Consider the following 72,089-nt stretch of genomic DNA (forward strand, 5'->3'; position numbering starts at 1 on the left):
GTCAAAAGATTCGGCCAAATAGCTGGTAACCATGTGGTAAGGCGCCAGAGTACAACTCATGCAATGAAAAGTCCCATTGAGTTGATTAATGATAAGTTCGGAGTCACCAAGAACAAGGACACGAGTTGCCTACAAATCGTGTAGCACGTCGAGGCAGATAACAAAGGCTTCGTATTCGGCCTGATTATTCGTACAATTGAAATCGAGCTTGAGGGAAAAATACCAACGATTACGAGTAGGGGATTGAATAACGATCCCAACACCAGCCGAGACTGAAGTACTGGATCCATCAAAATACATCGTCTAGTAATTATCACGTGTTTGTACCAGGCCGATGTCAAAGTCATTGCCCTCCAACTCATACGGGGGAGGGTGTTGACCTTAAAAACTACCAAGCCTACGTGGCGCGCAGGCCGAGTAACTAATGAGCTACCTACGCCCTTCAGTTGTATGCAGGGCGTGCCAACTCATCGGCCGAGCTCGGCCGAGGAGTAAAATTTATTGATGTTACGTTAGGTGTGCTACTGACTTCTGAATCCTGCGACTGCGACCAAGGAAGGAAAACGTGTCGGCCTTCGGGTTCTAAAGCCTGAAGACAAGGCTACTAGTTCTGCGAAGTTCACAAATCGTCAGCGCTAGATTTGGTCACAGTGATTATATTCGTAAGAGTATAAGCACGCCAAATCGACACCAGAGTATATGGACACAAATCCTCAAAACAAATGTACATCTTGATTGTGAAAGTAGTTCGGCCGTCAGAATGCCGAACTCTAAAACCTACTTGTGAATAACCAATCATAAATAACTCGGCATTCAATGTGCAGAACCCAGTAAATCGTGACACCTCACTTCGCCAAGAAGACTAATGAGATGACCTCTGTCAATAAGGATTTGAAAACCCTTCTCGACCGAGACTTGGATAAATAACTAGTCGGCCTCAACGCAATGTTGTTTATCCAAACTAAAGGTGCTCCGCGGTCGCCTAATTCTACGGCTCCAGTGCTGTTTATCCAAACTGAAGATGTCGCCGGTTGCCTTCACAGTGTTGTTTATCCAAATTAAAGATGTGTCAACGGAAAAGGAAAATAAAAAATCTTGAGGTTGTTGAGAGGTTTCGCAAAAGCGAGGGTTTGCGCAAGGCAGTTTGTGTGTTGAATCGGAAAGGGCTTAATGATGTCCTCCTCCCTCTATTTATAGTAGTCAACCTGCTTCCGCTCGAATCACAACCATACTCAGACTAGAACTCCTTCCCCTATTCTAACCTTATCTCGGCTAGTCCTACTCCTACTGGGACTTTGAACTCAACCCCCTTATCAAGCCGCATTCAATCCAAACTTCTACATTCTTATCCTGCCGAAACTCCTTCTCGTATCAAGATTCAACCCCCCATGGATTCCTAATAGAACACGGTCGGCCTTGGCTATGCGGCCCATAAGCCGGATGCCCCCCCCAACAACTCCTAACCACGGCCTCTGGACCGAGAACAAATCTAAACTCGACCCAAACCAATATTTTTTAGCCCAAACAATAGTAAAAAACAAAATTAAATTATTCTAGTAAACAATAAAAATAAAAATACAAGCTTACAACAACATAGTTCTAAGCTAAAACTTCTAACAATTGTGTCTAAAGAAAAATGAAACATAGTTCTAACAAATCAACACAAGAATTATAAAAAGATGAATGGAGGTTTACTAAAAGGCTATTTCGATCTCAGATACCACTAACTGATACTCATGTCGGCAATATGATGATATGCAAGACAATTAATGTATGAACAAGAAGTCAAATAAGTACACAAATTTTGCGATCCAAAATTGACATACCTATTTTTTTCAACACAGGCATACATCCACTGAAAACCGGTGGTTTATACAGAATAAGAACCAAAGATATAAGTAGCAAAGCAAAATTAATATTAAACTACTACTTGTTTTCTTGTTGTTGGATCTCCTAGTTTTTGGAATGCTCTTTCCACTTGGGCATCTAAATCAACTCGAGCAAAAAATATCTCTAAACAAGGGTTTAGCACCATGCAAAATGTGTGTAAAGAAAGGAAAAAAATCAATTGATCAATATTGAGATAAGAAATACCATTAGTCCAAAAGTTAGTTGAATATTTTTTCGAGCCTTTGCCCGTAAATTTATTTTTTTCTTGTTGTTTATAGTGGGTTTATACATATTAAATTGATATTAGGAAAACAGAGCAAGTTCTATATCTTCGTCACCATTTCATAGTCCAAAAGAGAGTTCTATTCATGTACTTTACTCATAACTTTACAAAAGTGTCCGAGCGTAAATAATGTTGTCATAAGGCCCACATTTTCCACAACTTATCAATCCATGATTTATGAAATTACAGTTGAAAATCAGAGTATCAAATGGACGAGCAAACAAACTATAAACTAAAAATATTATTATGGAAAAAATAAATAAATAATTTGCCGAGATAGCTGCAAACTGAATGACTACATCTTAACTGACTTAACTTTTGTTTGTACCATACTTGACCAATCCCGAAACTACTGAGCACCAGTCAACGTTATACCATCAAGGACCCAGAAGAGCTTCCCTTCAACCAGGAGGCCAATCACAATGCGACACGTGTCGACATCAGAAGCCAATCACAGCTCGACACGTGTCAACATCAAAAGCCAATCACAACATGACACGTGTCAATGTTAGAACAAAACTAGAAACTCTCCTCTATAAATAGGGATCATTCTCCCACAATAATCTCTAATGTCATTTTGTATTAAACTATTCACTAGAACTCACAAAATGAGAGCTTGAACCTATGTATTTGTGTAAACCCTTCACAATTAATGAGAACTCCTCTACTCCGTGGACGTAGCCGATCTGGGTGAACCACGTACATCTTGTGTTTGCTTCCCTGTCCTTATTCATTTACGTACTTATCTTCACTAGTGATCGAAGCAACCAAGCGAATGTCACAAACCTAACACTTTCTGTTGTACCAAAGTCCTCGCTGATTTTGTGCATCAACATTTGGCGCCGTCTGTGGGAAAGACACTTACTCCCACTCTCTTCAGCTTTGTTAAGCTGGTTTCCACCGCTCGTACACTTTCTTTTGGCCAAACAACTCTCTCCAACATGGGGAGCGAAAGAAGCCATAGCACACAGAATGACACCCCCATTGGACCTAGTATGAAGCAACGAAAGCAGGAAGGAAATAGAGTTACTCTTCAAGCTAAAGTTGATGAGTTAAAAGCTCAGAACAACAAGATAGTGATGAGGAACGAGGTCCTCCAGGAGCAGTATGAAAAACTTTTTGAGATGCTTCACAAGGCTAGGCATGCTCAAGCACACAAGCTCGTCGCCCTTGCTGAGGTCAACAATCATCTGAATGCCCCCCAACACGGACGGTCACCGATATCCAACACGGACATCCCTGATAGGGATCGAGCTACACATCAATGTGATAATCAACATGAGACTTCTCTCAACCCAGCTGCTTCAACCCGAAGCAGAATGAGTAGAGGAAAGCACCTCCTCACAGAAGGAGTGGAAGGATCAAAAGCCGTCTATCGCGATTGTCGAGACTTCCTAAAGTAACGTCGAGAGAATCCCATCCACATAAGCTCGAAGATCAATGACCCAAGAGTTTCTGAAAGACTCGGTCCTCTCCCACGACCCAGGCCAGCAGTTAATCTAGGGAATGGGCAACAAGTCCCAGAAGAACATGAAGGTACAGGGGACTCGGAAATGTTCCGACATACTCACTCTAGGAGTTAGTGTGACGAGTCCAAGGAAAAATCATGCTATCTTGATCAAACTTTCCTACTTCCAAGAGGCGATTGGGACTTACGGAAGAAAACTTCAGTGATGCACAACTCCACTCAGGACCCCCTCGTCCTACAGCTCCTAGAGAAAGTAAACAAGTTGAAGGCTGAACGTCAAGCCGAGATACCTGACTGGAACCAACCCAGGCCTGGCCCCCTCACAAGAAGGATCATCAACACCCCCTCCAAGCGAAGACAAAGCAGAAGCTTGACTTACAACTCTATACTGGAAGGGAAGACCCGATTGAACACCTTAACCTCTTTGAGTCCACCATGGTATACCGGAGACACACCGATGAAGAACGGTGCCTTCTCTTCCCCTCCACCCTCTCTGGCAGAGCTTTAAACTGGTATTGCCGTCTTCCACCCGAGACGGTAGACTCATTTGAAGAGTTGAGGAAGTTGTTTGTCTCTCAACACATCTTCCAGATCGATCGCTTGCATTCCGCAGATGACTTGTACACTATTCGCCAGAAGCCAGACGAGTCATTACGAAAGTATGCTGGCCGCTTCAGCCATGAGTATTCCCGCTGCGCTGAGGCAGATGACAAGACCGCCCTCAAGGCTTTCACGGCAGACTTACGTGACTGTTTCTTTAAGTACATGATCAATGCCAACACTTGGAAGACTTACTCTAAGGTGATGGCACAAGCTTACAACCATGCCTCTGCCGAGGCAATGACATATCAAGGGAAACCCCCTACAGTCACCCCTTATCAGCAAGTAGGGAGTGGAAGCCAGATCCAACCGAATGAAAAGACCTCAACCTTCCAAACGGTAGCAGCACACCCCCCGGCCTCATTTAATGCTTCGCCAAGTCAGCAGACATATCAATCCCAGGGCAAAAGGAAAGATTTCCATCCTCACCAATCTCATTTTAATAAAAAGAATAAGGGGCACTATCGGGATAACTCAGGATATCGTCACAATAACGCCCGTCCCCAGGCAGTCAATGCAGTGGGCCAATCACATGTCAAGACAGGCCCTACCCCGAGGTATGAGACATACACACCTTTGAACGCTACATGCGCGGCCATCTACCCCAGTATAGCTCATCTGATACCAAAGCCAAAGCCAAGACAGCCAGATTACAAGTCCACGAAAAAGACGGGCATGTTTTGCTGCTACCACGAGTATAATGGCCATGATGGCGAGAAGTGCGTCATCTTCCGTGATCATATTGAAGCTTTGGCACGTGAAGGAAAAATTGATCAGTTCCTCATTCACCCTCCAAGGGATAACCGTAACCAACGCCAGGTGAATGTGATATATTCTATAAGCGGCGGCACACCTATGTCCGAATCTTCCAATAGGGCCATGAAAAACAGTGAACGAACTTTGAGACCTGGCCATCAAGTGTTTCACGTGGAAGACATCAGGGGAGGCAAGTATCAAAAGCCTAACTGGGACCCAATATGTTTCTACCCTGAGGAAGAAAGATGTATCATCTACCCTCACAACGACCCGCTGATCGTGGAGGCTCACATAGCAAATTTTGATGTGAAACGAATCCTGATAGACACAGGTGCTTCAGTCAATATCATGTTTGCTGAAGCTTTCAAGGCACTTAATGTAGCTGAACACTTGCTCGATCGCTCGATTTCTCCTCTGATAAGCTTCTCTGGCGATATCGTGCAACCTTTAAGGAGTATACACTTACCCCTCACCATTGGTACAGGCCCCTACACAGCTACTATTACCACTAACTTCCTAGTGGTCAATTGCCCGACAGCATACAATGTCATATTTGGGCGCACAGGCATCAATGATCTCAAGGCTATGGTATCCACACATATGTTGTTGATGAAGTTTCCAACCCCTTTCGGCAATGGATACATCAGGGGAGATCAACTTAGTGCTCGATCATGTTACAACACTTCAGTTAAGCAACAACACCTGCATGTCCCTAAGGAGACCCTCTCTATACATAACCAGGTAGTAAAGACCAGTCCATATGAAGCCAACTCGGATCTTCATGATGGCAACAGTCAACCCGACGACCCTCGAGATGACTCATTCACCCAGCAAGCACAACCCGCTGAAGAGTTAGAGAATGTCTCTATCTCCAAAGACCATCCAGATCGCATGGTGAAGATTGGCACCACTTTGTCACCACCCCTTCGGTTGTCGCTGATCTCCTTTTTGCAAGAGAACGCCGAGGTCTTCGCTTGGTCATATAAAGATATGCCGGGCATCTCTCCCGATATCATCTGTCACCACTTGAGTATTGATCCCAAGACCAAACCAGTAAAACAGAAGCGAAGATCTTATGATGTTGAACGATACGAGGCGATGAAAGCAGAAGTTGAAAAACTCAAGGACATAGGCTTCGTCCGTGAAGTCAATTACCCAACATGGGTAGCAAATGTTGTCCTTGTTAAGAAAAATCCGACCAAGGAAAGTCTCCTGCTTCAAAAGGTCTTGTGGAGAATGTGTGTCGACTACACCGACCTAAACAAAGGATGCCCGAAGGATAGTTTCCCCTTTCCTCTCATTGATAGACTTATAGACTCTACGGCAGGGTGTGAGCTCTTGAGCTTCATGGACGCTTATTCAGGATACAACCAAATCCTCATGAACCCCTCAGACCAAGAACACACAGCCTTCACTACTGATAGGGGACTATATTGCTACAAAGTCATGCCCTTCGGTCTAAAGAATGCAGGAGCAACTTATCAGAGACTGGTCAATTCAATGTTCGCCGAACAGATTAGGAAGAGCATGGAAGTTTACGTTGATGATATGTTAGTCAAGAGAAAACATGCTGACCAACACATCACCAACCTATCTGAAACTTGCACCATTCTAAAGAGGTATCGAATGAGGTTGAACCTCAACAAATGTGCCTTCGGCGTGGGCTCTGGCAAATTCTTAGGCTTCATGATTAGCCAACAAGGCATTGAAGCTAACCCCGAAAAGATCAAAGCAATCCTCGACATGAAAGAGCCAGTAACTTCAAAAAACATCCAAAGCCTTACTGGCAAGGTGGCAGCCTTAACCAGATTCATCTCTAAGGCCACAGACAGATGTGCTCCTTTCTTCAAAGCACTCAAGGGAAATAAGAAGTACATTACATGGACGAAGGAATGTGCCAAGGCATTCAGGAACCTCAAAGAATACATGAGTAAAGCCCCTCTGCTCTCCAAACCAGAAGTTGGTGACACTCTCATTATCTATCTATCGGTCTCGGCTTCAGCAGTCAGTTCTGTTCTTATCCGAAATGACAGTGGTGTCGAACGGCCCGTCTACTATGCTAGCAAGGCCCTGCAAGATGCGGAGACACGATACTCCAACATTGAGAAATTAGCTCTAGCATTGGTCATGTCTGCTCGAAAATTTCGCCCTTATTTCCAAGCACACGCCATCATCGTGCTTACCAATCACCCTCTTCGACAGATACTCCAGAGTCCTGACACGTCTGGGCGAATGATCAAATGGGCGATAGCATTGGGTGAGTTTGACATCTCCTACCAACCAAAACCAGCCGAAAATGGTCAAGCAGTAGCAGATATCATCGCCGACTTCACATATCCTGTTGACATTGCTTCTACACCTGAAGCAATAGCTTCATTACCATCGGAAGCTCAGAAGATAGGATCAACAACCCCAGCATGGAGTCTGTATGTTGATGGCTCATCCAACCAACAGGGCTGCGGAGCAGGATTAGTCCTCACTACCCCTGACAAAGTGGCGATAGAATACGCTCTTCGTTTCAAATTCAAGGCATCGAACAATGAGGCCGAATACGAAGCCCTTCTAGCAGGCTTACATTTGGCTAAGCATCTTGGAGTTAAACAAATTGATATCTTCAGTGACTCCCAATTAGTTGTCAACCAAGTCACGAACAACTTTGATGCTAAGGATAGCTCCATGGCAGCATATCTTGCGCAAACACGACTTTTGCTCAAGCACTTCCACTACCAGATCACCCAAGTTCATCGAGCGGCAAACAGTCATGCAGACGCTTTGGCCCGCCTCGCCTCGGCAGTGGAAGATAAGATTGGGAGAAAAATTCATGTCGAATTGTTGGCAGCACCAAGCACCATGGTCGCGGAAATGTGCAATTTACAACAAGGAGATAGTTGGATCACCTCAATTTATAAATTCCTTGCCCATGGCACCCTCCCAAATGATAAAGTCCAAGCTAAGTAGATTCGATACAAGTCTGCTCGCTATCTGATCATTAATGACCAACTCTACAAGCGCGGTTTTACCCTGCCCTACCTAAGATGCCTTACACCTGCGGAGGAGGAAATTGTCCTTCGGGAAATACATGAAGGAGTCTGCGGAGATCATGCTGGGTCTCAATCCCTAGCACACAAGACTTTTCACCAAGGATACTATTGGCCAACACTCCACCAAGATGCCATCAGAATATCTCGCTCATGTGATAAGTGTCAACGCTACGCAACTATCCCTCACTCCCCTCCCGAGCCGCTCACTCCTATGATCAGCCCTTGGCCCTTCGCCCAATGGGACTTGATTTGATCGGCCCAATGGCCTGCAGTAAAGGGCAAGGTCCCCTATGCAATCGTTGCAGTTGACTACTTCACAAAGTGGGCTGAAGTAGAACCCTTGGCAACCATTACTGAGGGAAAAATAGAAGACTTCGTATGGAAAAACATCCTCTGTAGATTCGGCATTCCCAATGCGATAGTCACGGATAATGGGCGGCAATTCGACAACAAGAAGTTCAAGATGTTCTGCTCTAAGTTCAACATCAACTTATGTTTTGCCTCTCCAGCCCATCCCCAGTCTAATGGACAAGGCGAGGCCGTTAACAAAATAATCAAGCGCACTCTGAAAACTAGCTTGGACAAAGCTAAAGGTTGTTGGCCAGAATTCGTACCCCAAGTTCTTTGGTCATACCGCACTTCATATCGGACTTCCACAGGAGAAACTCCATTCTCACTTGCTTTTGGTACAGAAGCAGTTGTCCCGGTTGAGCTTGAGCAAGCAACATACCGAATCCAGAATTACATGCAGAGTGAGAACGACAAACAACTCACCCTCAACCTGGATCTAGTCGAGGAACACATAAATCAGGCTCACCTGAGGAATGTCGCCTACAAGCAGTGCATTTCCAACTACTACAACTCAAGGGTCAAACCTCGCTCTTTCAAAGTGGGAGACTGGGTACTGAAGAAAAGATTACTCTGTGATAGGGTCCCGAGTGAAGGAACACTCAGTCCTAACTGGGACGGACCGTTCGAGGTCGTCGGCATCAGCCGCCCTGGCTCCTACAAGTTCAGAAACTCTGACGGCAAGACCCTTGGCCATCCATGGAATGCTGACCACTTGAAGTACTATTACAAATAGACTCACATTGTACAAGTGTTAAGCTACAGCCGTTCGGCATCCTATGTAACAAAGACCATTTGGTATGAATTCAATAAAGAGGTGATTTAGCCAACTCGGCCATAAACTCTTTTCCATTCTGAGCAATGAAACACTCAAGTGTTGAAGCTTCAACGTAAATGTTTCCAATACAAAACAAAATCTAAGTATGTGTCAACAAGACTATACAAAGGATCTACATCATACATTCCAACACATTCATACATAAACATCATACATTCCAACACATTCATACATAAACATCATACATTCCAACACATTCATACATAAACATCATACATTCCAATACATTCATACATAAACATCATACATTCCAACACATTCATGCATAAACATCATACATTCCAACACATCCATACATAAGCCAACTGTGCTTCGAAAGGGTTCAACATACTTTGTGTCATTCGACATTTGCCACAATGTGCCTCGACACCTTGCCCTTATTCTCACCAACTAGGTGATGAAGGAACTCACCTTCGTACCACCAACTAGGTGATGAAATGTACAACCCGTACTCTAATATTATTTGGAAACTTGCCACCCTTATCACCAATCAGGTGAAGAAGGAACTCATCTTCATGCCACCAACCAGGTGATGAAATGTACAACGCGTACTTTCCTTCATGCCACCAACCAGGTGATGAAATGTACAACGCGTACTCTCCTTCATGTCACCAACCAGGTGATGAAATGTGATGAAAGGTGATTAAGGAATTCACATTCGTACCACCAACCAAGTGATGAAAGCAACCTACCATTCATTCCATTAACCAGAAGACGAGTGGTACAACTTGTACATGTGAACTCCTAGTATTCACAAATAATCAAAAACCATCAAGCTTTACAACTCAACTAGGGGAGCACTTATGCCTAACAAGAGCTATAGTCACCAACAAAGTCTTATTGCAAGCCAACAATGGCTTCAATGCATGGTATACGAAGATCAAGCTCTTCAGCCCTCTTGCATCTGCTTCAGACATTTCTCCTCTGTAACAATGCAAACACTACAACTCATAGAAAGCTTCAAACGCTCTTGATCAAGACTGTTCGAAGCAAATTCAATTTATATGGTTCATCCAAACCTTCGACTACTACAAGATGTGGCTTGCATCACAATCTCTCGCTTAACAGTATGGAAGCAAAATTTGTATACGTTGTCTCTCCCACATTTTCAAATTTCTAGTTTTCCCAAAAAAAAAAACAAAAAAAAAACAAAACAAAAAACAAAAAAAAAAAACAAAAAAAACAAAAAACAAAAAACAAAAAAAAAAGAGGAAATTGGAAATTGGGAAATTCAACAAAGCTTCATCAATGGAACACAACTACAATCCTCAAAAGCTTTGCACTATCTTCATCAAGATAGTGTGAAGCAAAATCAATTTATGGTGCCAACAAAAGCTTCATCAATGGAGGACAAATATCAATCTCAAAAGCTTTGCATTATCTTCATCAAGATAGTGTGAAGCAAAATCAATTTATGGTGCCAACAAAAGCTTCATCAATGGAGGACAAATATCAATCTCAAAAGCTTTGCACTATCTTCATCAAGATAGTGTGAAGCAAAATTAATTTATGGTGCCAACAAAAGCTTCACCTATAAAGCTTCAACACCAAAGCTTCACTTATAAAGCTTCAACACCAAAGCTTCACCTATAAAGCTTCAACACCAAAGCTTCACCTATCAAGCTTCAACCCCAAAGCTTCACCTACAATACAAAATTTCAACACCAAAACATATAAAAGCTTCACACACTCTTCATCAAGATAGTGTGAAGCAAAATCAATTCATGATGCCCAATAAAGCTTCAACCTCAAAGCTTCACCTACAAAGCTTCAACACCAAAGCTTCACCAACAAAGCTTTTAAATATATATATATATATATATATATATATATTTTATTTTTTATTTTTTTCGGAAATTCAAAAATTCAAAAATCCGGAAATTTGAAAATTCAAAAAAAAAAAATCAAAAAAAAATAAAATAAAATAAAAATTCCTAGGCCTCCTCTTCTTTAGGCCTAACAACTTTCATAACAAATATATATGAAGAAGGAGTTTTGGGCTACCACTTAGAAAGGAAATGCCTCATTCGTCAACTCCCTCGACCAGAGACTTGGGGGACTCCTACCATATGCTACTGCACCTTGATACTCGGAAGTCTCACGACCACTTAGTGACTTGGATTTTTCAAGTCTCCAAACGAGAAGTTTTCCTCACTCGGGAAATTAAGGGAGCACTACCTCAACCTACATGCTTCACTCACAAAGTTTCAACATACAAGCTTCAACAAAAGGAAAAATTCAAAGAACTTAGTGAAGAAGGCCTTGGTGTATTTAACACAATACGTTGAAATGAAGAAAATCTTGTTTATTGATATTCCCGATAAGTTACAAATATGTACATATACATGAATCAAAATAAACAAACAAGAGGGAGCCTTCACAAAGGTTGCTTAGGGGAAGTCTCAGCAGTCGGTAGAGCCCCAGAAAGAGAAAGCACCGGAGGGTGGTTATCCGGAGCCTCAGAACTGGAAAGAACCCCAGAAGGAGGAGGCATTGGAGGTTGATCATTTGGAGCTTCATTATGCGGTACAGCCCCAGAAGACGAAGGCAATAAATGCCTTTGGAACAAACCCACAAACCGCTGATGATCAAGTAAAACCTGACCATCAGATTCCTTCATCTGGTTAAGCTTCCTCTTCATGTTTGTAGCATAGTCATGTGCGAGCCGGTGCAACTGTTTATTCTCATGCTTGAGCCCTCTAATCTCCTATTTGAGACTCATCACTTCAGCAGCCAATGATTCAACTTGGCGGGTTCTAACAAATAGGCGTTGGGCCATATTAGACACAGAACCTACACACTGAACACTAAGAGCCAGAGAATCCTTAACAGCCAACTCATCAGACCATTTGGAAAGTAGTCTATTATCTTTGGGAGTGAGAAGGTTCATGGCCACCACCGCAGCGGTCATATCATTCTTCATCACAGAATCCCCAACGGTAAGATGACCAGTGGGGGATATGAAGGATGGGCGCCATATGTTGTCTGGAGAAGGCGTGGCTGTCTCTTCTCCAAGGTTCAAGTCAAAACAACGGTCAGATGGGCCAGACATTTTCAAAGGTGTTGAAGAGGGAAGAGGTCAGACAAATCAAGATCTTAGAAGTGCAAGAAGGGAGCTTCTACTGGTGGAGATTCAAGTGTGATGTGGAACTTAATGCCAACCTTTATAAAAATCTGCACTTGACGGAGCTTCAGGAATCGAAGAGGCGTTTGCTTTCTCAAAAGCTGAGCTGCTCAGAGACCACGATGGCCGATCTCAGAAATCGAAGAAGCACCTGCTTTTTCATCCTCGTCAGCACCTGTCACATGCACACTCAGCTTTGCGGAAATTACGGGCAATCTGTCGAAGATTTCTGGTGAAGTAGAAAGCACGTGAATCTTACTGTTCAATCACCACTCTCCACACGCACCATCAACTCCTCGGGTACCACATATAACTTTGCCAAAGATCTCTGACAAAGTTTAGGCACGAGAATTTCGAAGTTCCAGCTACCCTACTATTACCCACAGGGTAAAGGAACAGAACCACTGCTTGACAACTGGAAAGTCCCTATGTGTGTCGACCTCCGTGTTCTGTGGCAAGACAGGCTGGCAAGAACGTCCAACCTTTACTCACATTCGAGAAAAGACTCCCAACATAATTACTTTCTCAAAAACCGAAGCGGCACCGCTTTCCGAATCTCGAGAGCCAGATCCCCGACGGGATTGCTTGTTCTAAAACCGAAGAGGCACAGCTCTCAGAACTTTGAGAGCCAGATTTCCTTAGATAAAGCTTGTCTGTAATCTTCACACGCAACATCAGCTTTCCAGATACCACATACCACTTTTTCAAAGTGCTCTGACAAAGTTAAAACACGTGAAGCTGGCAGCTCCCACTACATTGCTGTGACCAAGAAGGGTAAAGGAATAGCATTACTACTTGTTATTGGGAAATCCCTATATACATCGACCTCCCTCCTCAATGGACAGGCAAACCTGCAAAAATGCTCAACCCTTTCTCGCATTCGAGAATGCACCCTCAACATAACCTCTCGAAATACTCAGCTTTATTTCCCCCCGATAATACCTCAGCAAATAAGCCACACCAAGAACAGGAGTATCTCATATCATCAGGGTCGAAAGCAAGAGTATCCCATATCATGCTTTCTCCCTGTCCTTGTCTTCGTCCTTGTCCACACCTGCAGGACAAAGAGAAAGAGAGCAGTCAGTCGGAACCTGAAATCAAACCTCCAATCTGGAACTGACTGCCTGAGACCTTTGCCTGGTTGCTTACTTAGCATTGCTCTCGAGAACTCATCCTCAACTGCTGTCAAGGTCATGAATTCCACCGGCACATACCTCATGACAGTTGATCAGATATTGGCTCTTTACACTAAAGCTGCCAAGCGTGGATGAGTCACTATGAAGGAATGTTCTAAAGGACCATTTAAATGCAAAGGTTGCACACCACTTCTGCCATGCAAAAGATTGAAGCAGAAGGTTCAACGGTGAGCTGAAACAGATCACTACAGCACGACACCTTTCCATACCACATTCATTATTCCGTCAACAGTAAAAGTATCCCATATCATCAAGGTCGAACGTACTCTAGATTTGATGGACTTGTTTTGACCCTCAAATTCTTGAGTCGGCCTTATACTCTGAAGGGAACCAGAAAACCCTCCAGCACAGTTCAAGAATAAGCCTATGGAAAGTTACTTCTTCAAAAGCAAAAGTATCTCATATCATCTCTTCTCCATTTGCTTCTCCTTATCCTGGCAGCTGAATGAGAGACAAGGAGAAGGAGAACAATCAACCGGAAGCCAAAGTCGAACCTCCAATCCTGGGTTGCTTGCTTGGAAGTTTGACTGCTTGCCTTGTCTGTCACCTCTTTCGGCAGATCTCCTAGCTCGGCGACTTGGGGGACTCCTACTATAGGGTTTGTATCGCACTTGACCCGAAACTACAAGTAAGCTTCAAGTGAAATTGATACATTACCTTGTGCATCTTCATCGGTTAAAGATACCACCCATGGATGGAGGAAAAGTACTTCCAGAGAAGATGCCACATCTACATATGAGACAGATAAGGCACGTGAAAATGATACCACACTTCAGTACTTAGAAGTTTCGTGATTACTCAATGGCTTGGATCTTGCAAGTCCCCAACCGAGGAGCTTCCCTCACTCGGGAACTTAGGGGAGCACTGTTTGTACCATACTTGACCAATCCCGAAACTACTGAGCACCGATCAACGTTATACCATCAAGGACCCAGAAGAGCTTCCCTTCAACCAGGAGGCCAATCACAATGCGACACGTGTCGACATCAGAAGCCAATCACAGCTCGACACGTGTCAACATCAGAAGCCAATCACAACACGACACGTGTCAATGTTAGAACAAAACTAGAAACTCTCCTCTATAAATAGGGATCATTCTCCCACAATAATCTCTAATGTCATTTTGTACTAAACTATTCACTAGAACTCACAAAATGAGAGCTTGAACCTATGTATTTGTGTAAACCCTTCACAATTAATGAGAACTCCTCTACTCCGTGGACGTAGCCGATCTGGGTGAACCACGTACATCTTGTGTTTGCTTCCCTGTCCTTATTCATTTATGTACTTATCTTCACTAGTGATCGAAGCAACCAAGCGAAGGTCACAAACCTAACACTTTCTGTTGTACCAAAGTCCTCGCTGATTTTGTGCATCAACAACTTTCATACTAAACTACAAACTATATTTACTAGCCTTCATGCATGCGCTCATGTGTGTGTAGAAGGCATTTTTTTAATCACAGCGTGTTACGCGCAACTTACACGTTTTAAATGTATTTATATGCATAAATTGACAAAAGGAAAGTCAAACATTTGAAGTAAATGAATAATCTTAGATCATGCTAGAAGAAACCCCTCATAAACCAATTAAAGCAGTTAAATCCACATAATAAAATTGGTCTCTATTGAATTTATATTAAGAATAGAGAAAATAATATTTAATAAACAACTTATTGAATCACATAGCTCATTTTGAGATTAAGCCCACCCTCTCTCATTTAGTGTAGATAATATTGTTTGTTAAAAAAAAAAAATCATTTGACAACTAATTTAACCACATTATTATCCGCATACAAAATACCTTTTTTATAACTGGCATTACACGCCTCTTAAGATGTTTTGAACTTGTTTAAAAATAGAAAAAATAATATTTAATGAACAACTGATTGAATCGCATTATTGCTAACCTATTGTGAGATACTAATTATTTTAAAAAAAATTGTGCAAAAAAAATTTAATTATTTAAAAAAATACTATTAAAGTGACGAAAATACCCCTACCACATTTGATGCATTATTTTGGGCTGCTTTTGAAGTTTTTTGTTTAAGGAACATTTTTGTTCAATTCTTTTTTTGTGAAGCTTATGACACCAAAAAATATTGTTAATTGAACCTTTAGCTTTATATATAAAGATAAAAACGAATACTTTAAAAACCTTAATTCGCAAAATACCAAAAATAACCTAATACAAAATCAAATCAAATTTGAAGAATAACTTCCTAAATAAAGTAATCATTCTTTTTTTAGATTAACAATTACATATAGACTCTGAGTTGTTGAAAGTTGAGGTAAAAATGACTATATCAGTCTTAATTTCCAAGATGAATTATGTTTGGGAAGTGATTCTAAAGGCAAAGGATTTTCTTCTTTTCTAATCTCTTTTTCCTTTCTTCTCCTTCTACTTGAACAGTTACAATTAACTCGCGTTAACATTTTATATTATTTTTTTAGATACAAAGAAGAGGGGAGGGGATGGGAGGGAAGATTATTAGAATTGGAGGGGAGAGAATCTTACTCTGATTTTAAATGATTTAAAGCATTTTTAAAGAAAATATTTTTGAGATCAATTATTAGTAAAAAGGAAAATTAGTTCTGAAAAATCACTTGAAGCTTTTTGAACAAAATAAAAAAAAAATTCTCTAAAAATACTTTCAGTTATTTAAAAGCATTTCACCATTGAAGTACTTGTTAAAGTAGGAGTGGGTAATAATAAAGAGGATGTCACTTAGTATTCTGATTTAATGATATTCCTCTTCATTTGTAAATAAAATGTCATAAGTTCGATTCTTACCAAATGTGAATTTGAACCATATTATTGTTAGGTCATTGTGAAACTTAGCTAACTCCCCTACGCTTTAGTGTAAAAGTATCGTTACATAGAAAAAAAGTAATAAAGGAGCCAACGACTTATAAAGTATAGTCTTTGTTTACGGTATTGATTAAAAAGTTGGATCAAAATATCCACTAAGTTGCCTTTCTTTCTAAGTAGTCATGAGTGAATCTTCTTTTTGGAAAAGTTAATCACCGATGAATTTCCAGTCATCAACAAGAACCTGTTAGTCTTTGATTGCTGCTTTTCTCTGTACGCACTAAAGAAACTGTGCAAGATATTCATGTCCAGTCTTCCATGCATGAGCAATAATGGAAGGTCAGATTTAACTAGGGGACGGAGGTTTAGTCGCTCTATAATTTGTGGTACAATATATCTAGCCTATATGATGTCGACTGTCGACACAGAACGACACTTGTTTTGGCTTTGAACGTGAGTTATCAGCTGTTGACTGTTGAATTCTTTGCCTCCGCTACAAGAAAAAGTGGCAACCACCATAAAGTAGTAAGCGTGATTGTTGTTGGCGTAACTAATTAAAAACAAAGACATAAAAAGTCAAAAAGTGTGACATCACGTTTTTAGGAATAACTATTCTTGCAACAATCATGCTTGCTCTATGGTTATTTTCTATTTTTCTTGTGCTCTAAATAGACAACTACTGATCGAGCATCAAATTTGGTGATGGATTTGAGTGATGATCCTTAGAAAGTTATGGTAGATATAAGCAGTCTTCACAGGGTTCATTAAGGACAAACACTTATCAAACATCCATTAAATGGTGTACTAAGATCTTCCAGAATAGTGGAAAATTTAGTCTCATTTTTGTGGGCTGAAAAATCTGAGTTCGTGAGAGTGATTTGATTCCTATACCATAAATGACCCACATTTTAAAGAAGAAAAGAGAATGGTTAAATAGTAGTTACAGAACTTACCCCTATTAAACTCACACCATTGTTATAATTGTGCTATAGAAATCAAACTACTGTGAAAGGCCTTGATCAACTCGATTTTATGGTGCACCTTTAAATTGGAGCTACACCACTCAATAGGCTAATTTTAGGTGTTCATATTCAATAAGTCTACTATCCTACTACTTGGTTCTTCCCTATGAAGCCTAGTTAAGTGATTCGGACTATGGTACACATTAAAGGCCCAAAGTTACCCCAAAGGAACGTCATCATAAGTTCGGACAAGTAACGATAACAGAACTCACAAACAACACGAAATTGGGTTGTGTGTACTGTTGTTCATGTCAAAATCGTGTCAACCTTCCTAAATTGAAACTGTCATTTAAATGGATTAATAATTATGTATTGTTGACATATGTAGGATTTACCAGAAAAGATAAATCAAAGAATATTCCACCCACATGAGGATATTAAACTTCGTAATTATCTAGGTGATAATTTGATGAAAAATCGATGATATTCATCATGAAATATGCTTAGAATTTTCATGGGCTAATCGATCATTCTTCATCCTGCCTAACCATTATATAAGGAGGCTTTAGTGAAGAAACAAACACAACACAAAAAAACCAAGGTTTTACATAGTTCATATATTCTAGTTGGGTCTCTAGGGCAATCACCTCAGCCCTAGGTCTTGGAGGCGAAAACCAAAGGGGCAACTCGACATACCGTAGTCAACCCGACGACCTTCGAGGTTCTAGACATGCAAAGGGGTTCAAGGTCTTCGTTTGTGTTCGGAGGAACGTGTTGAAATCCAAGCTTCCGCACAAGAGGTATAAATGTCCCTCTACCTTAATGATGTTCTTCTAATAGTTGTATCAAAGTCACTCACACACTCCTCGCACGGTTACATGATGTATTAATGTATATGCCATGTTAGAAAGGTTGAAAAACCATAGTTGCTTGCTTTTGAATTTTCATTTTTGACATGCTTGTTTTTTTCTTAAGTTTTAATGCGTGGGTTATGTTATTCACATTCATATGAGACTATGTTTAAAATTTGGTAAAAAAAATGAAGTGATATATTCATATGAGACTATGTTTAAAATGTGGTAAAGAAAAATGAAATGGTTAGAGAGATAATTGAAACCCTAGTTTCGGATTAGCATGAAAAACAAGTTTTTGCGAGCCTTTTTGCATGTGTTTAGAGTTTATTTTTTGGGGAATTCTCCCAAGAAAACTTAATTGTAGATGGCAATCTTAGCTTTCTAATGACATATGATACACATAAAACAAAGGCATATTGACAAATTTATGGCCTTTGTGAACAGGCCTCGCGAAAATATGAAATCTGGAAATTTCTAGATTTCATGGAGGAAGAAGATGAACAGTGGTTCATCTCTTCCACTCTCGGCCTGGGTGAGTACATGTGTACCACTAAGATTTCGAGGATGTTAGGTACACCATTGGATTTATCTTAGGGAGTTTAATCTAACGAAGGTCACTAGGATGGAAGTGGACCACCACAAGGCAACGCATGTAGGTCACGCGCCACCTACGGCATGTGGGGTGGAATCTGTAATAAATAAAAATAATAATTTGCACCGCCGCTTTGGGCGACGTGTGGGACATATTTTTGGGACACGGCTGGCTAGTGAATCATCATGGTTCCCTGACTTATGTAGGTGTTTATTTAGTTTTGGTATTGGACATGTTTTTAATTTACTAAAATTAAGGAAACGTTTTTGTTATTATTATATTATCCTTTTCTTTTAAGTTAAAATCACCAAAATTAAATAATTATCCACAGTTTGCCCGAATTCTAGGAATGTCAAGGAGATTATGTCGATCTAGTTTACTCATGTTATTGAGCAGAAAGGAATATTCTTTAGTAGAATATTTAAATTGATTACTTTATATTTGTGTGTGAATGATTGGATATTGTAATTGGGCTTGTTGAGCATGTCATTTAAGAAAACGATCCCTATTAGGATGTTTATCCCACATGCTTTAGTTGGGCCGGAAATTAGATATTTGACTGGGGTTTACTAAGTGGTCAATCTTCTTACTTGATGTGGTGTCAAGGAAGGATCTTTATGGAGACATCTTGGGTGTTAAAGAGGGTCGGTTTTCAAAGACATAGTACTGCCAAGATATCGACTTGGCCGCACTTACGGAGGCCCACTTATCGAATATTTCTAATGCTCCTAGGAATTAGATGCACACTTTGACCTTTAAAAGAACCGAGAATCTAGATGAGAATTCTCTTCAAGAATTAGCTTGAAAGTTAAGGAAGCTCCCTAGGAGGCCTGCTCAAAGTAGTCCAATTCAAGAAGATGAGAAAGAGAAAGATAAAATGCTCAAGCATCGTTGATGCTACTAATGTTGACCCACTCACTAAGTGATTAACCGTACATTGAAATTTTAGTAAGTTTTGAAGAAGCCTCAAGAGAGTGCTATTCAAATCTAGCTCGAATTAGTGAGCTAATTCACCACACTTACAATTTTATTTTAGTTGAGAGCATTAAGTAGATGCTCCACATGTTTTTCTGAAAAATTTATTGTTTTTTCCTACTACTCAAGGCAATTATTCCTTAATTGTACATTGTGGTCCTTGGTTTAACAACTGTTTCACATGTATATCAAAAGAATAGAGTCTATTATACTCTTCTTGGGAAACCAAGAAATTACGAGTAGGATTCTAGTCACTTGGAAATGAATTTTGGAAATTTTGTGTAATGTCACACCATTTTAAGGTGGTGTAGGCGCAATTTAAATCTTCCAACCTAGTAGGAGAACCTAGTAGGAGACATTTCTTGAAAGTTTGATGCCTACAATTAGTCCATAAAACCCTAGAGTAATTGGATGAGTGAAGAAACGACTCTGAATTTCCAATTAGTTTACACCACTTCTCACATATGGTGAGACGGTTGTCTAGGATATAGACTTAAAGGTTAACTCATTTCTTGTAACATTTCAACTGTAATAGAATTGACTATAAACTTATTCTTCACAATGAAGAGATCTTCCAATCTTTAAGTGAAGGTGGAGAGAATAAAATATCCTTACTAAGTGTCGCTAAAAGATTGTAAGTTTAGAGGGAGTACAACTAATGTAAGTGTACCACTAGACTCTAGAGATTCTCCAACCAAAAGGTTGTTGGGCCTAGTGGTAGTACTACTAATGAAAGTGTACCACTAGTCTGAAAGCAATCTCTAAGCTAGAGTACTAGCTTAAGTGGGAGTATACTAAAGAAAGTGTACCGGTAAACTACAAGTAATCTTCCACCTTAGAGAAGGACAACCAAAGAGAAGGTGCTAAACTGCACTGGGAGTAAAACTAATGGAATCATACCCTTATGCCCTTTGGACTAAAGTCCATGTTAGAAAGAAGAGGTTTAATGATCGCTACTTTAGCATGTTTATCTAAGACGATCAAGTTAGCTACTGTCCCAAGAGGCATGTCTAGGCAAGCAGTTAAACCAAATCAGACTGACATGAGAGCTTAGGGAAGATAGTTTGAAGTAAACATCATGTCATGTAATTCATTAACTATGCAACGTATTTTTTATATTTGTTATCAAACGTAAGACATGGATATATGATACTCTAAGACGTGATGTTAAAAATGCCTCGAGCCAATGTTTGAGTACCAGACACCACGACGCTGAACTAATCCATGCCATACTCCCAGGAAAACCTTGAATGACGGTAGAGAATACCTAAGGGTGTGAGACAACTCTTTCTAAGGAACTCAGCAAAATAGCTTTGTAACTTGAGATAAAGAGTGTCAAGTTTGGTGTATGACAAACAGTCTGGAGTATAAAGCGAAGAACTTCCAAGTGATTCATTTTTGTTAGTTTGGTAATGACTTAATAACAATGCTCCTGGATATGTATGTTCTTTTTTGCGAGGTCGCGCGTCTCATTTTCTATATGAGGAGATAGTCTAGAATAGATGTGAACTATATGTGTTGATTGAGATTATGCCACACCTAGGGATGGGCAATGATTATTACGGACGGGTAACCGCGGTTATTTATCCATAACTATTTATTCTCATACCCGTATAACCATTTACCCGTTGGGTAATTGCCTAAACGCTTATACCCATACCCATACCCATAACCGTTTATAAATGGTTAACCATACCCATAACCGTGTACCCATTTAACCGTAACTGTTTAGTACCCGTTTACCCATTTATCATTTTTTAACCCGTTTATCCTTTCTTTTTTACCATTTACTCTTTTTTCATCTATCTACGTGTTTTTTTAACAACTTGAAAATTAAAAAAGAAAAATTTGTCATAATTTTCTTTTTCTAACAATTAAACACCGTTATAGGTACATTCATCATACATTTCCGCATTTTAATTTTTTAAGTCCTTATACCATTCCAATAATTGAAATAATAGTTTACGGACAATATTTTTAACTGTTAACAATGAAGGTAATATAAAATTTGCTAAGTATTCTTGGGTTACGAAAATTGTTAAAAGACAGCATTCTTGGGTTATTTAACTCAAAATGTAAAGTATTAACATAATATATATAATGACTATGAAATTTAAAGTGATTAAGGAAAACTATATTATATTAGCTACAGAAATCATGCACTATAGTCAATAGCATTGATCAAAGTTTTGTTCAATAGGAAACATGGTTTGTGTTAATTTTACATATATAAAATAAATGGGTAAACGATTACCCGTTTATAACCGCGGTTAATACCTATAACCGCCTATTTAAATTTCGCGGGTAAACGGTTATACCTATAATCATTTATTTATCTAAACAGTTACCCATAACCGTAACTGTGAAATTTAAATGGACGGGTAACCGCGGTTACCCATAATCGCTGTGTATTTGCCCATCCCTAGCCACACCCTATGTGGGTGAATGGGAGATGCAGTATTTATTAAAAAAGATAAATCAAAGAATATTCCTTCCTAATGAGGATATTAAACCTCCTAATTATCTAGGTGATAATTAGATGAAAAATAAAAAATATTCATCCTAAAATATGCTTAGAATTTTCATTGGCTAATTGGTCATTATTCTCCCAAACCAGTATTTAAAGAGGCTTGAGTGAAAAAACAAACACAACACAAAAACACGGGTATTTCATGGTTCATATATTCTAGTTAGGTCCCTAGAGCAATCACCTCAACCCTAAGTCTTGCGAGACGAAAACCACAGGGGCAACTCAACATACTGTAGCCAATCCAACGACCTTAGAGGTTCTAGGTGTGCAAGGTGGTTCAAAACCTTCGTTCGTGTTCATAGGACCGTGTCGAGATCCAAGCTACCGCACAAGAGGTATATACGTCCCTCCGCCTAAAAGATAGTCTTCCAACAACATAATTACTGATCCTGGTAGTGCTAGCCCTAATTGTGGATCAGGCTAAGCTCACTAGCGGTCGAGTCTCACCCTACGTGAAAACGATCAGTATTAGCTCATTCAGCACTTGGGGAAGTATCAAAGAACGTCATAAGGAGATTCTGTAATGGCTGTTGAAAAGGAAAATATGATCCTTACTATGTGGTTAGTTGTCAATCATAGTAGAATGTCACAAAGCAGTTCGACTTAAAGGAGAGCGAGGGGGAACGAAATACTCTCAACCAGTAGAGCTATAGATCCTATCATCTGGAGTTATATGCGCTCAAGGCTGCAGCTCGCATAGAACCAGTCTCCCACGAGCAACAGACCCGCAGTGTCTGTAGACATATGACTCCCTGACAAAACATGAACACAACATGCACGCACTTGAACACAAAATAATCGACTTACAATTGACTCCATCAAAATTTGAAACCCCGATGTTTATCATTTCACCAAATTAAGACAAATGAGTACAACAAAAATGGAGGTAAAGTAGAGCTGCAAGCAAAACAAGCCGAGGGAAGGGACATCTCGAAAAGACAAACACAACACAACAAAACAAAAATTAAAGAAATCAATCACAAACCATTTACGATATAGACGAATGATCACAATCAACAATCCCTACAAACCATTTAAGTACAACCGCAGACTGGAGCCGATATGATAGCGGGTCATATATGTTAACGGAACCCTAAAGCCCTCAGAGAGGTAATAAGGCGTATAAAGCATTGAGGGCTCCTAGAAAGTCTTGGAAATCAACATAAGCACAAGAACTAACAAATTAGAATCAAGGCAGATATGGATTATTTTACGTCAATGGGACAATCCCATTCAAATATGCAACTAAAAGAAGAAAAAAGTCGAAGTGTCCGAATAGAATATTGGGCTCAACAACTGTAAAACCCACAAAAGCAGCTTCTGCATCATTAACATATCTCTCTATCTTAACAATGGCATTATTCAAAACTTCAGCTGCTTTTCTCACACATTGCAGGGAGGCCAACTTACAACCACACCAAGGAAAGGCCAAGAGCATCTAAGAGAGGCAAGAGTATGCCAAAGCTTTCTCCTCACTGAGCTCCTCTGCAGTTGCATCCAACTTCTTCCTCGAGAACTCGTCAATAGAGAGTCCTGTACAATTGTGAAACAAATGTGTATTAGAACTTTGAATGTTCACATTCTATTCAATTGTTAAGAAATGCAGAGACTACAGACTCTTACCTTGAACAATCTTCCACTCCCCATGTTGGCAAGTGACTGGGAATGAGAAAATGAGACCAGAAGGTACATCGTATGAGCCGTCAGAGTAAACACCCATGGAAACCCAAGTGCCCTGAATGTATGGTCAAATAAATAATAAGTATATAATAGATCTGTATAAAATGTTCTAACTGAAAACCGAACAGAATCATAGGTACCTCCGGGGTTCCAAGTACCCAATCACGAATGTGATCACAAGCAGAACTTGCAGCAGATAATGCACTTGACAGCTTACGGGCCTTGATGATTGCAGCACCACGTTGTTGAACAGTGGAAATGAATTCTCCATTCAACCTTATGAAAAGAAAGAGTGCTTCACTGTAAGTAAACCTAATAATAGGACTAAAGTGAGTTTTAAATGTAGATCAAATCATGTACCATGCATCATCAGCAACAAGCTCACGGACACATTTCTCCCCAGATGGTGTCTTGACAGTTGCATGGTTGACATCAGGATACTGCGACGATGAGTGGTTACCCCAGATAATAACATTCTTAACATCAGAAACTTGAACATTCAATCTCTCAGAAACCTGGCCCAAGGCCCTGTTATGATCTAGTCTAGTCAAACAGGTGATGTTTTTCTCAGGAATTGATGGTGCAAATTCCTTCAAGATCAATGCATTGGTGTTTGCGGGATTAGCAACAACCAAAACCTGCAAATAGGAAAGGGAGCTTGTAATGTCAAATCAATTTGAACTTCTAACTGCAATAAGTGTCTTCATGTTGTACAGAAAATGTAAAAGCTCTTATACCGTAAGGGATTTTAATTCTTTTAATAAATCTAGGGGTATTCAATTAGGATTTTAAGATAGTTTACTATTTATTAAAATCTTTAAGAAATCTGGTGATTCAATTAGGATTTTAAAGAAGTTTATAACATTCCAGGTGTATTCAATTAGGAATTTATTTAAAGAATTTTAAAAAATTGAGGAATTTGAGGGAATTAGACAGATTTCGAAGTGTATTTTAAGCATTCACAAATCTAATCTCTTCCCCTGAGATTCCGAGGGAATTGAATCAAAATTTTACATGAAATCTTTACAAATCAATTAAACTCCATCAAATCATAGACTCATAAATCAATCAAAATTGCTCAAAATCTCAATTGAATACACACCGATCCTGAATGATGAATTTGATTGGAAACTAAACAAAGCTATTTGGTATCAAAAAGGGAGCTCAATCACACCCCTTATGGAGAACATGACACATTCATAATCTTGCATCCGCAGAACCACCTATATAATTACATTCGAAAAACAGAGAAAATAAAATAGCACAGTATGAACATAATTGACTGATTTGTCATGATTCTGCATGAAGATGTATTTGAATTGTGCACAAATTCATATCATAATGAAATTACATATTCCTTATAAAAATCAACAAACTACCCTATAATTTCTGTTCTATTCAATATTTTTTACCTTGCAGTTAGGAGCTGCATGCTTTTCCAGTGCAGAAGCTTGGGACCTGTAGATGGAAACGTTCTTTGTCATGACGTCTTTCCTTTCCATGCCTTCTTTCCTAGGGAAGCCACCGACCATGACGGCGATGTTAACTCCATTGCATGCTTCCACAACATCAGTTGTAGCAACAACACCTGATACAATACACAACAGGTACCAATCACATCAAACTCAACCACAACATGCACACACAAACACGCAGTTCCATATACCGATAACAGATCAGTGGTATTTACCTTTAAGCAGAGGGAAAGCGGCGTCCACCAACTCCATCTTGACACCATTCAAAGCCTCAGCAGCTGGTGGGATATCAAGCAGGTGCAGAATCACCGGCTGATCTGCTCCGAGCATGATTCCCCTTGCGATCATCGGCACAAGCGCATATCCAATTTGCCCTGCAAATCCACAAATATACACACTTTCAACATCACTCACTCAAAAATCCTCCAAATTCATAACTCATCCAAATCGGATCGCTACTTCAACAAATCACAAGCCACATCATTTCAAAACATCGATCTAATTACTACTTCGTCGCTCCTCCCACTCTCAGTCCCAGCACATACACACACACACACACACACACACATAATCATGTACAGATCTAAACGGTACACACACACACACACACACACACTCGCTCCTCCCACTCTCAGTCCTAGCACATACATACACACACACACACACATAATCATGTACAGATCTAAACGGTACACACACACACACACACACACACACACACACACACACACAATCATGTACAGATCTAAACGGTACACACACACACACACACACATAATCATGTACAGATCTAAACGGTGCATCAATCATATGAAATTTACAAGTTGCCAACCAAGAACAAGATCGTAGATCTAGAAGATCGATCAGGGCTTGCTGAAAATTCGAAGAAACAGTGAGATTATGGATTCGATACAGTACCTGCGGCTCCAGTAACGAGGATGCGAGCTGGTTCTTTCGCCATGAATTCCGATGAGCTCAGGAGGAAGATGAATCGATCGATCTGAAGTGGCGAAGTGGATTTGCAGATGAGAAGAGCTTACAGTCAGAGAGTAAAGGTGAAGGAGGAGAGGGGTATACATATACGTGGAATTCATGTTGCCAAGAAGATGCGATACGGACGAGGGGATAGCTTGACACGGCGCCGTTTTTGAAATTAAGTGGACCCTTTGACGGCGTCATCAAGCCAGTGACTAGGAGAGGACGTGGGCGGTATGGCGCGTGATGAAGAATAGGCGGAGGAGGGATATTCCGTTTAGATTCGATCTCGTGATGTGTCCTAACGTCAATCGTCATGATCCATGCGGAGGCCGTATAAAGTAGTTTTTAAAGTTTCTAATCCAATGGTTCTTGTTTAAGCTGAAGTTGCCACGTGGGGAGGAAGTACACCAATAAGCCAAAATAATTGATAGATTTTTCAGTGTACTTGGTAACACGGTTGAGTATACCAATATAACTAGTGAGAATTTCTTTTTGAAGTGTTCATTTTAGTATTATAATATTTAGTGTATTGGACTGTGGTTTAAAAAAATACTACCTTTACTATATTTTTCATACCACAATCGTATTATCTCTATATAAATATGAGATTCATATACGTTGATGGGTCATTTAACAAAAGGAAAACTAATGAAAAAAGTTTGAAAACTTTGAGTTTTAATGATAATGATAAAATAAAGGGTAAAGTGAATAGTACCAGGATTGACTTTTTAGTGTAAGAATGTGGTTTTTTGTTAAAGTGAACAGTACCGGGTGCTTTTCGTTAAAGTTCCCTTTAACAAAATGATACAAAATGTATGAAAAATATGATAAAGTTAGCATTAATCGTGTTTTGGGAACGTAGAAAAATCTGTCAATGAGATGAGTGATAATAACTTTTTCCTTTGCGTTTTCATTTCATTTTACACACCACTCCAATCCTTCCCTTCACAATACCTACTTATTTAATTTGATTTAATTGTTGAAGATTTGGAATCCAAATTTTATGCTTTGGCCTTATTTCATGGTGTGGGTTTCGAATAAGATAATACCCTCTCTTGATATGAAAATTATTCAGTAATGAAAGAAAACTTTGTCATTGACATTTTACCATATGGTGGAAAACAATCATACTTATACATTTTAGCATGAATTCGATCTCCACCAATTCTCTTTCTCCCCCAACAAACTAACAATTTAGTTAACACACTAACACTAAATATCAAAGAAAAATTGACATATTATAGGGAGTATAGATGATAAAAAAGAGAAACATAAAAAAATAAAAAATAAAAAAATAACTATAGACAGCCCAATCACAACTCAAGTTAAAACATCAAAGAATTTCCCCTATATAAATACCCAGTTATATGAAATAATTGGTTTCGGTGTTCCTTTATTTTTCCAGAACGTTCTCCGCTCCTTTGTGTTAAAACCTGAAGAACCACAAGAAAACTGAGCAAGGAAAAATCTGATGCGCCCTAGTTTTCAGGAAGGATTAACTTATTTAATTCAAAGATAATAATGGCCTTTATAAGGCTTTACAAAATAACGGAATGTAAATGCAACAACCCACGATTTTACAGCACCTAGAATCGTGGTATTTGACTAAGCTTGAAACTGAAAATGCAACAAACCTGTTCCTTAAAATCAGGCATTATTAACAGCTACACAAACAACTACGTGAGTAGCCCTAGAAACAAGGAAACCTAAACCAACAACTTTAACATCCTCCCTTAAACTGAATACCAAGTTATTCAGTTTACTGTTGGATAAGAACCAACACCCATCAAACTCCGCAATTTAACGAACACATCAAGCTTCAAGGGCTTTGTAAGAATATCTGCGACTTGCTCCTGGGTTGAACACTGAACCAATTCCACAGTTCCATCCTTCGTAAGATCACGAAGAAAGTGAAAGCGAACATCAATGTGTTTGCTACGACCATGCAAGATTGGATTTTTTGAGAGTTTGATGGTTGATACGTTGTCACAGAATAACACCGTAGCTTTGCTTTGATCATAACCTAGTTCCCTTAGAACTCTTCTTAGCTAGATAGCTTGACAAGCACTGCCAGATATCTTGACAAGCACTGGACGCTGCAACAATGAACTCAGCCTCAGTGGTGGAAAGAGTGACCACTGGCTATTTCTTCGAAGACCAAGATACAACACCTAAGCTCATTAAAAACACATACCCCGAAGTGCTCTTCCTGTCATCCTGATCACCTGCATAATCACTATCCATGTATCCCAGAAACTCTTCATTTCCTCCCTTCTTATAAAACACCCCGAAGCCAATAGTCCCCTTCACATATCTCAATACTCTTTTTACTGCCTGTAAGTGCATTTCAGTAGGCCTCTCCATGTACCTACTGATCAAACTCACTACATATGTCATATCCGGACGTGTAGCAGTCAGATACATAAGGCTTCCAACAATTTGTTTGTAAAAAGTGTCGTCTACCCTAACTCCACCTTCGTCTTTCACCAGTTTGAATCCAGGAACTACTGGATTATTCACTGGATTGCATTGATCCATTTTGAACCTGTCGAGCACTTCCTGCGCATATTTTCGTTGTCCAATGAAAATACCACCAGACCTCTGCGATACCTCAATGCCAAGAAAGTACTTCATCTTTCCAAGATCTGTCATATCAAATTCTATCATCATAGACTGTTTGAAATCTTTGAACATGACTTCATCATTTCCAGTAAATATGAGATCATCAACATAGAGACAAATAATCAAAACTTTACCTCCCTCTGCTGTTTTGATGAACAAAGTATGTTCATATGGACACTTCTTGAAACCTTCATTAATAAAATAAGTCTCTATACGGCTGTACCAAGCTTGTGGAGCTTGTTTAAGACCGTACAAGGCTTTCTTAAGCTTGTACACTTTGTGTTCTTGTCCCGTTTTCTCATAGCCAGGAGGCTGAGCAACAAAGACTTCCTCATTTATCTCTCCATGCAAGAAGGCAGACTTGACGTCTAGTTGATAGATCTCTCATCCCTTTTGAGCAGCCATCGAAATCACAACTCGAATCGTGTCTAGTCTCGCTACGGGTGCAAACACCTCATCATAGTCTATCCCATACTTTTAACTGTACCCTTTTGCAACGAGTCGCGCCTTGTATTTATCTACTTCTCCATTCTCATTGAGTTTCGTCTTGTAGACCCACTTCACCCCGATAACTTTACTGCCAGTTGGTAACTCTGTAAGTTCCCACGTATCTGATGTGAAAAATAAGTTAACACACAAAATTAAACCCTCTTTTTATCAAATGTAGTAAAGTATGTAAGTAGGGATCGTTCTACGCCGGGGATTAGGAGGGATTGCTAAACACTTGAAAACTGACTTAAAAACATAAAAACAAAATTTAAAACACTAAACTAGACTCAAAGAATGCAAAACTATACTTTAAAATACTTAAACAAACATAAAACTCAAAACAGCAACCTAATGACTCAAAACTGCCTAAAAACCACTTTCTGGGCAGTTTTGAGAACCTAATAAGAACTTGGACGAAGTTGGATGAAAACTTGAATCAAAACACTTAGAAACACAAATCAAAACACTTTCTAACTAATCTAAGACTTCAAAATAAAGGGGGATTTGTTTTGGACGAAAATTGAAAACAAAACAGAAACTTTAAAACAAAACAGATTGTAAAACGTTTTTGGATGAAAAGGATGGATAAAAGGCTAGTTAGGAGGTTCTTCTCCACACATGACACACTTGCAAACAAAATGATTTTCAGTTGTTCTTTCAATAAATTATGAAACTCAACACCCCAAGTTAATTAGATACGCTTAAATTAACCTTCAAGTTCTCCTTAAGTTAATGAATTGGATGGAAAAGCGCATACAACAATTCAAAGCATTCCTCAAAGGTTCCTTACGTGATGAGCACAATAAAGATACAATCAAGAATCATGAAGCACAATGAGAACTATAAGTGTTGACGAGGCATTCGTTACTATGATGAGCATGAAACTAGTGCCAAGAATTCATTCAACGCGATCGTTTTCAAGCGACCTTCACTACTTGTGATTATAAGATTGTAACTATTAGGTGAAACTCCCTCATAATCTAGCATCATATTCATGCATGAAAACTAAGCGTGCACTCTCAATCAACATACACAAATAAGTTATCAATCAAGTAGATGAACGAATTGAATCCGCAACTTATGAAATAACAACTGAATGTAATCAAATCATATTGCAAGCATGTACATGGTTTCGAATCACCCCCCAACTAAGGGGGTTTAGTTCCTCATTCTTGCAATACAAAGATACATAAAATTAGACATTAAAATCAAAGGAAAGAAAACACCTAAAATGCTCCAACTTGGAAAGCAAGTGCATCAATGGATCTCCCTTCCTCCTTGTTGCGGCATGAAGCTTGTGGACAGATTTTTGGGTAGATTTATGGTGTAGAATGGATGGTGAATGATATGGAGGGGTTTAGGGTGAGTGTGGAAGAGTGTTTGATGGTTGGAAGGCGGTGGAGAACTAGGCAAAGAGGGTGGAAGAAGGTGGAGTGGCTGTTATGTTTTCTAGGCACTAGAATGGTGTTTTTGGGGTGTTTTGCTTCCTAGGGTGTGTATGGACGAATTTCTGTTATAAAATGATGAATATGGGGGATTATCCTTTTGCCAAGGGGTGTAAACATGTATTTATAGGCCCCAAAAACCTTAGAAAATCAGGTTAGGTTAAGGATGAAATGCATGGCAATTTGTGTGTGTGGTGTGCAATGGTCCAAGGGTGAAAATGAAGTGATGATGCAAAGTGTGAAGGGTAAAATGGAGTGGTCTTGTAGCTAGGGGGCATGAATGATTGTGTACATTGCATAGAGATGGAAAGGGAGGTGAAAATGTGTCAATAAATGGGTCAAAGGTGCAGCAACATGTGGTACACAAGGCATGGGATTCCAAATGTGAATGATGGAGCATCAATTGGTGCATGTAATGGATGTAAATGTTGTCTAAAATCTAATGAGTGAAGGGAACAAGAGGTATCAAGCAATTGAGTGTAATAATTAAATGAATTGAAGCATGAAATTAGAAATTATGTAGGGGACAAGAGTGAACAAGCATGGCATGGAATCCAAAGGGAATTCTATGTGGTTTGCATGGCAAGGAATGCAAGTTGGGGTGACAGATTTTTGGGCTGTTTTCTTCATCTTTTGGACCATAATTCTTCACATTCTTGGCCTCTTTAGTTCTCAAATTCGTCCATCCACTTGGCCCATGCATTTGCTATCCATTCCAAGCCCGAAACATGCTCCAAAGGCCTCCAAAATGCATCTTCTTGCATACTTTGTACTTAGAGTCTGAAAACACACGAAAATGACTTTAAACATTAAAATAACTAAGGAAACACGACATAAATGCACAAGAACAAGCCAACTAAGTCGCATAAATATGCTCCTATCAAATTCCCCCACACTTAGCTTTTGCTAGTCCTCGAGCAAAACAAAGAAATAAAACGAAACAAAACAAATAAAACACAACCTAAACCTTCCAACATTTGCCTCAGGGATTTCCAATGCACATGACATGTTAAAAATCATTATCCCCACAGATTTGAGTCATCTTTACACTTAAGCACATACTTAATCATAGTCACCACTTACTAGTTCACAATTAATCAATTAAAACAATGTTTTTGATGTAGTAACATGCCTTAGAGAATTCGCTCAATTCCTTACAAGATATGCATTCAATTTTCACTCAGATTTTCCAACTACACACCCTATACTAGTTATATGTGAGAAGATTGATGTAGATATGAAAACGAATGCTCACATATATGTATCACAAAGAAAGTAATTTCTGGAGTTAATAAGCATGTTTAGATATGATCTCATGAATGGAATGCTATTACTTAGACGCGAGAACCAGTGACACCATATGCTCATACCAAATTCAAACTCCACAAATTGAAACACATAACACTCAAGATTGAAGTCAAAGGTTGTAACGGGCTTGGGGTGTTGGCTAACAAATGAAGGATAGGGATAACAAACGTTCTTAAAGCAATAGCAAGAAAAGTAATGAAATGGAAACTTAGAATTCACTTAGATTGCAGTAATCAACTTTTAAACACGAAGGGAAGACTCAAGCAATATTTAGGGCCGAATTCAATGTTTTGGACCATTTCTTCAACAAGCAACACTTTAAAACTCTTTTTCACATATTTTTCAACTCCTTTTCTTTTCACAGCTCTTCTTCTTTTCATTCTATTTTTCACGAATCTTTCTTTTCTACTCGTGCCTTATGAATGATTTTGGCATACACACACACACAAGAATCACTTCCCCCACACTTGTTTTCTGCCATACATTAATCAAAAGGAATTCAATTTGACTCATACTTCACTATGCTTCAAGAATAAGGGTGGATGGTCCTAAACTAGGATAGGTAAGGATAATGTGGTTTAACAAAGAATGTAAGCTATCAAGGCTCAATGGGGTTAACTTAAACATATAACGATATGGGATACATGGCAGTTTGGCTTTGGTGGTGGTAACTACACAACTTCATCTTGAATATGTGTTATGCAAATCAATAGCATGCTTTGAATGAAATAGGCATGAGTTCTAGCATTTGGAACTAAATGATGAAACGCCTTCTAAGTAATAACCAAGCAAAGAATAATGAGATCATGCAACGACTTTAGAAAACAATAATGCACAGATTTTAACTCTCCAAATAAACATTTAGGCTCAAGTCTCACAAGGTTGTAGCGTTAGTTTGAGTTCTTTCCTTCAAGCATGTTACAAAAAAACTAATTTTTTTTCTTTTATGATTACATGTGATTTCATAAGTTATAACCACAATCACGCATAAATAAAGAGTAAATCAAACTTTCATCCATGTTTATAACTCTCTTTAACAGTCATGCAATTACAAACTGAATCCTCATCATTGTGTTGGAAGGTACCCTAAGACACAAATAAGCGCACAAAAACAACTCTTTTTTTGGATTTTCAAAAACAATTTTTCAAATTTTTATGAATTTTCGGATTTTTTATGTCAAAACACACAGAAACACTCCAAAACAGCTTAAAAAATACTTAAAACAATAAGGAACAACACTAGAAGTAATGGGTGATAAATTTCTACGAATTTCATGCAAAACAATGGTTACCCCCCCACACTTAAATCAAACATTGTCCTCAATGTTTCAAGCATATACTCACACCAAAAACAAGCAAATAATAAACGACAAATAAACATGACAAATATGGCAAAGTAAAAACCAGACAGAGTAGAGTTTAAGAACGCAAATATGGTTTTGGAGATAGTTGATCTTGTTGACTTTCCACAGCTTTGATCTTGAACTGGATTGGAATTGTACGGCGAAGCTTTGCTCTTTGGTGATGTTGCAGTTCCTTATTTGTTCTCCAAGCAGATGTGGCAGCTTCTCTAGTTCTTCAGCTCAGACTCCTTGTGCTGGGTTGATTGTACGATCTGCATTCTTCTCTGCTTGTTTCTTCTGTACGTTGTCTCCACATGCTGCTGGTATCATTTTCGCTTGCCTTATCTGTTCTTCAGGTAGATGTGGCAGCTTCTTTGGCAGTACATCAGCAGTGGAAGACGAGTACTCGAGAGCAATTTCTCCATGTCCTGCAGGTTAGAACAAAGACAAGGAAAAGGACATGGAGAATGCATGATATGAGATACTCTTGCTTTCAACCTTTATGATATGAAATACTTTTGCTCTGGATGGGTTGTTTGCAGGGGTATCCCAGGAAATGAGAAATACAGAGTGACTTGAGAGGGTGTGTTGGAAATACATTCTCGGAGATGAAGAAGTGCTGAGAGGGTGTGCCTTTGCTGTGGAAGGCGAAGGTAGATACTTATAGGACTTTTCTTCACAACCGGAACTATTCCCTCACTCATTGTCGGCAGCCGGTGGATGGATGAATAGTACAAATTACGCGCTTTCTGACAAAGCTGCCCGTAATTTCCGCAAAGCTGCCAGTTGCATGTGACGAGTGACGACACGTCTGGACAATTTGATCTTTTGAAATTCGGTGTTCGGCTCGTGGTTTCTGAGTAAGCCCAGCCTTTAAGAAATGAAACGCCCCTTTTGAGAAAAGAATCCGACTTTTGAGAAAGGAGCCCCGACTCTTCGATTTGCGAGAGGACGCTTCTCTGAGGAGCGCCTCTTTGATTTCTTCTTTTTATAGAGGCGTTAATTTTGTTCCACAACACACTTGAGCTCCCTCCTGTAAACACTCCCTTCTTGCACTTGTTTAATCTTGATCAGTCCTCCTCTCTTATTTCTTCACCACCTCTGAAAATGTATGGCCCTTCCGATCGTCGTTTTGACTTGAACCTTGGTGAAGAGGCAGCTCCGCCTTCACCAGACAACATATGGCGCCCATCCTTCATATCCCCTACTGGTCCCCTCACCGTTGGGGATTCGGTGATGAAAAATGACATGACCGCTGCGGTGGTGGCCCGGAACCTTGTCACCCCCAGAGATAACAGACTGCTCGCTAGACGGTCTGATGAATTGGCGGTTAAGGAGTCTCTGGCTCTTAGCGTGCAGTGTGCGGGTTCTGTGTCCAACATGGCCCAACGACTATTTGCTCGAACCCGTCATGTTGAATCGTTGGTGGCTGAAATACAGAGTCTCAAAGAGGAGATTAGAGGACTCAAGCATGAAAATAAACAATTGCATAAGCTTGCACACAGTTATGCCACAAACATGAAGAGGAAAATTGACCAGCTGCAGGAAACTGATGGTCAGATTTTACTTGATCACCGGAGGTTTGTGGGTTTGTTCCAACAGCATCTGCCTTCGTCTTCTGGGGCGGCACCGCGCAGTGAAGCTCCAACTGATCAACCTCTGATACCTCCTCCTTCCGTGGCCCCACCGACTGCTGAGACTCCGCCAACTACTGCGACTCCACCGACTACTACGACCTCTCCCAACCAGCCTTTGTGAAGGCTCTTCCTCTTGTATTATGTTATGTTTCTTTATTTCCCAGATTCCTGTTCATTTCATGAAGTTTAATGTCAAAAATCCCTTGCATATTTGTTAAAAAATAGAAAATCATAACCAAAAATAATTAAACAAGTAATAAAATTGACAATCAAGCAGAATAAATGGGTTGCCTCCCTTAAAGCGCTTGCTTTAACGTCTTCCAGCCGGACGATGAACACCTTCACTTCTCCTTGGAACCCACGGCATGCAGTGGGATATCCTCCACAACATGCTCCACAAAGTTCTCGTAGATTACATCCTTGAACGGAAATGGATAGTGATGTTTGTTGATGGGTGCGTTGTGTTGTCTAAGATTCATGTTCATACGCCCACCATCGGGGATTTGCTTAGGCACCTGCACCAAAGAAGGGAACCACCTATCAACTTTAAATGGCATTGGATTTCGATTAGGTGGCTTACCTATGTGATGTGATGAAGTGGCAGCAATGTGAACATTCTTCCCCATGGTGCTTTCGGCCACTTTGAGCATTTTGAGGGCAGTGGCCGTATGGTCCTTGTACTCCACTCCAATTCCCTCGTCTTGCATGGTTCTTGATGCATCCTTCATGCTTGGTGCTGAATGGTCCGGTCTTATCTTTTCAATTTTACCAATGGCACAACAAGAATGAACAATATTAGGAGTCTCAATGGATTCAGAAATTTTAAAACTAATCATGTCACCACCAAATGCCATAGTGACTAATCCTTCGGCCACGTCAATCTTCGTTTGAGCCGTTTTCATGAATGGCCTTCCAAGGAGGATGGGCAATGAAGGGGCATGGTCCGATTCATCCATTTCGAGGACATAGAAATCCGCTGGGAAGACTAAATGATCAACCTGCACTAAAACGTCTTCCAAAACTCCATTTGGATAAGCGTTAGATCTATCGGCCAATTGTATGATTACACCATCATGTTTAAGTGCTCCTAGATTCATAGATGCATACACAGAATATGGCATAACATTAATAGATGCTCCTAAATCTAGCATGGCAGATTTGAAACGGGTATTACCAATGACACATGGAATTGTAAAACTTCCCGGGTCTTTGCATTTGGGGGGTAGTTTATGTTGCAAGATGGTGGAGACATTCTCACTTACATGTACCACCTCTTTCTCCCGGACACGTTTCTTTGTTGTACAAAGCTTCTTTAAACACTTGGCATACTTCGGGATTTGCTTTATGGCATCAAGGAGGGGAATGTTGACATGCACCTTTCTAAATGTCTCTAGAACATCTTTTTCCTCCTCTTCGTTCTTTGATTGCAAAAATCTGCTTGGAAAGGGGACATTGGGCAAATTAGTGTTCGAAATCACAACATTTGGAACATTCTTACCTGAGGTGGACGGATGGGATGTCTTAGATGGCTGCGGCATGGGTGATGGTACCCTTGTCGTGGGGTAGGTGTTCTCATCTTCTTCGAGTTGTATCTTCTCATCTTCCTTGTTTCTCACCTCTTTTCCACTTCGTAATGTGATAGCCTTTGCAGATTCGAAGCCACCCTTTGGATTGACCACCGTAGTGCTTGGTAACTTACCATTTTCACGGAATTGCCCCAAAAATTCGGCCATTTGGCCCATTTGCTTCTTCAGCTCATTAACCTCCTTTGCTTGGTTCTGCATTCCCTGCGCCATGGTGGTTAGTAACTGATATGTTTTATCATCATTCATAGACGTACCTGGGTTAGTTTGGGAAGATTGTGCCTGAGGAGGTGGTTGTGGTTCCATTGGCCTTGGAAAGAAACCCGGGGGTTGTCGGAATCCACTTTGTTGGCCATATTGTGGTGCATCTCTCCATCTGAAATTGGGGTGGTCACGCCATCCCGGGTTGTATGTATTGGAGAAAGGATCATTCCTTGGTTGGTTTTGATTCCCATAACCTACAGCATTGGCCGATTCCCATCCTCCATTCTCAATTAATTGAGGGCATTGATCAGATTGGTGTCCTTGAATGGAGCATACACCACAGATTGTAATTCCTTGCGTTTTGGGGCCTTCAACCAACTGCGATAACATAGACGTAAGGTTAGCCATTTGGGACTGTAACTCAGAAATAGAACTTACCTCATTGACATGATGTGGCCGTGGGGTGTCTCTTTGCCCAACACCTTCATATTGTTGTGCATTGAGTGCTCGATTCGCAATGAGAGTTTTGGCATCCCTAGGTGTCTTATCCACTAGAGCTCCTCCCGCGGAAGCATCCAACATTTGCCGTTCAAGTGGTAAAAGACCTTCGTAAAAGTATTGAAGAAGTAGCTCCTCCTTCATCTGATGTTGTGGACAAGAAGCAACAAGTGATTTAAATCGTTCATAATAAGATGGGAAAGATTCACCTTGGCTTTGCTGAATTCCACTTATTTTTTTACGAAGAAGAATGATGCGAGAAGTTGGGAAAAACTTCTCCAGAAACGCCCTCTTCATACTCTCCCAAGATGTAACTGTACCGGGAGCCAACTCGTATAACCAATCCTTGGCTTTGTCCATTAAAGAGAATGGAAAAGCCTTCATCTTTAAAATACTTCCGTCAACGGTAACCGGAGTCATACTTGAGCACACCACTTCAAATTCCTTCAAATGTTTGTTCGGATCCTCCATGGAAAGCCCATGGAACTTTGGAATGTGGTGGAGCAAACTTGACTTTAACTCGAACTCTTCGGTTTTACCTTGAGCAGCCATGGGATATTGGATACACAATGGTGCGGCATTATCCAAACCCGAGGCGGCAAGCTCCTTGAGCGTACGGTTGTCCATGGCTATACCTTGCTCTTCTCCACCCACTTGTGTCGTAGCCTTCTCTTCAACCTCAACTTCTTGCTCTTCTAATTCAGGTTCGGGACTAGGAGGATTAGACTCTTGCAATTTCTTTTTCCTTCTCAAAGTCCTCTCAAAATCACCGTCAAAGTCGGAGATATGCTCACGAACAGGTTGTGAGCTACGGGTCATAAACTAGTACCTAAAAACAAAGAAAACAAAACAAATCAGCAACTTAAACAGAAACTTAAACAAAATACAATAATTCGAAAGAAAACAATCCAAGAGATTAGCAAAGTTGCTAATCCCCGGCAACGGCGCCAAAATTTGATGTGAAAAATAAGTTAACACACAAAATTAAACCCTCTTTTTATCAAATGTAGTAAAGTATGTAAGTAGGGATCGTTCTAGGCCGGGGATTAGGAGGGATTGCTAAACACTTGAAAACTGACTTAAAAACATAAAAACAAAATTTAAAACACTAAACTAGACTCAAAGAATGCAAAACTATACTTTAAAATACTTAAACAAACATAAAACTCAAAACAGCAACCTAATGACTCAAAACTGCCTAAAAACCACTTTCTGGGCAGTTTTGAGAACCTAACAAGAACTTGGACGAAGTTGGATGAAAACTTGAATCAAAACACTTAGAAACACAAATCAAAACACTTTCTAACTAATCTAAGACTTCAAAATAAAGGGGGATTTGTTTTGGACGAAAATTGAAAACAAAACAGAAACTTTAAAACAAAACAGATTGTAAAACATTTTTGGATGAAAAGGATGGATAAAAGGCTAGTTAGGAGGTTCTTCTCCACACATGACACACTTGCAAACAAAATGATTTTCAGTTGTTCTTTCAATAAATTATGAAACTCAACACCCCAAGTTAATTAGATACGCTTAAATTAACCTTCAAGTTCTCCTTAAGTTAATGAATTGGATGGAAAAGCGCATACAACAATTCAAAGCATTCCTCAAAGGTTCCTTACGTGATGAGCACAATAAAGATACAATCAAGAATCATGAAGCACAATGAGAACTATAAGTGTTGACGAGGCATTCGTTACTATGATGAGCATGAAACTAGTGCCAAGAATTCATTCAACGCGATCGTTTTCAAGCGACCTTCACTACTTGTGATTATAAGATTGTAACTATTAGGTGAAACTCCCTCATAATCTAGCATCATATTCATGCATGAAAACTAAGCGTGCACTCTCAATCAACATACACAAATAAGTTATCAATCAAGTAGATGAACGAATTGAATCCGCAACTTATGAAATAACAACTGAATGTAATCAAATCATATTGCAAGCATGTACATGGTTTCGAATCACCCCCCAACTAAGGGGGTTTAGTTCCTCATTCTTGCAATACAAAGATACATAAAATTAGACATTAAAATCAAAGGAAAGAAAACACCTAAAATGCTCCAACTTGGAAAGCAAGTGCATCAATGGATCTCCCTTCCTCCTTGTTGCGGCATGAAGCTTGTGGACAAATTTTTGGGTAGATTTATGGTGTAGAATGGATGGTGAATGATATGGAGGGGTTTAGGGTGAGTGTGGAAGAGTGTTTGATGGTTGGAAGGCGGTGGAGAACTAGGCAAAGAGGGTGGAAGAAGGTGGAGTGGCTGTTATGTTTTCTAGGCACTAGAATGGTGTTTTTGGGGTGTTTTGCTTCCTAGGGTGTGTATGGACGAATTTCTGTTATAAAATGATGAATATGGGGGATTATCCTTTTGCCAAGGGGTGTAAACATGTATTTATAGGCCCCAAAAACCTTAGAAAATCAGGTTAGGTTAAGGATGAAATGCATGGCAATTTGTGTGTGTGGTGTGCAATGGTCCAAGGGTGAAAATGAAGTGATGATGCAAAGTGTGAAGGGTAAAATGGAGTGGTCTTGTAGCTAGGGGGCATGAATGATTGTGTACATTGCATAGAGATGGAAAGGGAGGTGAAAATGTGTCAATAAATGGGTCAAAGGTGCAGCAACATGTGGTACACAAGGCATGGGATTCCAAATGTGAATGATGGAGCATCAATTGGTGCATGTAATGGATGTAAATGTTGTCTAAAATCTAATGAGTGAAGGGAACAAGAGGTATCAAGCAATTGAGTGTAATAATTAAATGAATTGAAGCATGAAATTAGAAATTATGTAGGGGACAAGAGTGAACAAGCATGGCATGGAATCCAAAGGGAATTCTATGTGGTTTGCATGGCAAGGAATGCAAGTTGGGGTGACAGATTTTTGGGCTGTTTTCTTCATCTTTTGGACCATAATTCTTCACATTCTTGGCCTCTTTAGTTCTCAAATTCGTCCATCCACTTGGCCCATGCATTTGCTATCCATTCCAAGCCCGAAACATGCTCCAAAGGCCTTCAAAATGCATCTTCTTGCATACTTTGTACTTAGAGTCTGAAAACACACGAAAATGACTTTAAACATTAAAATAACTAAGGAAACATGACATAAATGCACAAGAACAAGCCAACTAAGTCGTATAAATATGCTCCTATCAGTATCGTTTCTTTCTATTGCCTCGATCTCTAAGTTCATGGCTGCCCTCCATTTCTCATTTTTTACTGTATCTTCATAAAAAATGGGGTCACTGTTAATGAACAAAGCCAAGTTGGCAAAGTCTTCTTCCTCAGAGAGGCCTTGCCCACTCTCATAATCTTTCATCCATGTTGGCGGTCTTCGTGTCTGTGCCTCATGAGGTGAGTCTTCTTGAGCACCATGATCCATATCTTCACTGTCCTCAGTTTCACCACTGTCCTCATATTCTTCAGTGCTACTGGTTTCTGACTCCTCATTTGCATCAACTTCTGTCTTTACTTCTTCATTTGTTTCCCACTCAAGGTCAGCCATAATGGCTTCCTTATAGCAAGCCTCCCAATCCCAGCTTTGATCTTCTTCAAAAACAACGTCTCGGCTTACAATTATTTTCTGAGAGATTGGATCAAATAATCTGTAAGCTTTTGACTCGTCGCTTACCCCAAAGAATATGCATTTCAGACTCTTATTGTCAAGCTTTAGTCTTCTGTTGTTAGGCACATGAACGTGCGAGATACATCCAAAGATTCTGAAATAGTTCATTGATGGTTTGACTCCACTCCATGCTTCTTTTGGTGTCTTGCTTCTCACGGCAAGTGTGGGACTTCTGTTGAGAATATGCACTGTCCAATTAACAGCTTCATGCCAAAATGTTTTTGGAATATGCTTTCCAGAAAGCATACTGCGAACCATGTTCATAATCGTCCGGTTCTTCCTTTCGGCAACTCCGTTTTGCTGGGGAGTATATGCGGCTGTCAGTTGTCTTCGAATTCCATTCACATCACAAAATGTTGTGAATTCTTGTGATGTGAACTCCCCTCCACGATCAGTGCGAAGAGTCCTTATGTATGCTCCTGTTTCCTTTTCAACTCTAGCTTTGTAGTTCTTAAAAACAGCAAAAACTTCAGATTTTTCAACCAAAAAATATACCCAAGTCTTTCGACTAAAGTCATCTATGAAAGTAATGAGATACCGTTTTTTACTGTTTGATGTTGGATTTATAGGCCCGCAAATATCAGCATGTACTAGTTGAAGGATTCCAGAAGCCCTCCATGCACTTTCCTTTGGAAATGCGTCATTTCGTTGTTTCCCCACCAAGCAATTCTCACAGACTTTAAAGGGAGTTTTGAATTGTGGCATGCCCTCCACCATTTTCTTTTGTTGAAGAATTTTAAGACCACTCCAGCTTAAGTGCCCATATTGCCAGTGCCATAGTTGAGATTGGTCTGTGATAAGGGAGACAAAACACCTTTGTTCCTTTGTCTGACATCGAGCAATGATAATGAACATCCTATTGTGTGACATGGAAGTTTGAATAATTAAACCCCTCTTAGGATGAAAGATCTTGCAGGTTCCATGTTGCATGAGAACCACAAGACCCTTTTCTTGGAGTTGCCCAATGCTCAGTAGATTGTTCCTCAATTTTGGTACGTAAAACACCTCGGTGATCACGTGCATGCTACCATCAATCTCCATTCGAATGCTGCCCTTTCCTTGTACTTCCATGCTTGCATCATTTCCCAGTTTGACTGAGTCCTTGAAGTTTTTATTAAGATCATAGAAAAAACTCTTCCCTCCCACATATATGATTGCTGCACCCTGAGTCCAAGAACCATAAACAATCACTTTTAGCTTTGTTGTCATCCACATATGCCATGAGTAGCATTTCTTCACTTGTCTCGGCAATGTTTGCCTGTTTTTCCTTTTTAGGGCACTCCTATTGAAAATGACCAAGCCTATGACAGTGGTAGCATTCAACTGTGGATTTGTCATACCTAGAACGGCCACGTCCTCTTCCCCTTCCTCGATAAGAACCACGACCCCCACTCCGTCCTCCTGGTTGAATTTCATTTATGACTTGCAGTGCTTGTTCATCCATGGTATGCCTACTCATTCGTTGTTCATGGACGAGTAAACTGCTTTGAAGTCGTCGATGGACAGAATGTCAATATCATTTGACTCCTCTATGGAGCACACAACATAATCAAATTTAGGCGTCATGGACCTTAAGATCTTCTCGATAACCACCACATCACCCATCTGTTCTTCGTGAAATCTCATCTTGTTGGCAATGGTGAGCGTTCTTGCAAAATAGTCATTCACTGACTCTTCTGTCTTCATATGAAGTACCTCAAACTCTTTACGAAGAGCTTGCAGCTGTGCACGTTTTACGCGGGCCATGCCTTGATATTTCTGCTTCAAGGAGTCCCAAATGTCCTTCGCTGTGTCCTTCTTCAAGATTGTCTCCAATATCGATCGATCGATAGCTTGAAACAGATAATTCTTCGCCTTTAGATTTTTTAGCCTGTGATCCTCGATCGCCTTCTTCTATGTCTCTGTAGGATCCACTCCTTCTGCTGCTGCAGGAATCCCAACTTCCACCAGACCCCAGTATTCTTTGGATCGTAGAAAATTCTCCATGAGCATGATCCAATGATCATAGTGCCCATCGAACTTAGGAATGGCTGGCTGCACGAAACTGCTTTCACCAGCCATATCGTTACTCCTTCTCATTGAACTCATGTTTGATTTAAGACTTTGATCAGGCCCCGTGGTGGGGCTCTGATACCAGATGTTAAAACCTGAAGAACCACAAGAAAACTGAGCAAGGAAAAATCTGATGCGCACTAGTTTTCAGGAAGGATTAACTTATTTAATTCAAAGATAATAATGGCCTTTATAAGGCTTTACAAAATAACGGAATGTAAATGCAACAACCCACGATTTTACAACACCTAGAATCGTGGTATTTGACTAAGCTTGAAACTGAAAATGCAACAAACCTGTTCCTTAAAATCAGGCATTATTAACAGCTACACAAACAACTACGTGAGTAGCCCTAGAAACAAGGAAACCTAAACCAACAACTTTAACACTTTGGGGCTGCTCTTCCTGCGTTCAACCATGGCTACTGCATCAGGTAAAGTTACAGACCTACAGTTCTCATCGCCTCCCAATTTCTCGAATCGATCGCCACCTTTCAAATCAAAGTGGTCACTGGTTTTTTTGTCGCTAAATATTTTAGAATCTTGATAAACAAGGAGCGAACGAGGGCTTAAATTTTGAAGAAAACCCCATTCTTTTGCGTTTCGAGTGTGAATGATCGAAATATGCTTAGGTTTTTGGGGGTTTTTGAATTGTTGGGGAAGATTGGTCTCAGTTTTGTGGATAATTATGATAATTACGAGCACCCGGTCCATTGAATATTAACATTTATTGGATATTTTCTTAATTTCGAGATATGTTATGTTGCGATTTTATCGGAAGAAGATGGATGGGACTCAACGCTTAGGTTTTTGACATTTTGTTTTTTGTAGTGTGAGTTAGGGTGGGAGTGTGAAATGATATTTCAGACTTCAGAGGTCTATTTCTGCTAAAAAATTGGTGAATGAAATTGATCCCTTTTTGCTAATTTAACTACTTTAATAGTTTACAATGTAATTCTGCAAATTCTCCTAAGTTATCAAGTGCAATTACTGAACAGTTTGGTATATAGGAACCCATTATGCATACCTATATAGACAGAAACATCATGCCGATGTTGGTGTGAGTAATTTGATTTCAGTTATGTAATTGTCTAAAACAATTTGAGTAATTGACACTTTTGTAAGAATGCAATCCTGCAATTTTATTTTGTAATGTTTTATGGTGTGTGCAGCGGCTTTCAAATCAAGGGAGGATCATCGGAAGCAGATGGAATTGGAGGAAGCGCGTAAAGCTGGGCTAGCGCCAGCTGAAGTTGATGAGGATGGGAAAGAGATTAATCCTCATATTCCTCAATATATGTCATATGCACCTTGGTATCTTAAGGCTAATCAACGAGTAAGCTAACATTCTAAGATTCGTCAACCCTTTCCCTTGCTTAGATGTCAGAGCGACATATGCTTAGGGTCTTTTCTTTCTATTTCTGTGTAGAGTTTGAAACATCAAAGGAAATGGAAATCAGATCCAAATTATACAAAATCCTGGTACGACAGAGGTGCAAAGACTTTTCAAGCTGATAAGTACCGGAACGGAGCATGTGAAAAGTATGTGGATCATGCATTGCTTGTAATACTGGTTCCTGATTTTCTTCTCCTGCTATCATACCACATCTAGCTTGTCATCTTCACTAAGATATCGGTAACTGAATCTCAAATATCATATACTTGTTCACTAATTGTAGTGGGAGTTTAATGATCGCATCTTTCCACTGGGAAGTGCTTTTCATATAGGGAATGACAAGATTGCTGATGGTGTTATGAGCTCACAAGATTCATATATCCACTCTTATCCAAAACTGGTTTGTTAGTCTATCAAAGAATTTATATGCATTTACTTAATAATTCTATAATTTGTGATGGTACCATGAGTTTTGTCAGGAAACTATACTCGGTCGTTAAATTGTTGAATGCCTACAGACAAGTTTTGATCTGGTTTTCTATAGTCACTATAGTGATATAATCATGTTAGTAACAAAAGTTTGTGTATCTTATTTACTTATTCTTGGGGATAGGATGCATATTTTAGCCCATGAAAGAAAATTTAAACTCTTCTTACCATATTTTGTGTTAGAGTTAGGATTTGTTTATTACCAGGGGGTTTCATCCTTTTCTTTTTACAGCTGTGGGGCGATCACGCATACCACAAAGTTGTGCATGGAGAGGCCTAGAAAAAAAAGGAGCAAGATGGACAAACATGCACATTGCACCTGATGAAAAAATAGAGAGTTTTGAGCTGGATTATGATGGAAAACGGGATAGATGGAATGGTTTTGATGCAGCAACTTATGCTCATATCATTGAGAGATACGAGGCAAGGGATGAGGCTAGAAGGAAATACTTGAAGGAACAGCAGATAAAAAAGTTGGAGGAGAAAAATAATAAGCAGAATGGGGAAGGGGAGATTAGTGAAGATGATGACGATGATGATGCTCTGAAGGTAGATGAGGCCAAGGTTGACGAAAGCAAACAGATGGATTTTGCAAGGGTTGAGAAGCGTGTTCGCACGACTGGTGGTGGAAGCACTGGAACTGTCAGGCATGTATTGCTTTGTTTGCTATTTCCTTGATTGTTTGTGTGTTGTTTAATGTGAAACATTTTTTATTTTGTGTATGGCCTTCCCCCAAAAGATGATTCACACATGGTTTTAATTTTGAATTCTCTTGGTTCAGAAATTTGCGCATTCGGGAGGACACAGCTAAATATCTTTTGAATCTTGATGTCAATTCTGCTTATTATGATCCCAAAACTCGGTCCATGCGTGAAGATCCTCTTCCTGATGCTTACCCGAATGAGAAGTTTTATGGAGTGAGTTGTTTAACTTGGAATATTTTGTAGTTATTTTTTAATTATGTGAATGTGAAGAAAAAATGATTTATCAACTTGCCATTTTTACAGGGAGATAACAAATATAGAGTGAGTGGGCAAGCTCTAGAGTTCAAGCAGCTCAATATTCATGCATGGGAGGCATTGGAAAAAGGGCAAGACATTCACATGCAAGCTGCTCCATCTCAAGCAGAATTACTGTATAAGAACTTTAAGGTCATTAAGGAGAAGTTGAAGTCACAAATGAAAGATGCCATTATGAAGAAGTATGGCAATGCAGCTACTGAAGAACTTCTTCCGAATGAGCTTCTTTTGGGACAGTCTGAGAACAAAGTTGAATATGATCGTGCTGGTAGAGTTGTAAGGGGCATGGTATATATGAGATTAAATTCTTTCTCAAATCAGTTCCGTTTTGTTATCTTGCCTTGCATTAATGATATTTGTACCTTTTATCTGTATGCAAAAATTGCGAGAGGGGAAGGATAGTGTCTGTGTGCATGTCTTATGCATCTATAATCTTTTTACAAATTAAGACTTTTTAACAATTTTGCTGGCTTTCATTTCTTGATGAACCGTGCTAGTAATTAACCATTTGATGCTCACATGTTGGTACACGTCAATATTGTCATTGGGGTCCTGGATAATTGATCGAAATTATTTTGGAGCTATTTAGGCAGGTTCTTTCTCACATCTTAATGTGGCTTTGTCTAAAAGATTATGCTGCTTATGCACGATATTTATTTTGTCAGTGATTATGTGCGACTTCATCATTATTGCATATCTAATCTCTTTTAAGGAAATTATTATGAACTCTCAAGTCTTTTGGTCTGGTGTAGATTTCTCTGTTCTATGTAGTTTAAAGTTGTTTGCTAACTATTTTTTTTTTTGACAAATTCATTATTATTAAGGGGAGGGGGAGGGTTCAAAACTAACAATAGTTTAGGGGAGGGGGGAGTTTCAAACCCTGTCTGTTGCATGGGTGGAAACCAAACACCCTATCCACTAGGATGTTGGACCACATGCAAGTTGTTTGCTAACGTAAATCTCTTGTGAATTTATCTGATAAATTTATCTGCCTAGTTGTCTCCTAGGCAATTTCATCTTCAGAATGTGCTTGATAATATCAAGATTGCCCTCTAACTTTTATATGTAGCATCTTTGAATGCTCAGTAAGGAAATTAACATCTGTTTTCTTCTGATTTTCTTTGAAGGAGACATCCCTTCCAAAGAGTAAATATGAAGAGGATGTTTACATCAATAACCACACAAGTGTTTGGGGATCATGGTGGAAGGATCACCAATGGGGATACAAGTGTTGTAAGCAAACAATTCGGAACAGTTATTGCACTGGTGTAGCTAGAGTTAAGGCTGCCGTGGCAGCTGCAGACCTAATGAATGCGAACATTGCCCGCAAAGTAGCCTCTGAAGGTTTGTACCTTTCACATATGTTTTTGTTTATTTATTTTAATGTTTGAGAACACTGTTTTTATTGTTTATGGAGAGTGCTTTATCCATATTAAGTAATATCATTTATTGTGGTTGATTTCATCATTTCATTTATTGTGATTACGATTGTGTTTCCAGATTTTTATTTGTTTTACCTTCGTACATGTCGATATGTCTTGTTACTTTGTTATACTTTGAACTTCTTATCACATATTCAGTTACATTCCGTTTCTTCAAATTTTTTGCAGAGAAGCCTGCTCCAACAGAAGAAAAAAGGGTTGCTACCTGGGGAACTGATATACCCGACGACTTGGTCCTTGACTAGAAAAAACTTGATGATGCTCTTAAGAAGGTGATCTTGTGGGATTCATTTTCATTTTCATTTTCAATTTACTACTTTTAATGTCACTTTATATATTTAATAGTCAACTCACATCATCCCTATACTAGCCATTGTGTTTCCGAACTTTATTGATTGATTGTTCATGTGTGTTGCTTTTTCCAGGAGGATGAGAGAAAGACGGAAGAAAAGGATGAAAGAAAGCGCAAATACAATGTTAAATGGGACGATAAGGTATAAATAAATACCCATTATGTTCCAGTTGTGTTTACCGTTCTTATTTTTAGTGTTAGCTTTCTTTTCTTTGTATGATGTTGCTCGAGTACTGTGCTTCCTCAATGAATTTTTTTACACCGTGTCATGCATTTTGTAGGTTACTCCCGAGGAGAGGGAGGCGTATCGAATGAAAAAGATTCATCATGATGATCCCATGAAAGATTTCCTGCACTAAAGAGTCAACCGTATTTGCCTCTAATCTGGATACCGTAAGCTTAGAAATCTTAATTAGCATCTTGTCGTTTAGGCTCCGAGAAACATTTGCAGAAACCTGCAGTTGTTTGAGCTCTTTGGATCTTGCTATTTTTGTGCACATCTGTAGAACAATGAAATCATATTAGAAAAAGGACAATTGGATTCAACTCTACTCTTTCTCCATGGATTGTGGAAATTGGGATATGTTGAGTTTTGGTTTCAATAGTTGTTGTATATTTCATTGTGAATGTTACAAGAGAGTGAAGGCAACTCTTATAGAGAGCCAAAAGAAAGCTACAATAGATTGTAGGATAACTACACAAACACAATCCCTAAAATCTGCCCTAACAAGTGGAAAAGCAAAAACCAAATTACAAGTAAAGAAGCTTTTACAAGCAACTAAGAAAGGTTGATGTAAGATGAATGACAAGCTATGGAAAGGTTGATGTAAGGTGAATGACAAGCTATGGAAAATGAGGTTGATGTAAGGTGATTGATAAGCTATGCAAAGGTTGATGTAAGGTGAATGACAAGCTGTGGAAAGTGACTTTAGCCTATGACTTAGCTAAAGTGAGGATGACAACTCATACATACAACCCATCCATACAAACCGGTTTCAATACACCCCTTCAAGTTGGATCAAGAGGATTGATTGATCCAAGCTTGCACAACAAACGCTGAAACTGAGTAGAGTCTAGTGCTTTTGTGAATAAATCAGCAAGTTGATCGTGGCTACGTGTGAACACGATGTCTATCACCCTGGATTGAACTTAAGCACGAATATAATGGCAGTCAACTTCAATATGTTTGGTCCTTTCATGGAATACTGGATTGGAGGCAATGTGCATGGCAGCTTAGCTATCACAATACAAGGACATAGGTGCCATTCTTGTGAATCCGAGCTCGGAAAGAAGACCTTTCAACCATATGAGTTCATAGGTTGTTGCTGCCATAGCCCTATACTCAGCTTCAGCACTAGATCGAGCAATAACAATTTGTCTTGCTCTTCCAAGTGACAAGGTTCCCTCCAACAAATGTGCAAAAACCTATTGTCGATTTTCGATTAAGGGCATTTCTAGCCCAGTCAACATCTGTGTAGGCCAAGATGTGATTTGATCCATTGTTTTTCATAATTATCCCCCTTCATACTGAGCCCTTAAGATATCGAAGTATTCTCTTGACGATTTCCCAGTGAACTAGAGTAGGAGATTGCATGAACTGACTGGCTAAGATAACTGAATATGAGATATCAGGCCTAGTAATGGTGAGATAAATAAGTTTCCCAACCATTCGCTGATAAACACTAGGGTCCGAGAGAGGTTCACTTTTTTCATGCCACTAAAGTTTGCTAGTTAGGGGTGTCCGAGCTGGTTTACATTCCATCATGTTAGCTTCATCTAGAAGATCGAGAACATACTTTCTTTGATTCAAGAACAATCCCTTTGAAGAGGTAGCCACCTCAATTCCAAGAAAGTATTTCAAGGGCCACAAGTCTTTAATGGCAAATTTTTGGTGAAGTGACTGCTTAAGCGTCTTGATTTCACTTATATTGTCATCTGTAATAATTAGGTCATCAACATATATAAGCACAACCAATTTGCCAGCAATACTACTTCGAACAAACAAAGAAGAGTCAGCATGACTCATTTTGAACCCTGCAGCTTCAAGGATTGAACTAAACTTCGAATACCAAGCTCAAGGGGATTGTTTGAAACCATATATGGCTTTGTGAAGTCTGCAGACCTTGTTGGGTTCATTTTCTCTTGGATGACCACGAGGCAACTTCATGTACACTTCTTCTTTAAGATCCTCATGAAGAAATGCATTCTTCACATCCATTTGGAATAAGGGCCATGCATTATTGACTGCCACAGACAACAATACCCTCACTGTGTTCATTTTGGCAATAGGAGCAAATGTCTTCTTATAGTCAATGCCATAGGTTTGAGTAAAGCCTTGAGCTACTAACCGTGCCTTGTGTTTTCAATGCTTCCATTGGAGTTGAATTTGGTTTTATATATCCATCTACTTCCCACGACCTTCTTGCCATTTGGAAGATCCACCACATTCCATGTCTGGTTGTCATTCAGAGCTTGAAGCTCTTTAGTCTTAGCATCTTGCCACTCAGGCATGCATGTGGCTTCATGAAAATTCCTTAGTTCGGAAGTGTGGGACACTTTGTTATGGAAAGAAGTATGAGAAGATGAGAATCTGTGATAAGAAATGGCTACAGAGATAGGATGCCTTGCAGTGTAAGTAACATACTCTTGTAACCTCACTGGTAGATGTCTATCTCATGTAGGATTTCTTCTTGGTGCACTTATAGCTTGCTGATTTGGTTGAGCTTCTGATGGTTCAGAGGAGATTGGCACTGCATCAGTTACACTCTCAGTGAGTTGAGAATTATCATTACTGATATGAGCATGAGTGACTTCATGAATTTCTGCTGGAATAGGTAGTGGAAATAGGTCCATAAGATCTTCCATATTAGCATTAGTCTCTAACCTTTTGTAGAAATAAGATGTATTCATCAAATCGCACATCTCTAGAGGCTGCCAGCTTCCCCGTGTTAAGGTTGTACACTTTGTAACCCTTTTGAGAACTGGCGTATCCCATAAACACACATTTGACAGCTCGAGGGTCGAGTTTGTCACAATGGAGAGCTTGAATATGCACATAACAAGTACAACCAAAGGTCCTGAAGTGAGACAAGCTTATAGGCCTGCCCTTCATGACTTCAAAAGGAGATTTAGTATTCAACACCTCAGTTGGCAGTCTATTAATGATGTACGTGGCAGTGAGTAGAGCTTGAGACCAAAATTTCTTTGGAACATTCATTTGGATCATAAGTGATCGAGTCTTTTCCAATAAGTCTCGATTCTTTCTCTCTGCCACACCATTTTGTTGTGGTGTACCAACACAGCTAGTTTGATGCAAAATGCCATGATTGCTCAAGTAATTACTCATGTTATTGGAAATGTACTCGGTACCATTATCTGATCTTAACATATATAACTTAGATGAAAATTGATTGGTGGTTAGGTTGTGAAATTCCTTAAAAGCATCAAACAAATCACTTTTAAGTTTTAAAAGATACAACCAGCTTACTCTAGAATAGTCATCAATAAATGTAACATAATATCTATACCCATCAAAGGATTCTACACTAGAAGGACCATAAATATCAGAGTGAACAAGCTGAAAAGTTTACTAGTTATAGAATTAGAGGAAACAAAAGGATGTCTAGTGGCTTTTGACATTTGACAAGTTTCACACTCCAGTGTGTTTTTACAAAAAAAAGGGAAACAACTTGGTCATCACATGTTCTGAGGGATAGGCAAGGCGTTGATGCCAGAGTTGGTGTTCCTGAACTTGACTTAAGTTAACACTGAGCTTTTTGACAAAATTGGACTCATTTGAGAGATAGTAGAGTCCATTCAAGAAGAACCCTTCTCCAATCTTCTTTTGAGTAACTCGGTCTTAAAACACAACATTGTGAGGGGAAAATATGGCAAGACAGTCTAAGGTTTTTGTGATTTTTCCTATTGACAATAGCTGAAAAGGAAAAGAAGGTACATAGAGAGCAGTGGAATCAGTATGCTCACTTAGCAATCTAATCTTTCATTTCCCTAAAATAGGTTCCCCTTTCCCATTTACAACAGATACATGAATTAAATCAATAGTTCTTTGAAAATCGTGGAGACTAGAGGGTTTATTAGTTATATGATCAGTGGCACTAGAGTCAATAATCCAAAAATCATGTGTAACATTTGCATTAAGAGCAGTGGAAATGGCAATGATAATACCTGGAATATTGCCTTTCGATGTGTTCTCCGAGTCAGCCAAGAATCCAGCAAATTTCCCTAGCATTGCAGTAGGGTTTTCAGGTGTCATTTCATCAGGTTCAGTGTTTCCTTGCTTCTTTTGAAGAAAAGCAGCAAACTTGTTGATCAAGGACACATGATTTGTTGAGAATTTAGCCATCCCATCAGTTGAGGAACAAGCTAAATGAAATGCTTTTGGAGTGACTCCACCTTTCCCATCTTTGATCATCATACCTTCCCTATCAAACTTAGGCTTTAACTCCGGATGAAGAATTCAACATTTTTCTCTCAAATGTCCCTTCATGTTACAATAAGAACATTTCCAGTCTGCTTTCTTGCCAAGCACTCTATCACCAGTTGCTTTGTGATTTGTCGTAAAAACCCTAGCTTCAGAGTTGGATTTGGGCTCAACGTTCATCACTTTTCGTCGAGTTTCTTCTCTCTGGACTGCATGACACACAGTGGTAAAGGAGGGCAGCTCTTGAGTCATTAACAAGTGACTACGCAGGTCTTCATACTCCGCTCCCAAGCTTGCTAAGAGTTGAAAAACCTTATCTTCATCAGTCCTTTTCAATAGCACAGCGGAATCAGTCGTGTGTGGACGATACATATCAAGTTCATTCCACATGGATTTAATACTTCCAAGGTGTTGAATAAATGAGTGATTACCTTGCTTTAAACTAGCCACACTCTTCTTCAGTTGAAAGATGTGAATTGAGTTGTTTTGGCTGCCATACATGTCTTTGACAGACTCCCATAGGAGAAGGGAAGACTTTGAGTAGCTGAAAAGCTCAGATAGTTTTGGCTCCATGGAGTTAAGTAACCAGGACATGACCAGCTGATCAGTAGTATGCCATGCATCGTAAGTTGGTGAAGTGGATTCTGGGAGCTTAGAGCTTCCATTTATAAACCCTAGCTTCGATCTTCCTCCTAGAGCAAGTGACACAGCTCTTGACCAAGGAAGGTAGTTGAACTCGTTCAGTAGCACCGAGCAGAGTCGTTGATTTGGATTGTTCTCAACCCCTCGGGTTAAGTTTGGGGAGGAGGATGAGGCACTATTGGCACTAGACACATTTTCTTCTGCCATCTTTATTGATGATGAGCAAATGAAGAAGTAAAAAAAAAAGGAACAGAGTCAGAACCTTATGGTTCCTGCTCTGATACCATTTTGAGTTTTGGTTTCAATATTTGTTGTATATTTCATTATGGATGTTACAAGAGAGTGAAGACAACTCTTATAGAGAGCCAAAAGAAAGCTACAATAGATTGTAGGATAACTGCACAAACACAATCCCTAAAATCTGCCCTAACAAGTGGAAAAGTAAAAACCAAATTACAAGTAAAGAAGCTTTTACAAGCAACTAAGAAAGGTTGATGTAAGATGAATGACAAGCTATGGAAAGTGAGGTTGATGTAAGGTGAATGACAACCTATGGAAAGGTTGATGTAAGGTGAATGACAAGCTATGAAAAGTGACTTTAGCCTATGACTTAGCTAAAGTGAGGATGACAACTCATACATACAACCCATCCATACAAACCGGTTTCAATAGGATACTAGCATACAAATATGTGGAGGGGCCTTGTAGCATCCGAGGTTATGTACGGTTTCCGTCCTCCGTCAATATTTGCTTGTATAAAAAAGAGAAATGCTCTCCCCTCTACACAACTTTCTTTTATCAAAGCAGAACCAAGGGACAAAAACAAAAGGGAGGAGTATAAAAGGGGAAAACGGAAGTGAGAAATCGTGTACCTAACAAAAACCATACAAATACAGTAGAACCTCTTTATAGTAATACTTGATAAGGAATAACCTCTTTATAGTCGTAAAAATTTTCAGTCTCAACTTGAGGCCAATTATGTATAGGAATAAACTCTATATTGTAATAAGTTATAATTATTCTATGTCCCATATTAAGGAAACTTGCCTCTATATCGTAGTAATAATTGTCAATAACTACAAAAATATGTAATGTCACAAATAAAAGTCTAAGATGAACTAAAATATTTTGCTATAAATGTTTGGAACAATGTTTTACTTTATAGAGATGGTACCATTCTTTTTTAGCTTGCGAGTACGTAATACGTCGTAAGCATGGACATTTTCCTGGTGAGCTTCTCAAACATGTTTACAGAGAAGCATTAAAGAGAGTACTGCATACACACAAACACTAGATTTTAAGACCGAGTGTGTTATTTTCCAATGTTATATCTTGAAAATTGACGTACTCCACTTATAATTCTTTGTATTCAAGCAATTTTCATTAAAAGTAACCAAGTTAAAAAAAAAAAAATCTAGCTCACTTGGTAATAACCTCTCTAAAATTATAAGATTGCTTTAGTCCAAACATTAGGACTTTTTATATAGATTACAACTATCCCTCACAAGGGTGAAGAGGTCCAAAGTAACGATCAAGTAATGTAAAATAGATCACAACTAAACTTTTCATTATTTCAGATCCAAAAACAATAATCTTTAATCTTATATTCTGGACCAATTCACCAATCCACAATAAAGCATTTCCATGTACATATCCCCCAGAAAATATTTTAAAAAAAAAATTGAAAGGAAGAAAACCTAAATTGTTTGTATGCATCTCCACACTTTCTGCAGAAACCACTTCATTCGTCAATCTCTTCACCCTGAAAACAAAAACTAGCAAACCTTCAAGCTTGTTCAATCACCCCCATATTTTGTATTGGAAAAAAAAAGAAAAAACTACCAAATGTTATAAAATAAATTATGTTGATTTATGAACTGCGAGCCAACATCTCCTGGAACTCAAGAAGGGATTTCTCCTTCTGAAGCTTCATGTCTTGCCTAAACTTGTGAATGAACTCCTCCGCTCTTTCATCCACTACCCGCAGCTGAGGCGACTTAGCAACCACTGCTTGCCACGCATCTTCAACGCTGTACAAACTCTTCTTATCTCTTTTCACAACCTTCCCATCATCCTCCTCGTCAACCGCTTGTTTCCCTTTGCTTGTTTCTGCTTGCTCACCAAAATGTCGATCCTTCTTGGCGTCCACACAGATGGCAGCAGGCTCTTCAAAGAGCTCGTCTATGTGTATGGCTTCCGTATTCTTATTATGATGGAGCTTGTTGTGGTACTGGTAGCCAGATCTTCCCAGCGCATAACCGACATGGGAGTCAAGGGTGTCGTAGTGATGGTTATAGTATCGGTTACTAGGGAAGGTAGAGGAAGGTTTGGTGAGAGCGCGGAGTTTGGATGGGATAAGAAAATGAAACTTGCTCTGCAAGGCACGGAGGTGTCTGGCAGTGGTTTTGATTGCTCTGGGGATGTTGAGTTTGTGGAGTTTTGATTGCACTTTATCGGTGAAGCTCCTCCACGCCCTCTTCACGCAGCCAAACTTCTTTGCCAGCGTCCAGCATGACCTAAAAGTATTGGATCGTAACGAAATCATTGTTTCCTTTCTACACAAAAACTTTGCTGCAACGATAAGGAAAATGAGGGTATGATCTATATGATGGCTCGTATGGAAGAAGCTTTTGATACCTTACTTTTTCTGTTTTGCGCTGCTAAATGCTCCCGTTTTTCGACTAAATTTCGGGAAATGCCATTCTAGTCATAGGTAGCCAGCCAATTGAGAAAAAATCAGCTTTGGAATAAGAATGGCAAATCAGCAATAAAGAAATGAATGATGAGTTGGTTGCTTAGCCAAAGTGGTTTCAACTTTCGGCAAAGCTTGGAGGCCCCAGCTGAGCTGCTTGTAGCAATCTTGGGTCCTAAGTTTGGTGAGAGAAGAAGACCAACCAAAGAAATAACTCATGCTTTTACCATTTGAAACTTTTTGAGTTGTATATGTAGTGTGTGGTGGGGTTTCCAGCATGTCACGTTGTGTTTGTTGTTTTGTGGGCTGCAGAAATTGTGTGATCCGACTATTTTCTACAGGTCTTCCTACTCTTGTACTAGTTATATGAGTAAATACATGAAAGATAACGTAGAGAAGGCAAGAGAAGCATAGGATTATGGGTAATTGTTCTTGATTAGTTGTGGTTTCAATTGAACATCAGTGATTGGTATATATAACCACAAGCTTGGTGATCGACTTTCTGTACAAAGAAAACATAAAAGGAAAACGAATCCTATTGATTTGGTTATGTAAATGAAGACTGATTTCCATAAATCAGGAGGTGATTTGGGAACTGATTTGGTAAAAAATATCTTTGTGATTTGCTTGTGTGTATCACGTTTATCATGACATAATATGTAATAATTAGTAGGGTAAACTGTCATTTTCCCCCTTAAACTATCACTCCATTGTCAATTTACCCCCTAAACTATTTTTTTAGCCAATTTGCCCCCGAACTATAAAAATTGGCCAATGTACTCCTTACTGTTACATTTGTTAAATTCCATCCATTTAGATGTTAAAAATAAGATTGATTTTGTCATTTCCAACGCAAAATAGTAATTAATAAAAAATAATAAAGAAATTAATAAAAAACCAAAAAAAAAACCCTTGCAAATAGCAAACGGAGGATTGGTTCATAGAGAGAAAAAACACCCTTGCAAATAGCAAATGGAGGATTGGTTCAGAGAGAGAGAGAGAGAGAGAGAGAGAGAGAGAGAGAGAGAGAGAGAGAGAGAGAGAGAGAGAGAACGGCCTCCCAGACTCCCAGTGATTGGAGTGGAATCAATGATGTGGATTCTAAGGTGCAAAGGATCAGCAGTGGTGGCATGGCAGAATCGGAACCGGCGCGGTGGAGTTGAATCATTAGTCGCCCCCTCCACCTTGGGCTGCTCGAATGTGGAGTTCAAATCTACCACTAACCCTACAATTTTTTTAGAGAGGGAGAGAAAGAGAGAGAGAATCGTGATGAAGGTGGCGGGTTAGGTGGGGGTGGAGTTCGGGCAAGGAAGGATATGGAATTGCTGGGTTAAAGGAATGTGGGCTGGAGAATAGGGTCTCTTTTTATTTTCTTTTCAAGTTTTAGTATTTTTTTACTTTAATAGTTAAAAGTGATCTTCTTTTTTAAATTAAAGAATTGATTTTTTTTAACAGAATTTGGAAGGAAGTTTAAAAGTTTGACGGTAAGGTGGAAATTGGCACATTATATATAGTTCAGGGGGCAAATTGGTTGAAAAAATAGTTTAGAGGGTAAATTGACAATATGGTGATAGTTTAAGGGGGAAAATGACAGTTTACCCTAATTAGTAAATACATCATTCTATTTACGTTTGGTCAAAAAAGAGATTGACTATGGTACGTACATTTATCATCTAATATGCACCTATAAAATATAATCGTTAGACGGTGAATGTATTAAGTAAATGCATATGTAACCAAGAAAAGAAAGGTAGAATGATAGTTTACATGAGTTTTGATTGGGTAGGTCAATTGATGTTCATGCCTTAACGAGAAGACAAACTCTTTCCATCCCCTTCTATCTTCTCCTCTCACATTCTCTATTTTGTCTTTCGTTTTCTATAAAAAATTAATATAAGATGTTGACGTGGTTTAATCATGACCGTTCAAATAAGAAAGGAGTGAAAGTGAAGAAAAAAAAAAGAGAGGAGAGAATTCACTCCCGGCTAATGACCAAGGTTGTGAAAATTTTGTGTGGAAATGTGTCAGATCTTAGCCCACTTGCAAAGGAGAAAACTCAGGCCCCGCGTGCCAAAATGCAACCGTGTAAGTCGAATGAGGATTTGGTTTCGAAACTGCAACCACAAGATGAAGAGCCATGAGCTGAACCAAATGACCTGAATATGTTTCTTGATAAATTTCTAAAGTTAATTCAACTTACAGTAGAGATGGGGTTTTTGGTTTTTGCGTTGTTAATATAACGAGGGAGAACAAAACTAATTAGAACAGATAAATATAACTGGCTTAATATTATAACGGTCATACCTTGCAAAATACATTAAAGTCGATCAAATCCTTGAGAATTGTTTCTTTTTTGGGTGGTGCTATTCATACAGAGATATGTGTAGACATCACGACTTTTTTTTATTCGCACACCCCTCTTTCTTCTATAAATCAAATGGATATACCAGACTGCGAGCAAGCCCGAAGGGTATGGTTTAAAGGCGTCAGACTTAATTAGTTTGTATTTATTTTTAAGAAACACTTTGGATGTGGTCCCTAACTACCAATGTTCTTTGACTGAAACCTTGGTGGTTTTTAACTTTTGATCGAAGTCCTTGACATTAATGTAATAATATATTTTTATGTAGGTTATTATATTTTTAAATTAAAAATAAAATTTGTAGTCATTTATATTAATGAGATTTTAAATAAAACCCATATTTTATGGGATTAAAAATATTAAAGATGAATTATACTCTCCAATATATTGTGAACGTATGTGTGTGTGTGTGTGTGTACGGGCACGTTCATCAAAACTAACCAAAAAATTATTGTACCAAAGCATAGGTACATTTTTCAAAAGCAAAAAAAAAATATATATATATATTAGCCTTAATAACATTATTAAATTTCTTTTATTAAACTTGACATGTGTTTGTACCATACTTGACCAATCCCGAAACTACTGAGCACCGGTCAACGTTATACCGTCAAGGACCCAGAAGAGTTTCCCTCCAACCAGGAGGCCAATCACAGCGCGACACGTGTCGACATCAGAAGCCAATCATAACAAGTGTCAACATCAGAAGCCAATCACAACACGACACGTGCCAATGTCAGAATAAAACTAGAAACTCTCTTCTATAAATAGAGATCATTCTCTCACAATATTGCAAAAATGTCATATGTACTAGATCATTCACTTGTACACACTAAAGGAGAGCTTGAACCTCTGTACTTGTGTAAACCCTTCACAATTAATGAGAACTCCTTTACTCCGTGGACGTAGCCAATCTGGGTGAACCACGTACATCTTGTGTTTACTTCCCTGTCTCTATCCATTTACATACTTATCCACACTAGTGACCGAAGTAATCTAGCGAAAATCACAAACTTAACACTTTCTGTTGTACCAAAGTCCTCACTGATTTTGTGCATCAACATTTGGCGCCGTCTGTGGGAATGACACTTATTCCCACTCTCTTCAGCTTTGCTAAGCTAGTTTCTACCATTTGTACTCTCTTTTGACCAGGCATCCCTCTCCAACATGGGGAGCGAAGGAAGCCAAACACACAAAATGACACTCCTCTTGCACCTAGTGTGAAGCAATGAAAGAAGGAAGGAAAGAGGGTTACTCTTCAAGCTAAAGTTGATGAGCTAGAAGCTCAGAACAACAAGATAGCAATGAAGAATGAGGTCCTCCATGAGCAGTATGAGAAGCTCTTTGAGACGCTCCACGAAACTAGGCGTACTTAAACACGCAAGCTCGTTGCCCTTGTGGACATCAATCATCATCTGGGTACCCCTCAACACGGAGGGTCACCTCCATTTGACATGGGTATCCCTGATGAGGAGCGAGCTAATCATCAAAACATTGATCAACATGAGACTTCTCTCAACCCAGATGCTTTTACCCGAAGTAGAAGAAGTGGAGGAAGACACCTTCTTACAGAAGGGTTGGAAGGATCGAAAGCCATTTATCGTGATTGCCGAGACTTCCTAAAGCAACGTCGAGAGAATCCCTTCCACATATGCTCGAAGATCAATGACCTAAGGGTTTCTGAAAGACTTGGTCCCCTTCCATGACCCAGGCCAGCTGCCAATCTAAGGAAGGAACAACAGGTCCTAGAGGAACATGAAGGGTACATGGGACTCTGAGGTATTCTGACAGACTCGTCCTAGAAGTCAGTACGGCGAGTCCAAGAAAAAACCACACACCCTTGCTCAAACTTTCCTACTTCCAAAAGGCGATGGAGATTTATGAAAGAAAATTCAAGTGGTACATGACTCCACTCAGGACCCCCTTGTCCTACAGGTCATTAAGGAAGTAAACAAGTTGAAGGCCGAACGTCAGGCCGAGATACCTGACTAGAACCAACCCAGGCTTGGCCCTTTCACAAGAAGGATCATCGACACCCCATTCAATCGAAGATAGAACAAAAGCTTGGTTTACAACTCTATACTATAAGGAATGACCCAATTGAACACCTTAACCTCTTTGAGTCCACCATGGCATATCGAATGCACACCGACGAAGAGCGATGTCTTCTCTTCCCCTCCACCCTCTCTGGCGGAGCTCTAAACTGGTATTGCCGTCTTCCATCTGAGACAGTAAACTCATTTGAGGAATTGAGGAAACTGTTTCTCTCTCAACACATCTTCCAGACCGATGACTTGCACACTATTCGCCAGAAGCCGGACGAGTCACTAGAGAGTATGTTGGTTGCTTCAGCCATGAGTATTCTCGCTGCGCTGAGGCAGATGACAAGACTGCCCTCAAGGCTTTCATGACAGGCCTACGTGATTGTTTCTTCAAGTACATGATCAATGCCAACACTTGAAAGACTTACTCTGAGGTGATGGCACAGGCTTACAACCACGCCTCCGTCGAAGTAAGGACATACCAAGGGAACCCCCATATGGTTAACCCCTATCAACAAATGGGAAGTGGAAGTCAAGTTCTACCAGGTAATGAGATATTGGCCATTCAGACACCCATTGCATCATCTCCTGCCTCATTTAGCTACTCGTTAAGTCATCAAATGTATCTGTCTCTTGGTAAGAGGAATGATTTTTACTCTTAGCAAGCCCATTACAACAAGAGGGATAAAAGTTCGTATCAAGATAACCAGGGGTGAACGTACCGTCGACTATTATGACTATAGGGCCAAGCCTCACTCTTTCAAAGTGGAGGACTAGGTACTGAAGGAAATGCTATTATAAGAAGGCATACATATTACAAATGTTTTGACTCTCAACTGCTTGAGATCTTTTGTCACACAAGCCATTCAGCAAATATTTAAAGAATAGGGAATTCAGACAACTTCTTCTGAGTCTTTTGCGTTCTTAGCACTGGAACACTTGGTCTACGCTGACCTACCCTTATACTCCAACTCAGGGCTTCAACATGCGTACTTTGACACAAAGTATGTGATACTAAGTGTTACAACCAACATGGTTCACATATCAAAAGCATGGATCCCTTCATGCATAGCAAAACATTCATAAGCATCACTCATATCAATCAACATAAACATTATACATTCCAACACATTAATACATAAACATTATACATTCCAACACATTCATACATAAACATCATACATTCCAACATATCCATACATAAGCCAATTGTGCTTCGAAAGGGTTCAACATACTTTGTGTCTTCAATACTTGCTACAATGTGCCTCGACACCTTGCCCTTATTCTCACCAACCAGGTGATGAAATGTGAAGAAGGAACTCATCTTCATGCCACCAACCAGGTGATGAAATGTACAACCTGTACTCTCCTTTATGCCACCAATCAGGTGATGAAATGTACAACCCGTACTCTAATATTATTTGACAACTTGCCACTGATGCCACCAACCAGGTGAAGAAAGAACTCATCTTCATGCCACAAACTAGGTGATGAAATGTACAACCCGTACTCTCCTTCATGCCACCAACCAGGTGATAAAATGTACAACCAGTACTCTAATATCATTTGGCAACTTGCCACTCATGCAGGTGAAAAATGAAGTACAACCCGTACTCTCCTTCATGCCATCAACCAGGTGATGAAATGTATAACCCGTACTCTAATATCATTTGGCAGCTTGCCATTCATGCCACCAACCAGGTGAAGAAGAAACTCATTATCGTGCCACCAACCAAGTGATGAAATGTGATGAAAGGTGATGAAGGAACTCACATTCGTACCATCAACCAAGTGATGAAAGCAACTCTTCATTCCACCGACCAAAAGACGAGTGGTACAACTTGTACATGTGAACTCCTAGCATTCACAAATAATCAAAAACCCTCAAGCTTGACCACTCAACTAGGGGAGCACTTATGCCCAACAAGAGTTATAGTCACCAACAAAGTCTTACTGCAAGCCAATAACAACTTCAGTGCATGGCATACGAAGATCAAGTTATTCAGCACTCTTGCATCTGCTTCAGACATTTCCCCTCTGTAACAATGCTAACACTACAACTCGTAGAAAGCTTCACACACTCTTGATCAAGACAGTGTGAAACAAAACCAATTTATGGTGCCAAAAAGAGCTTCATCAATGGAGGGCAACCACAATTCTCAAAAGCTTCACACACTCTTGATCAAGACAGTGTGAGGCAAAACCAATTTATGGTGCCAACAAGAGCTTCATCAAAGGAGTTCAACCACAATTCTCAAAAGCTTCACACACTCTTGATCAAGACAGTGTGAAGCAAAACCAATTTATGGTGCCAACAAGAGCTTCATCAATGGAGGGCAACCACAATTCTCAAAAGCTTCACACACTCTTGATTAAGACAGTGTGAAGCAAAACCAATTTATGGTGCCAACAAGAGCTTCATCAAAGGAGCTCAACCACAATTCTCAAAAGCTTCACACTCTTGATCAAGATAGTGTGAAGCAAAACCAATTTATGGTGTCAACAAGAGCTTCATCAATGGAGGGCAACCACAATTCTCAAAAGCTTCACACACTCTTGATCAAGACAGTGTGAAGCAATACCAATTTATGGTGCCAACAAAAGCTTCATCAAAAGAGTTCAACCACAATTCTCAAAAGCTTCACACACTCTTGATCAAGATAGTGTGAAGCGAAACCAATTTATGGTGCCAACAAAAGCTTCATCAATGGAAGGCAACTACAATTCTCAAACCTTCGAAGCAAATTCAAGAATGTTCGAAGCAAATTCAATTTATATGGTTCATCCAAACCTTCGACTACTACAAGGTGTGGCTTACATCACAATCTCTCGCTCAACAGTGTGAAAGCAAAATTTGTATATGTTGTCTCTCCCACATTTTCAAATTTCTAGTTTTCCAAAAAAATAAAAAAAAAACAAGGGAAATTCAACAAAGCTTCATCAATGACAACTACAAATTCTCAAAAGCTTCACACTATCTTGATCAAGATAGTGTGAAGCAAAATCAATTCATGGTACACAACAAAAGCTTCAACTCCAAAGCTTCACCTACAAAGCTTCACCTACAAAGCTTCACCCATAAAAACTTCACCAACAAAAGCTTCACCTCCAAAGCTTCACCTCCAAAGCTTCACATACAAAGCTTCAACTCCAAAGCTTCACCTACAAAAGTTTCACCTACAAAAGCTTCACCCACAAAAGCTTCACCACCACAAAAGCTTCACCTACAAAAGCTTCACCCATAAAAGCTTCACCAACAAAAGCTTCACCAACAAAAGCTTCACCCACAAAAGCTTCCCCCATCACAAAAGCTTCACCCACAAAAGCTTCACCCACAAAAGTTTCACCCACAAAAGCTTCACCACCACAAAAGCTTCACCTACAAAAACTTCACCCATAAAAGCTTCACCAACAAAAGCTTCACCCACAAAAGCTTCCCCCATTACAAAAGCTTCACCCATAAAAGCTTCACCCACCACAAAAGCTTCACCCATAAAAGCTTCACCTAGAAAGCTTCAACACAAAAGCTTCACCTACAAAAGTTCACACTATCTTGATCAAGATAGTGTGAAGCAAAATCAATTCATGGTACCCAACAAAGCTTCACCTACAAAGCTTTAAATATATATATATATATATATATATATATATATATATTTTTTTTTCAGAAATTCGAAATTTCAAAAATTTGGAAATTTGAAAATTCAAAAAAAAAAAATTCAAAAAAAAAAAATTGCCTAGGCCTCCTCTTCTTTGGGTCTAACAACTTTCATAACAAATACATATGAATAAGGAGTTTTGGCCTACCACTTAGAAAGGAAATGCCTCATTCGTTAACTCCCTCGACCGGAAACTTGGGGGACTTCTACCATATGCTACTGCACCTTGATACTCGGCAGTCTCACAACCACTCAGTGACTTGGATTTTTTGAAGTCTCCAACCGATAAGTTTTCCCCACTCGGGAAATTAAGGAAGCATTACCTCAACCTACATGCTTCACTCACAAAGCTTCAACATACAAGATTCAACAAAAGGAAAAATTCAAAGAACTTGGTGAAGAAAACCTTGGTGTATTTAACACAATACATTGAAATGAAGCAAAGCTTGTTTATTGATATCTCTGATAAGTTACAAATATGTACATATACATGAATCAAAATAAACAAACAAGAGGGAGCATTCACAAAGGTTGCTCAGGAGAAGTCTCAGCAGTTGGCAAAACCCAGAAAGAGGCGGCACTAGAGGGTGATTATTTGGAGCCTCAATACTAGGCAGAACCCCAGAAGGAGGAGGTACCGAAGGTTGATCATTTGGAGCTTCATTACGCGGTACAGCCCCAGAAGACGAAGGCAATAAATGCCTTTGGAACAAACCACAAACCTCTTATGATAAAGTAAAATCTGACCATCAGATTCCTGCAGCTGGTCGAGCTTCCTCTTCATGTTTGTAGCATAGTTATGTGCGAGCTTGTGCAACTGTTTATTCTCATGTTTGAGCCATCTGATCTCCTGTTTGAGACTTATCACTTTAGCCGCCAATGATTCAACTTGGCGGGTTCGAGCAAATAGGCAGTGGGCCATATTAGATATAGAACCTGCACACTGAACACTGAGAGCCAGAGAATCCTTAACAACTAACTCATCAGACCGTTTGGAAAGTAGTCTGTTATCTTTGGGAGTGAGAAGGTTCCTAGCCACCACTGTAGCGGTTATATCATTCTTCATCACAAAGTCCCCAATGGTAAGAGGACCAGTAGGGGATAAGAAGGATGGGCGCCATATGTTGTCTTGAGAAGGCATGGCTGCCTCTTCACCAAAGTTCAAGTTAAAACGACGGTCGGATGGGCCAAACATTCTTAGAAATGATGAAGGAGAAATGAGGTGCAATAAATCTCTGAAGTAAGGGGAAAATTCCTACAAGCAATAACTCTCTGAATGTACTTCTTGCACACAATTGGTGCCCTTATAAAAGAAAGGGCAACAGGATCGTTGGTTCAAAAATCGAAGAGGCATCAGTCTCCGGATTCCAAAGAGGCACCACTTTCCACACGCAACATCAGCTCCTGGGGTACCACAGATAACTTTGCCAAAGATCTCTGACAAAGTTTAGACACATAAATTTTGAAGGTCTAGCTACCTTACTATTACCGACAAGGGTAAAGGAACAGCACCACTGCTTGATAACTAGAAAGTCCCAATGTGTGTCAACCTCCGTGCTCCGTGGCAAGGATGACTAGCAAAAATGCCCAACCTTTACTCACATTCAGGAAAACACTTCCAACAAGATTGCTTGCTAAAAAATCGAAGAGGCACCGCCCTTCGAATCTCGAGAGCCAGACTCCCAACAGGATTACTTTCTCAAAAATCGAAGAGACACTACTATTCGAATCTCAAAAGTCAGACTCCCAACAGGATTGCTTTCTCAAAAATCGAAAAGGTACCGTTCTCTGAATCTTGAGAGCCAAATCCCCAACAGGATTGCTTGTTCGAAAACCGAAGAGGCACCACTCTCCGAACATCGAGAGCCAGATTTCCTTGGATAAAGCTTATCTGTAATCTTCACACGCAACATCAGCTTTCCAGATACCACAGACCACTTTTTCAAAGTACTCTGACAAAGTTAAAACACGTGAAGCTTACAGCTCCCACTATATTACTATGGCCAAGAAGGGTAAAGGAATAGCACTACTAATTGTTGTTATGGAAACTCCTATATATGTTGACCTTCATCCTCCACAGCCAGGCAAACCTGCAAATTAAAAAAAAATGCTCAACTTTTCTTCATATCCGAGAGGGCACTCTCAGCAGAGTCTTTCGAAATACTCAGCTTCTTTTCCTCCCAATAATACCTCTGCAAACAAGCCACACCAGAGCAAGAGTATCTCATATCATTAGGGTTAAAAGCAAGAGTATCCCATATCATGCTTTTTCCATGTCTTTTCCTTTGGCCTTGTTCTTACCTGCAAGACAATGAGAAAGAGAGCAATCAGTCAACACTTGGAATCAAGCTTCCAGTCAGGAACTGACTACTTGGAACCCCTTGCCTGATTACTTACCTGGAATTGCTCTCGAGTACTCATCTTCAACATTTTATGCTTCCAGAGAAGATACCACATCTGCTTGAGGAATAGATAGGGCAAGTGAGAAGGATACAAGGAAGCATGTGGAGACAAGCGTAACAGAACACGTGCCGATACATCCACTACTTTGTCAATAGCAAAAGTATCCCATATCATCAGGGTCGAACGTACTTTAGATTTGATGGACTTGTTTTGACCCTCAAATTCTTGAGTCGGCCTTATACTCTGGAGGAAACCAGAAAACCTTCCAGCCCAGTTCAAGAATAAGCCTGTGGAAAATTACTTCTTCAAAAGAAAAAATATCTCATATCATCTCTTCTCCATTTGCTTCTCCTTATCCTTGTTGTTGTTTACGACACAAGGAGAAGGAGAACAATCAACCGGAAGCCGAAGTTGAACCTCTGATCCAGGTTGCGTGCTTGGAAGTCTGATTGCTTACCTTATCTGTTACCTCCTTCGGCAAATCTCCTAGCTCGGCGAGTTGGGGGACTCCTTCTATAGGGTTTGTATCGCACTTGACCAAGCTCGAAACTACAAGTAAGCTTCAAGTGAAATTGATACATTACCTTGTGCATCTTCATTGGTTAAAGATACCACCCCTGAATGGAGGAAAAGTACTTCCAAAGAAGATGCCACATCTACATATGAGACAGATAAGGCAAGTGAAAATGATACCACACTTCGGTACTTAGAAGTTTCGTGATTACTTAATGGCTAACCTACTTATCAACACACCTAAAATTGATTAATCATGTAGCTTTACAGCTCAAAAGGGTACATTCATAAGAAACTCCACATGCAGAACCTCAACTCACAATTGAGCAAATTAGAAAAAAACCCACATCAAAATTCACAAACTTGATACAAACCCATGACATAACACAGTTGAAAATACAAAACTATGCACAAACATAGGAACTATCTTACAATTGGGTTTTATAAAAAGGTGAGACTAAACCCAAAAGAACAAAAATCCAGCAGTAAAATCAAACTAAAGAATCAAACCCAGGAACAAAATCACAAAAAAAAAAAAATGGAGAAATTCGAAAGGGTAATGGAGAAGTGGAGGTGAAAAGAAACGTACTGGGATCTTGTGAAGAGGGACTTGGGACTTGAAGTAGATGTCATCTTCGAGAAGAGTAAGAACTGAAAAACAATAACAATGAAATGGGAAAATTGAATAACAACCATGTAAATGAAGAAGATAAAGGACCATGATCAATTACTTTGCTGCTCACTTCTTGTGATCCAAATTTGAAGAAGAATGGCGGTTTCTTCCTTCTGTGTATCTAGACCTCTTTGTTTCTTCTATCCCTGCATTGCCGACCTAAACAACATCAAACCAAGTGCAATACAATCCAATCCAATGTAATACTCATAGAAACAAAAGGGAGACCAACGTCCTTCCATCAATTACCCATTACAAAATATGTATAAAAAAATATGCTGATCAAAAGTCCAAGCAACAAATGAGAAAATTTTCGAGCAGTGCAACCATGTAAATGAAGAAGGAAAAAGACCATGATCAATTACTCTGCTACTCCCTTTTTGTGATCCACTGAATTTTTCAGAGCTTCGACTCTGTAGTCCCAATCCTTTTCACGAATCTGCAAGGAACAAAGAAAATGAAAAGAGTGAAAAATCACAACTGGAGTTGGGGATTTTCCGTGGCTCTGTAGATGCCCAATCGCTTTTAACACACACAATCTCACCCATTGCGTAAGATACATTCCTAAATTAACGTCAGAAAAAAAACCCAAAAATGAACCCTAGTTTTTAAAATTGGGAAGTTGGGTACCTGGAGAAGATGGCAATGAAGGCGACAGTTTCAGTCACAACTAGCTTAATCGAAGCAAGATCCAGATGAACAACTAATGGGTAACTGAGATAAAGTGAGAGGAAGATCGGAGCTTACATGAAAGTTGCTGGTGTTGTTGGATCTGAGTGAATTAGTGGGAAGAAAACTGCTTTGTATTTATGCTGGTGCGGTTGGATCTGAGTGAGACTGCAGTTTCCTTCCATTATGCGTGTTCTTTACCAGTTTTTTGTTGAGATATGGTTTTTTACCAGTTTGTCCTTATTTTTTTGAATTTTTTGGGTTTTGATTGTGAAGGAAACAAATGGACATTTTTGGCATTTTGGAAAGCTTCACGGGCTCTTCCTTTATATATATAGATAGATATATAGATATATTTTTTTTTTAAAAGATAAAAGTCCAATTTTGTATATGCATAAAACCTCTTCCTCCCATTAATGATACTCGTGTAAATGTTCGAAAAACTGAAGGTGATCATAATGAATCAAATTGATTGTCATTTAGTCATTTATGTGTATAGAACAAAACAATGATTTGATAACAATTAACATGAGATACTAACATTTAAAAAAAATAAAAAAATAAAAACATAAAAAAATAAAAACTTGCTTCAAAAGAGTATTTACTTGATTAATGATTTGGCTTGTGTTCTTTATCTTGATAGGTATACACATAAAACGTCTTCCTCACATCAGCAAGGATAATCATATAAAAGTTGAAAAACATGAAAGCGACCAAAGTGATCAAGGCGTCTCTCAGACCAAAATGAGAATCAAAGGCACCTCGTTTCCTTAGGTATTTTACATGTCCACAATCCAATTTGGTTTTTGTTAATGCCACGGTAAATTGTTCCATAATGCTACTACAAAAATATATGAACATCTTTATTCCGTAGTTCCTATTTAGGGTCATAAATAAGTCGAGCCAAACAAAATATTATGCTGCTCAGGCTTGATTTATTGGCTTGCTTATGATACAAGCCGATCGAGCCAGAGTGAGCTTCAAAAATTCAGGCTTGATACAAAGCCCAAGTTGTTTGGAGTCATTTACTAGACACATCAATTTTTACCCTTTTTGTTTTAAAGAAAACAAAAGCATAGTTTTTATTAAATCAATACAGTATATTAATTTGAAAATATTTTTAAAATGACTAGAAGTGTTTTTGGTGAAAATATTTTTGAAACCAATATTTAGTAAAAATCCAAGTGGATCTTGGAAAAGCACTCTAAGTGCGTCCTGCAAGAAGCATATATTTGGTGCTTTTTCTAAAGTGCTTTTGGAACCCAAAATTAATATCACCGAAAGTGCTTTCAGTCATTTTAAAAGCATTTTCAAATGAGTCCAAAAACTTTTTGAACTTATTCTACATCAGTTACAATTTGGAAGCCATTGTACACGTTACAAGCAAGTAAAGAAACTCTCAATTTTAATTTCGATATCAACATGAAATGCTATAATGACTTAATTGAGGGTAATTTGGGAAACCCGAAAAATGTTAAATATGACACAATCTCATTTAGGTAATTTGTTTACGGGGAATCTAGTCATCGGGTTTTCTTTAGTAAAATAGTTTATTGTGGGTTTTATGTAAAGAAAATTGAGTTTGAAGGGTTTTCAGTGATTTTATTTTAACATTTAGCATATAAACAGTGAGTATAAATTTAAAAGGCAACTGTTGACTTTGCTATTATATAGAGTCCTTTATAGAGTCTCTTAGAGATGATTTTTTCATATTTCACTCTTTAAAATAGAGTTTTAATGGTTTTACAGTTTCTCTTGGAGATGCTCTAAGGGGTAGGGTAGTGGCTAAACCTTACAATGGGTAGCCATAATAATTTGATTTGAATTCGCCTTTGACGAGAATCAAACCTAAGACCTCTCAATTACAAGTGAAGAGTAATATCACTAAATCTTAGTACTAAGTGATTCCGCCAATATAATTTTAAAGGTTAAAAAAGGCAGGAATTGAGGAACATAATAAAATAAATTAAATTAAATAAAAAAGTACTTTGGATGCAGTCCCTAGTCCTTAATACTCTTTAACTAAAACCTTAATGATATTCAAAGTTTGATCAAAGTTCTTTGACTTTGTACACCTCATTATATTACTATTAATATTTATATTTCTATAGGTTTGACATTAATTGTTTGATATTTTATGAGATTTATAATCCTATAAATTTAAAATCTCTCATTATAATACTATAGAAACGGCTACAATAAAAAAATTAAAACACTTTGATTGAATAAATAGTTAAAAACTATGTCACAATATGAAATAATAAATGACAAAAGAATGTATCCATTGTGTTAAAAAAATTGGTACATTTTACATATAAAATCTTAAAAAAAAAAGAGTACATTTTACAAAAAGAAATGATACATTTTACATATAACAAAGTGGTACATTAATAAAAAAGAATGGGTACATTATAAATAAGTTACGGTACAAATAAAAGATTAAACAAAATGAATTTTAAAAAATATGAGAACAAAAAGAAATTAATACATGGGTACAAATTAAAACTAAAAACAAAATAGTACAAATTAAAAAAAAAAAAGGTTGCAAATTAAAAGTGGGTATAAACTAAAAATATAAATATATGATACAAAGTTTAGCCATAAAATATAGATATACCATATATAATTTTTCTAACACTAAATGAATATTTTAGAAATTTAAAGTAGGGGTGGGTTCGGTATGGTTACCGTACCAAAACCCTTGTACCAATTACCGTACCAATTACCGTACCAAACTTTCGGTTTGGGAAAATCTATTACTATTACCGTACCAAACTTTCGGTATACCGAAGTTCGGTATTGCCAAAAGTTCAGTTAGCATGGTATGGCAATGGTAATTGCCATTTTGTTTTGGGACAAAATCTGTTTTTGTTTTTTTAACCCAATTCAAGGGCAAAACTTTTTTTTTTGTACCTTTATCTCATACATTATAGATTAAATTCATCTATTATTCATTATTCACAATTCACACACATAATAATTCAAATGATACTGTAGACATCGAAATTTCGTAAATAAATGTTGACCGGTAAATCAAAGTGTCAACGCTCATGTATTACATAAATTTTACACGTAGCGTGTGACTCAACGAAAATTGAAATGAGTTGGAAAAGTCATCAAATAGGACACGTGTCAACACCTGGCAGAAACGATTTATTTCATCTGGGATATTATATTCAAAATTAGGCCTTGGAAATTTCTTTAAATACAAGCCCATTTCATTCATTTGGGGGAGAGGAATTCATATTACACCTTGAAGCTCTGAAGCTCTCAAGCATCCAGGTTCCCGAAGAATCAAGAAAGCCTTCTTCATTCTTCGTTCATCGTTCTTCCAAGATCAAGCCCCGACGGCCCTTGAAGAAAGTGTTCTTCGTTCATCGTTCTTCCAAGATCAAGCCCCAACGGCCCTTTGGATCAACAATCATCCACCAATTCAAGATCAAGCCCCGACGGCCCTTGAAGAAAGTGTTATTCGTTCAAGCCCCGACGGCCCTTGAAGAAAGTGTTCTTCGTTCATCGTTCTTCCAAGATCAAGCCCCAACGGCCCTTTGGATCAACAATCATCCACCAATTCAAGATCAAGCCCCGATGGCCCTTGAAGAAAGTGTTCTTCGTTCTTCGTTCTTCGTTCTTCCAAGATCAAACCCCGACGGCCCTTGGATCAACCATCCACCTTCAAGATCAAGCCCCGACGGCCCTTGAAGAAAGTGTTCTTCGTTCTTCATCCGTTCATCCTAAGATCAAGCCCCAACGGCCCTTTGGATCAACAACGTCGACAAATCCACACACATCCAACTGTTCTTCAAGATCAAGCCCAGAAGCCCTTGAAGATCCGTTCATAACCGTTCTTCAAGATCAAGCCCAAAAGCCCTTGGAGATCCGTTCATCACTGTTCTTCAAAGATCAAGCCCAAAAGCCCCTTTGAAGATCCGCTCAAATCCACCTTCAAGATCAAGTCCACGGCTCTTGAAGAACGTTCATCCTTAGATCAAGCCCAACGGCCCTTTGGATCAATCGCACATCCACAAATCAACACCTTACGGAGATCAAATCAGAGGATCAAAATAGAGAGAGATTGTAACCC

General features: G+C 39.2%; 2 protein-coding genes, 1 long non-coding RNA gene and 1 pseudogene across 3 annotated transcripts; 1 reads left to right on the forward strand and 3 right to left on the reverse strand.

The window, feature by feature from the left end:
* Positions 1-23,451: 23,451 nt before the first annotated feature.
* Positions 23,452-26,552, reverse strand: LOC103405182 (malate dehydrogenase-like). The gene is made up of 7 exons (XM_008344149.4): positions 26,342-26,552; positions 25,639-25,797; positions 25,361-25,536; positions 24,309-24,586; positions 24,089-24,224; positions 23,892-24,003; positions 23,452-23,801 (listed from the first exon to the last, which is right to left on the reverse strand). The coding sequence occupies exons 1-7, from the start codon at positions 26,382-26,384 to the stop codon at positions 23,707-23,709; spliced, it is 999 nt and encodes a 332-aa protein (XP_008342371.3). The 5' UTR covers positions 26,385-26,552; the 3' UTR covers positions 23,452-23,706.
* Positions 26,553-27,745: 1,193 nt separating this feature from the next.
* On the forward strand, positions 27,746-48,460 carry LOC103445190 (pre-mRNA-splicing factor SLU7-like; annotated as a pseudogene).
* A 6,402-nt stretch (positions 48,461-54,862) lies between these two features.
* LOC103445198 (uncharacterized) lies at positions 54,863-55,537 on the reverse strand. Its single transcript, XM_008384184.3, has one exon. It carries the CDS (start codon positions 55,535-55,537, stop codon positions 54,863-54,865), a length of 675 nt encoding a protein of 224 aa, XP_008382406.3.
* Positions 55,538-67,273: 11,736 nt separating this feature from the next.
* On the reverse strand, positions 67,274-67,763 carry LOC139192701 (uncharacterized). The gene is made up of 2 exons (XR_011576989.1): positions 67,689-67,763; positions 67,274-67,482 (listed from the first exon to the last, which is right to left on the reverse strand). It is a non-coding gene; the product is annotated as an uncharacterized lncRNA (long non-coding RNA).
* Positions 67,764-72,089: the final 4,326 nt, after the last annotated feature.

The sequence above is a fragment of the Malus domestica genome, chromosome 16 (genome assembly GCF_042453785.1).
Source record: "Malus domestica chromosome 16, GDT2T_hap1".
NCBI classification, from domain to species: domain Eukaryota; kingdom Viridiplantae; phylum Streptophyta; class Magnoliopsida; order Rosales; family Rosaceae; genus Malus; species Malus domestica.

Coding starts and splice junctions, on each gene's coding strand:
- LOC103445198 (XM_008384184.3), bottom strand. CDS start 55,537: ATGATTTCGTTACGATCCAATACTTTTAGGTCATGCTGGACGCTGGCA.
- LOC103405182 (XM_008344149.4), bottom strand. CDS start 26,384: ATGGCGAAAGAACCAGCTCGCATCCTCGTTACTGGAGCCGCAG. Junction 24,004..24,088: donor GGGTACTTGGAACCCCGGAG/GTACCTATGATT, acceptor CCATACATTCAG/GGCACTTGGGTTTCCATGGG. Junction 23,802..23,891: donor GGAGTGGAAGATTGTTCAAG/GTAAGAGTCTGT, acceptor ACAATTGTACAG/GACTCTCTATTGACGAGTTC.